The sequence below is a fragment of the Nicotiana sylvestris genome, chromosome 7 (assembly GCF_000393655.2).
Source record: "Nicotiana sylvestris chromosome 7, ASM39365v2, whole genome shotgun sequence".
NCBI classification, from domain to species: domain Eukaryota; kingdom Viridiplantae; phylum Streptophyta; class Magnoliopsida; order Solanales; family Solanaceae; genus Nicotiana; species Nicotiana sylvestris.
In genome coordinates this window covers 89,392,405-89,464,493 of record NC_091063.1, presented here as the reverse complement: position 1 = coordinate 89,464,493, position 72,089 = coordinate 89,392,405, and the positions used below count along the sequence as shown (strand labels likewise).

The 72,089-nt window shown below is 39.8% G+C and overlaps 1 long non-coding RNA gene across 6 annotated transcripts; it reads right to left on the bottom strand.

Annotated features, from left to right (window-relative positions):
* Positions 1–36,923: 36,923 nt before the first annotated feature.
* On the bottom strand, positions 36,924–58,349 carry LOC138872545 (uncharacterized). Of its 6 annotated transcripts, XR_011400940.1 has the most exons (5): positions 57,641–58,349; positions 54,929–54,995; positions 54,429–54,491; positions 51,297–51,352; positions 36,927–37,162 (listed from the first exon to the last, which is right to left on the bottom strand). It is a non-coding gene; the product is annotated as an uncharacterized lncRNA (long non-coding RNA). The 6 variants fall into 6 exon arrangements; XR_011400942.1 differs by lacking the exon at positions 51,297–51,352 and having other exon boundaries at positions 36,924–37,162; XR_011400941.1 differs by lacking the exon at positions 36,927–37,162 and having other exon boundaries at positions 51,088–51,371.
* Between the last annotated feature and the right edge of the window lie 13,740 nt (positions 58,350–72,089).

Sequence of the window (72,089 nt, the reverse complement as noted above, 5' to 3'; positions counted from 1 at the left end):
CTTTGAACTTTTTAACTTCCACAACCGATGCCGAAACCTATCAAATCACGTCCGATTGACCTCAAATTTTGCACACCAGTCACATTTGACATTACGGACCTGATCTAACTTCCAAAATCAGAATCTAACCTCGGTATAAAAAATTCCACTCCCGATCAAACTTTCCAAAATTCTAACTTACGCCATTTCAAGTCGAACTCTACTACGAACCTCCAAATCACAATTTGGACGTGCTCTTAAGTCCAAAATCACCCACTGGAGCTAGAAGAACCATCAAAAATCCAATATGAGGTCAAATACTAAAAGGTCAAACTTGGTCAAACCTTTCAAATTTAAAGCTTCTAGCTGAGAATCAGTCTTTCAAATCAATTCTGAATAACCTAAAAACCAAAACCTATGATTCACATAAGTCATTATACATCATATAGAGCAACTCATGCCCTCAAATAATCAAGTGAAGAGCAATACTCAAAATGACTGATCGACTCGTTATAGATGATGTGATGTCTTGCTTAATGTTACAGAATAACATAAGAAATTTTATGGTGCAAGCAAGTTGAAGGAAGGTGGCGAATAATATAAAAGATATGTGTAGGTCGCAAGCTAAAGTATGCTAAAGCGACAAGGTTTTAGGAAGACATGAGTAAGTATAAGGGCGAGTGAGAAGGTGACGAAAATAGATAAGTCCTCAGGATTAAGCCCATGAAAACAAGAAGAGTTGATGGTTTCTCTAAGTTATACAAAGCTCATTATAGCCTGAATGAACTCAAAGAAGTCTAAGACTAATAGCATTTAGGAGAGATAGAATGCTACCCAAGTAGTAGAATGAGGATGTAATTGTGATAGATAAAATATGACGTTTGGGCCTTCGATTGAGTTATGATTTGAAGACAAAAGGGTATCTCATGACTTATATGGGATTAGAATAACCCCCATTGGATGAATCACATTGGGATGCTATAAAATAAAGTTATAAAAGCATGGTATCGCCCCCAGGTGGATCAATCTAATCATTTCAGATGTTCCCCGATGAGACGTAAGCCCTAGCAGCAATATTACATAAGTGGTCAAATTATCAGTACTAAGGTGAATCAACAATGAATGGATAAAAGTTACAAAGTATGAGGTGAGATTGGACCATCATTCTTAACATAAACAATAATGATGAGGCATTAAAGGACTTAGATTTATGCATATAGGATAAGCAACGAGAGTAAGATGGAGTTTGGTAGAAAACCTCAGTAACGATAAATCAAAGTAAGATTTATGGAAGTAAAGTCATACTGATGGATAAACGGATCTATGAAATAAGGCATAAAAATATTCGTAAGTTCAAAAAAGTATCGAGCGAAGAGCTTCAGTAATTACATAGGTGCCCAGAGGGACACCTTATCAAGCTCGGTACATGTTTACAATGTGAGGCCTATAGATAGGCTAAAAACTGGAGGAAAAGGGAGAGAACAGTCGCATAGGCACATTTACAAGGTCATAGTTATACAGGCTACACGACAGAAGGTAGCAACAGTTACGAGATTAAAAGGATTCTGACCACAAGTCATGGTGTGAGAAAGAGGCCTAAAGGGGGTATGCCCTAGCCTTTGGATTTATTCACAGAACAGTTGCCTAGATGGAAAGGAGAGTACTAAAGTATTCGCAAGAGATATTGGTTATGATAATGATAATTGCATCAGTCAACATTCGAGGACGAATGTTCTAAAGGGGGGAATGATGTTACACCCCATGTTTTCTATTACATCTCCCATTTTCGTATGTTAAAGCTTCATCGTAAGTTAATCGACGTAGACTCGGGGATGAGATTATTTTTGAGGTTATAAGCATTTATGTTATTTATAACAGGGGATAACTAAGTTCCATGAAGGTTAAAGGTAAACGAATCAAATAAACTTAGTTTTGTTGAAGGTTCACGATTTGGGATAAACAAAACGGCCCAATCTATAATACCCGATATTTACGGACTAGTGTCGTACAAGGTACTATATGACCATGATAATAGGGTACATAAATTGTGTTAAAAGTGAGTAGTATTTTAAGTAATTTGAGATAATTTTTAATTATGTGAATAATTTGTTAATGGGAGAATTAACAAGTTAATTAAGAGTTAGTAGATGATTAATTAAGAACCTTGGATAAGACCAGGGAACCCTTAACTTGGCAACCAATAAAGTCACAAAATTTGACTCTTAAAGTTCAAATATAGGTGGCATATTTAGAGGAGTAGGTGGCTTAGTCATCTAACATGTGGGGCCCACAAAAAGATCAACCATTTATAGAAATTTCAATATATCATTGTTGGAGAAGCTAACCATTTTAAGAAATTCTCATCAACATTGTACATGAGGGCCATGCTACGGATGGAGCTCCATAGCTCATTTCAAATTTCATAGCACAATATAGTGTGAAATTTTGCAATTTTAAGGAATATTGTGCAATCTTTCTCAAGAATATCATACGATTTTTTCCCTACTTCAATCCACCGTTACGCGTTTTTTGCAATAGATGGGTGTTAGAGGGATCGTCAACAGAATCGACTCGGGTATGTTTAGTCTATCCCTTCTTTCCTTTTGGCATGATCCATACGATACAAACGAAACGAGCAAATGCACAACTTCCATAAATTACTTTATTCATAGAAATACTAGGGATGCTTTTATTCTTGATTCCCTATGTGTCTTATTATTATATCATCTATTCATGGGTCTCAAAAAATACGTAAGTTGATAAAGTTTAATTTATGATATTACTCAAAGGCATAATGGACTTATGACATTCCGAGAAATGTTAATGGGAAAAGGTTACGGCATTATATAAGCACCACCACCTGATCAGCTGGTATATATTGATAATTTTGCCCACAGTAGCCGAGATGATATGACGGGATGCCCTCAGAGGCTTGATGATGTTATAAACACATGTACCTATGCACGACACGAAATTCATACGCATATGCATGAACACTATAAGTATTTCATGATTTACAAAGTTATCCAGACTTAGAGGTTGAGTCATTTACTCCATGTTTCTTCTATGTCTTTTATATACTTATTTATGTATCTTACATACTCGGTACATTATTCATACTAACATCCTTTTGTTAGGGACGCTGCATTCATGCCTGCAGGTATAGATAATCAGTTTGACGAGCCCTCATAGTAGACGAGGTTAGCATTCAGCGATAGATCGGTAAGACTCCACCTCATTCGGAGTGCATCCGAGTCTATGAGTCATCGTGTCAGAATCTTTCTACCAACTTATGGGTAGGCTGGTACCCTGTCCCATTTGATGTCAAATACTCTTAGAGGCTTTGTAGGTAGAGGTTCATTTTGTACAACATGTCAGAGGCCTTATGGCCCATATATATTCATGCTTTAACAAAGATGGTTCATTGTTATAGTGCTTTCCCGCTTATAGTTATACATTACGAGTTGTGGTCATGTTGGCCCAGTTACCAATGATAGTACGATAAGAAAGATATGTTACATTGGTACTCGGTTGAGTAAGGCACCGAGTGCTCATCGCGGCCCATCGGTTTGGGTCGTGACATCAACACTGTAAGGAAAATTACTCCATAGCAATGGAAAAATTCATCTCAATAAGGTTTAAAGATAGAGAAATTATCAATGGTAATGATTCAATACAAACTCCCATATTGCACCAATTGTTGGTTGAAAGCTTGATGAATTCCTGTGTCTTCTTGCCTTAGTTGCTTCTCCAATCTTTCGTAGGCCAATAGCCCCTTCAAAAATACATTTTTAGTGTATTTATACCATGTATAAATGGGTCTAGGCAGAACTACCCTTTCCATGCCGAAGTGGGAAATTACTCTAAGAAAAATGGGCAGACGCGGTGCGCCTAGCATCATCCCATGTGCCGCGCCAGTGGCAAATATCATAGGGCTGCTACTTTCAGCAGGTATCTCCACTTGCATTGCCGTGTCTCACCACACGGCGTGATAGTTCTTTTTTCTCAGAGTGATATTTTTGTGTTCTTTTTGTTATTCAGACTTGGTCCTCGACCCCCAGACACGATTCCTGTTTAATTTCTTGGGCTTTTACTTAGACTTCAAAGCTCTAACTTGTTTGATTTAGCTCCAAATTATCTTTTTAACTCGGAATCAACTAATGTAAGGCATAAAATATATAATAGGTGCAAATCACCATCAGTTAAGTTGAAATGCATGTAAAATGCAATAATTAGAGTGCAAACTACGGCTAAAATATGGGTTTCTAACCTATCATCAATAATTGAACCAAGATCTTAGCTTTATTGTTTGGGCTTGTTTCCTATGGCTTTTATTGATATAATTAATTTATTTTGGCTAGATTCGAGCTGTCCGAAGGTTGATTCGCGTGGGAAAGGCTTCTTAGAGTATTGACTTAGCTTATTTGACGTAAGTATCTTGCCTAACTTTGTGTGAGAGAATTTTTCCTTAGGACTTGGTCTAATTTACATTACTTGTGCTATGTGAAATAACGTGTACATAAGGTGACGAGTGTGTACATGAGAGTATGTATGGTAATTGACGGATTAGACCTTAGGCTATTACTATGCCTTGAATTGGGGTTGTTTGTTATGAGAAACATGTTTTATTGTTGTTCACTCCCCGTACTCTTATGTTATTGTTATTATTTTTTTAAATATTGTTATTGAGTTGTGGGCTATATCTAGTTGTGACTTTGGTATTATTGTTTTGGTGACATTGTTGCACTTGGGCACATGTTGTGCGGGTTGATTGTTGTGTTGTGAAAGAGATGTGCATGCTACGACATAAGGGTGATATTTCATTGTTAATGTGCATGTGAAGAGATAATGGTGGATATTTAAGTGCATGCAGTGACATAAGGGTGGCATTTCATTGTTAATATGCATGCGATAACTTAAAGGTGGCTTGTCGACGGAAATGATGTTACACCCATGTTTTCGTACGTAAAAGTACGTGGTAAGTCAACTGGTGTAAGCTCAAAAATGGGATCACCATTAAAAGTAAGTTAATCACATTACCTTGACTTCAACTACAAAAAGGGTTGGAAGGTTTAGAAGCTAAACAGATCGATGGAAATAAGTTTCCTCGAAAGTCGGCAAGTTGGGAATGTTATAACCTGTATTTTTGGGGTGAGACTAGGGTGCTTAATATGACGAGAAGGTGATGTCATGAGGTATTTTATTCATATGATAGTCGCATGTTGAGTTTGGAAGTCAAGCGAGTTGTAAAACAAACATCGATAAAAGGTCATCACAAGCTACGTTCATAAATGCGCTGAAAATTAGGTAAAATGTAAGAGAGTTTTTCTCTCAATATAATAAAAATTATTGGTGGTCCATCCATGAAATTGAAGATCTACGAGTCTAGTATCCAACACATTAAACTGTTTATCGATACACATCAGAGCATAGAGATATTCATGTTTCGTGAGACCGCACAAGCAGCTCCCTTGGGATCTACAAAGTCAAGGGAAAAGCCCAACTCATATTTAAATCAATTCTAACTTGTTTTAACTCATTTTTCTCGACCAAAATAGCTCCTAAACCCTAGTAGAGGCTCTCCAAGAGTTCCTCCATGATTCCATAGTGAAAACCAAAGATAAAAACATGAATCAGTTGGGCAGTTACGTATTTATCGCTGAGCTATGGCCGATAGGACAGTTACGCATTTACCACCGAGCTACGACCGGTTGGGCAGTTATACATTTACCACCGAGCTACGACCGGTTGGGCAATCATGAATTTACCACAGAGCTATGACTGATTGGGCAGTTATGTATTTACCACTGAGCTACGACTTGTTGGGTAGCTACACATTTACCGTGGGCACTGGCCGATTGGGCAGTCATGCATTTACCACCGCGCTACGGCCAGTCAGGCAGTTACCACTGCTAAGTTGGGAAGTCATGTTACGATATGGATAATAGTCCCAAATAGACACATAAAATATATAAGTATAATTAGTATGTATATCATAGTCCTTAGTGGCACTTAAAAGGTTTAGGTTGATTCTTATATTTCTCTCACTGATGTTGACTTATTGTTATGGTTTTGTTCTTCCTTACATACTCAGTACACTATTTGTATTGGAATCCTTTTGTGGATGCTGCATTCATGCCTGCAGGTGTAGGTATCAGTTTGACGAGCCCTCACAGTAGACGAGGTTTGCTATCATCGAAGATTTAGTAAGTCTCAACTTCATTCACAGTGTAGCTAAGTCTATAAGTCATCGTGTCAGAGTTTTGCTATAGACTTATGGGTAGGCTGGGGCCTTATCCCGACCATGTTTCGATGTCTAATGCTCGTAAAGGCTTTATAGACACAGTTTCATTATGTATAGTATGTTAAAGTCCTTGATGACCCGTGTGTATACATATTTTAAGTACGATGGTTCGCAAATACAGTGTTTTCTCACCTAGAGTTATACATTACGAGTTGTGGCCATATTGTCCTATGATAGTTATAGAAAGATAGAGTTTAGCCTAATCGTCCTACGTAAGTTTTAGTTTTCGTTCAACGATCATGAGTTACAGAGTGGTTCGCTCGGACCAGTAGGGCACCGAGTGTCATGCCCCAAACCTGGGGAGGCGTGGCTAGCACCTGGTGCCGTAGTGGCCCGAGCGAACCACTCTATAACTCATTTTTTTCTTGGTAACTATTATAGGCTAACATGGCCACAACTCGTAATGTACAATTGTAAGTGGGCAAATGTTATATTTATGAACCATATTCTTAAAACATGAATACATCTGGGCCATCAAGGCCTTTGACGTACCACAAAAAATGAACCTCTGTCTACAAAGCCTCTAAGACTATTTGACATCAAATGAGACCGGGTACCAGCCTACCCATAAGTGTGTAGCAAAATTCTGACACGATGACTCATAAAACTCGGCCGCACTCCGAATGAGATGGAGTCTTACCGATTCTTCACTGAATGTTGACTGCGTCTACTATAAGGGCTCGTTAAACTGAATGTTTGTACCTGCAAGAATGAATGCAGTGTACCCAAAAAAAAGACATCAGTACGAATAATGTACTGAGTAGGTAAGACGTGTAAATAAATATATAAAGATCATGGAAGAAACATGGAGTAAAGGACTCAACCTGTAAGTCTGAATAGCTCTGTAAATCATGAAATATTTATAATGTCATGCACATGCGTATAAATGTAATATGATGCATAGGTTTGTACGTACATAACATCATCAAGCCTCTAAGGGCATCCCATTCTATAATCTCGGCCACTGTAGGCAAATCATCAACGTATACCAGCTGATCAGGTGGTGGTGCATATATAATGCCGTAACCTTTTCCCATATCCCATATACATATGTACGTGTATATAACTCCGTCTGAGTCATATTTCAGCCACTGTGGGAAACATCATCATCGTATACCAGTTGATCAGGTAGTGTTGCGTATATAACGCCGTAACCTTTTCTCATATACCATATACATATATATACATATATACGCGTATATAATGCCGTCTGAGTCATGGGTAAATGCACATGTAAACGAATGCAATGCATGAGAAATACGTTAATAAAATCTTTCAGAATGTCATAAGACCATTATGCCTTTAAATAATATCATGAAATAAACTTTTTTCAACTTACGTATTTTTCTGAGACCCATGAACAAATAATATAATAATATGACACATGAGGAATCAAGAATATAAGTATGTCTTGCACTTCTATGAATAGAGTCATTTATTGAAGTTGTACATTTGCTCATTTCGTTTGCATCGTATGGATCATGCCAAAAGGAAAGAATGGATAGCCTTAACATACCTGGAGTAGAGAAAATCTTTATAATATTCTTGGAAGAGGTTAAGGTAGAGAATTTATATGATATCAATATTTTGCAGTTCGGTACCTTAGCTTTTCCCCGTAATAAAGTTTCCAGCAGAGTTTGAGGATTCATTTTGCTCTCTGGAAGACACTTACACAAGTCAATGCATCTATGATTGACAATGAATAGAGACTACCAAGTCTTACATGACCTTCCACAAAAGCCATGTCACCTCTAAGTAACCATTTTGTTTTTTTTCTTTCAAATATTAAATAACAAATACCATCGCATACACTCAACACCACACCAATTGATTTCTACCCTCCGGTATCCACTTTGGCGGTGATGAACTGCATCCTATCGAACCATCAATTGCTCCCAAAGTCTGAACTGAAAAAAAAACATAAAGCCCACCCCTTAAATACCTAACATATTTGCTAAACCATTGCAATATCTAATTTGCAGCATCAATGAACTAATGCTAGCTGGGCTAATAGGGAGCTCTATACTACCTTTAATTGAAGCAGACAGAATGATCTCCATGTTTCAGTAACACTAACCTACCATACACACTAAATCCTTTCACTTTTTCTTTCTTCCCTTTTCTCCCCATGTTTTACACTACCATATAGACAACATAAGGAATAAATTGTACAAGACACCATAAAGAAACTTCTTACAGGGAACTACTTTAAAACACTAGGTTAAGTTAAGTAGTTGGGCAAAATACGTAAGTAGCCACACGAACTATACACTAAATCCATGTTACACACTTTCTGAGGACCAATATCACCTTACACATGCAACCTTTCAAAATTGTATCTAGTACACACTACTTTTAATACGTGGCACGCGCGTGCTTAACAAAAAGATTGAGCGCTTAAAATTTGAAAAATATTTTGTCTAATTCCGTATTTAGTGCCACGTGTCAAAGTAATAACATTTTTCTTATTTTTCCTTTTCATCAAATGAAAATACCTGTCGTCTTCCCAAAACTACCAGCTCCCCCCCCCCCCACCAAAACCCACCCCTTCCCTCACTTGTCTTCCCCAAATTTCCCTTTATGTTGTCTCTTCCCCTTGTAGCTTAAGAAAATCCATCAAAACCCATGATAAAGAATTTAAAGAATAGCAGAAATTAAACCTTCTATTTCGTCTATTGCCCTTCCAAACTTGTCTTACTTCGTTTTTTTACTATTAAAATTTACCAAAACATCTAATTTTTACATAGATAAAAAGGAATAGTTTTTTGCATTTCATGAGAATGAATAAAATTATAAGAGAAGATTGAAGATTTGTTACAATAAAATTCTTTAATTCATGGAAACCAGAAATTAAATCTGCTTTGCTTTGTTTGGTCGTGGCATGAGATTTGAAAATGGAGGAAGGAGAAGCTACAATTTCAATTTCATCTCTTTCATTCTCGGATCTGAAAATGTTATTGCATTGATATTGATGATAGCATTCTTAGCTTCGTTTATTGCGCTTGATTTTGCTCTTCTCTTCTGAGCTCCGTGTATTATTCTCGATAGATGGTAGATGATATTGCTCTCCTCTTCTGAGTTACATGACCGAGGAGGAAGCTGATGGAAAGAGGGGGGAGGGGGGTTGCTTGGGGAAGATGACATAATATTTTTTATTTAATTTAATCAATTAAAGTTTATGTTAAATATATGGAGTAGTATTTATTACAAATGAATTATGGCACATGTTGCATTTTGATTGGCACGTGGATGCAATCTCCAAACAAAAAACTGGTCAAGAAAAAAGTAGTGTGTACTAGATACAATTTTGAAAGGTTACATGTGTAAGGTGATATTGGTCCACAAAAAGTGTGTAACATGGATTTGATGTATAGTTCGGGTGGTTACTTATGTATTTTGCCTAAGTAGTTGTGGTACCTGATAGCCAACAACATTCTTATTATTTAGAATTTCTTTTACAATTCAATCACACACACGTGACAACACAACAAAGAGAAGGAAAGTCTGCTTTGCTTTTGGAGAAAAAAAATCTCATAAATTCTTGAACAATACATGGCAAAGTATTCTTCTATCCAAGAGTGCAGAATATAGGGAGCACTATAATAGACTCGAATATAGGGAACACTCTAATAGACTCTAATTCCATATAATTGAATAGCAAATTTTTCTCTCAAAGCCCTAGAGTAAAAGCTTAAGAATCGCAGCATATCTTTCAGAAGCGTTCAATCAAAATGCCTTAATAGTTTAGTTTTTTTGTATCTATCTATTAATTGACGTATTTTTTTATCCAAGCAAAGACTTAGAATTTACTAAAATTTATGTTCCTCTCTTCTCCTTAGTAGATGTATGCCACTGTAACGATACGGCTGGTCGTTTCACGAGATACCGCTCTATTTTCCCCATTTATGTTTTTTTATGCTTTGTTCATCTATGTTATATGGTACTGGGTTGGTTGGTTCGAGTTCAGAATGATTTTAGAAAGGTTTGAGATACTTAGTCTCTTTTGGGTAAGCTTAAGTTGGAAAAATCAACCGGATATTGACTCATGTGAAATAGGTCTTGGATGTAAATTACGATGGTCCGGATAGCTTCGGGAAGTTATTTGAGACTTAGGAGCATGATCGAAATGTGTTTTGGAGGTCCGGAGTAGATTTAGCTTAACTTGGCAAAAGTGGAATTGTGGCGTTTTCCGGTTGATAGGTGAGATTTTTAAACTGGGGTCAGAATGAAATTCTGGATGTTAGAGTAGGTCAGTGGTATCAGTTGTGACGTGTGTGCAAAATTTCAGGTCATTCGGACAAGGTTTGATAGACTTTTTGGTCAAAAGCGGAATTCAGAAATTTTTGGAACCTTAGACTTGAATTCGATTTTTTGGTTGATTTGATGTTATTGTAGGTGTCTCAAAGATTTGTATAAGTCTGGATAGTGGTATATGACTTGTTCGTGCTTTTGGTTGGGGTTCCGATTGCCTCGAGGTGATTTCGGATAGTTGACGGAAAGTTGGAGTTGGAAAGTTGTAGCTGAAGTTACTGAAGTCTGTCATAACCGCACTTGTAGCTTGGGGACCGCATGTGCGGGCTCACAGAAGTGCCTAGAGGGTCACAGATGCGGGAATAGACATGGGAGCTGGAACCGCAAAAGCGGTTGTTCGAGCGCACCTGCAATAGCGCAGGTGCGAGAATTTTGAGTGTAGGTGCGGTATTGGGCGCTTAAGTGATTTACGCAGATGTGCACCTGGGACCGCATGTGCGTGATTTTTACCGTAGAAGCGGTTTAGCTGGGGCAGAACATATAAATTTTTGACTTCGCGATTTTCAGCCTTTCTTCACCATTTTTAATTCAGTTTTGGAGATTTTTGGGAGATTTTGAAGAGGGGCTTCAAGGGATCTTCATTGAGGTAAGATTGTTGAACCTAAAACTCATTCTTATGGTGTTATTTCATGGATTAGGCTTGAAATTTATTGAAATCTATGGTAAAAAATTGAAGAACTAGGGCTTGAAATTGAAGACCTTCGATTAGGGATTTGAGGGGTCATTTGTGGTCGGACATTGGTATTCTTGGTATGTATGAACTCGTGGGTAGATAAGGAGTTTACTGATGTAATTTTTATCAGATTCCAAGATGTGGGCCCGGGGGTCGGGTTGGACCAATTTCGGGATTTTTTTGTAATTTAATTATTTTTGCATGGGCTTCGTTCCCTTAACATATATTTTGACGTTATGATTCTGATTTTGGATAGATTCGACATGAGTTGAGGCCGAGTCGAAAGGCAAAGGCATCGCGGAATAGTATTTCATCCGGTTTGAGGTAAGTAACCATTGTAAATCTGGACCTAAGGGTATGAAACCCCGGTATTTCGTATTGTTTTGATTAATGAGGTGACACACATGCTAGGTGATGAGCGTGTGAGCGTGCACCAGTAGGGATTGTGACTTGGTCCGTCCCATAGCGACTATTAAGCCGCATATTTGATTTGAAATCTTATGATATCCCGTATTTTAGAGATTGATACTATATTTTTGGTTGTATGCATGTTTGGGCTGAGTTACCTGATTTCCACTGATATGCCCGAGTGGCTGTAAGGTTAATGACTGAGAGAGGTTGGGGACCTAATGGTGAGGATTATATATATTTATTATGAATCGAGCTGCATACCGCAACAATATTATATATATTATGGATCGGGCTGCACGCCGTAATGATATATATATATATTGGATCGGGCTACGCGCCTCAACAATATGACGCTTGGGTTGGAGGAGCCCTTCCGGTGTCTATACACCCCTAGTTAGCGTAGTCGACTATAAACTATAGATCAGGCTGCATGCCGCAACGGTTATTATGATTATTACTATTATGAGATATTATTGAGCCGAAGTGCTGAGTGTGAGTACTATTGACGAGAGTTGAATCACGAGTGACTAGGAGGCTATATTTATAAGTGATACCTTGCCCGAGGGGCCCGTTTATTACATTTTTTTGCTTTCACTCTTCTTTTTATGCTAAGCCTCTATTGAAAACTGTTAAATAAATGATTTCAAAGTATTCCTAATTGAAACTGAAGTTTTTTCGAGATGACTAGCTTTTAAATTGCTGAATTTGACTTGGAATTTCTGTTGGGACTTATTATATGTTTTTTTACTCCTCATCATTGCACTCAGACCTTATTTACTTTATTTACTTACTAAGTTGATATACTCACATTACTCCTTACACCTTGTGTGCAGATCCAGGTGCGCGAGTAGCAGAGTGAGGGTTCCCAGCACTCTCAGAGCTTTATTGGAGACTGCAAGGTAGTTGCACGGCATTCGCAGCCCTACTTTCCTCCTTTCTATCTTAGCTTTCTGCTATTTCAGACTTATGATGTATTATTCAGTCGGTTCAAGTTATATTTAGAGGCTCTTGACTTGTGACACCAGATTGTTGGGTTGTGTTGGTATATTTTGTACTATTTTCCGCACATTTCGGTTGATTTATAAATTCCTTATGAGATTCGAGACTTAATCAGTTTTAGAAAATGGTTTTATAAAAAGAATTCACAATCGTTACTTGTTAGGTTGGCTTTAATAGTTTTGTGATAGGCGCCATCACGACCGGGGTATTTGGGGTCGTGATAAGTTGGTATCAGACCCTAGATTACATAGGTCTCGTAAGTCATGAGCTGGTTTAGTAGAGTCTTGCGTATTAGTACGGAGACATCTGTATTTATCCTCGAGAGGCTGTAGAACCTTTAGGAAAACATCTCATTCTTGAATTCCTATCGTGTGAATCTGTTGATTCTAGTACTAATCTTATGTTATTCTATTCTCTCAGAGATGGTGAGGACACGTGCTATCAGTCAGAACGGACGACGCACCAGTACCACCAGCTAGGGCTACTAAAGGCCGAGGACGTGGTCGAGGCTGTGGTAGGGGCAGGAGTGTAGCCCGCATAGCATCTAGGGCAGCACCTGTAGATCTATCAACCGCCCCAGTTAAAGATCAGGTCCTAGTTGTGGACACTCCAGCAGCACCAGCTCAGGCACCGGTTGTGCCTATTGTGATTCCAGGCCTTCAGGAGGCTTTAGCTCAGATTCTATTAGTATGCACTAGCCTGGCTCAGGCAGTCTTAGTTACTACGGTCGTAGCTACTTCTCAGGCCGGGGGAGGTGCTCAGACTCCCATTGCTCGCACACCTGAATAGGTTGTGTAGGGACTTCAGACACTAGGGGCACCTCCAGCCCAGTCGGTTGATCCAGCTCAGGAGTATGTCGTACCAGCTATGCCTGATGATGAGGTGCGTCGATTAGAGAGGTTTGGTATACTTTAGCCTCCGGCTTTCAGTGGTACATAGGGCGAGGATGCCCAGGATTTCTTGGACAAATGTTAGAGGATTCTTCATACAACGGGTATTCTAGAGACCAGTGGTGTAGCATTTACTACTTTTTAGTTTTCCGGAGCTGCTTTTACTTGGTGGGAGGCTTATAAGAGGCGTAGGCCTATTGATGCAATGCCCTTTACCTAGCAGCAGTTCTCCATTCTCTTTCTGGAGAAGTATGTGCCACAGTCTCGCAGAGAGGAGCTGCACAGGCAGTTCGAGCAGTTGCGTTAGGGAGATATGATTGTGACACAGTATGAGATGTGGTTCTTTGAGTTAGCTCATCATGTGGTCTGGTTGGTTCCCACAGATCGAGAGAGGATTAAGAGGTTCGTTGATGGCTTCACATATCAGCTTCGGATTCTCATGACCAGTGAGAGGGTGTCAGGTGTTACTTTTGAGGAGGTTGCTGACATAGCCTATGGGATTGAGTCAGTTCGTCACCAGGAGCGAGATGAGAGGGAGGCCAAGAGGCCTAGAGGATCTGGTAGTTTTATTGGTGCTCCTTCGAGAGGTCGGTTTCAGCATAGCAGAGGCCGTCCATTCAGGCATTCTTAGTCAGCTCGCCCAGGTTATCGTGGGGCATCGTCAGGTCATGGTTCTCACAATTCTTGTGGGGCCATTCATCACTCATTGCCCTTCCAGCCCAGAGTTCATCTCGTGCTCCATCAGGGCTCTTCTATGCCAGGTGCATCTCCTAGTCATCCCGGTGATAGGGGTTCCCTTCAGTCCCCTTCTCCAGCACCACGGAGTTGTTATGAGTATAGAGAGTTTGGGCATATGAGAAGGTAGTGTCCTCGTCTTCTTGAGGGCCTATCTCAGCAGAGGGGTCAGCTCTCGACTTCAGCTCTAGTTACTTTACCACCCGCTCAAATGGCTAGGGGTGGGGGTCAGTCGGCTAGGGGTCACCCCAGAGGGGAGGTAGATCAAGCGGTGGTCAGGCCTATTTATATGCACTTCCAACCAAACCAGATGATATTGCTTCAGATATTGTGATTACAGGTATTGTCTCAGTCTTCCACAGATATGCCTCTATATTATTTGATACCGGTTCCACTTATTCATATGTGTCATTATACCCATTATTTGGATACGCCCCGTGAGTCTCTTATTTTATCTGTTTGTGTATCTACTCCGGTGGGCAATACTATAGTTGTGGACCATGTATATCGGTCATGTGTGGTGACTATTCGGGGTCTGAAGACCCGAGTGGACCTATTATTGCTGTGTATGGTGGACTTTGATGTGATATTGAGCATGAATTGGTTGTCTATGTGTCGTGCTATATTGGACTGTCATGCTAAGATAGTGACGTTGGCAATATCGGGTGTGCCACTGATTGAGTGGTAGGGTTCTACTGATTTTTTCCCTAGTAGGGTGATTTCATTCTTGAAGGCCCAGCGGATGGTTGGGAAGGGTTGCCTTTCATACTTAGCAGTTGTGAGGGATGTCAGTGTAGAGACTCCCAATATTGATTTTGTTCATGTTGTGAGGGATTTTCTCGATGTGTTTCCTACAGACCTGCTGAGCATGCCACCAGACTGGATATTGATTTTGGTATTGATCTGGTGCCGGACACTCAACCCATTTCTATTCCACCATATTGTATGTCACCGACGGAGTTGAAAAAGTTGAAGGAGCAGCTTCAGGAACTCCTTGATAAGGGGTTTATTTGCCCTAGTGTGTCGCCTTGGGGTGTACATGTTCTATTTATGAAGAAGAAAGATGGCACAATGAGAATGTGCATTAATTACGGACAGTTGAACAAAGTTACAATAAAAAATAAGTCCCCGTTGCCTCGCATTGATGATTTATTCGACCAGATGCAGGGGGCATGGGTGTTCTCCAAGATTGATCTATGTTCTGGTTATCACCAGTTGAAGATCAGGGACCCGGATATTCTTAAGATAGCTTTTAGGACTCGATATAGTCATTATGAGTTCCTTGTTATGTCTTTTGGGCTGACCAATACCCCAGCAGCATTCATGCATTTGATGAACAACGTATTTTGGACTTATCTTGACTCGTTCGTGATTGTTTTCATTGATAATATTCTGGTATACTCACGCATTCAGGAGGAGCACGCAGAGCATTTGAGAGTTGTGTTGCAGAGGTTGAGGGAGGAGATGCTTTATGCAAAGTTCTCCAAGTATGAGTTTTGGCTTAGTTCAGTGGCATTCTTGGGGCACGTGGTGTCCAGGGAGGGTATTTAAGTTGATCTGAAGAAGATAGAGGCGGTCTAGAGTTGGCCCAGACCGTCATCAGCCATAGAGATTCGTAGTTTTCTTAGTTTGGCGGGTTATTACCGTTGGTTTATTCAGGTATTTTCATCTATAGCATCACCCTTGACCAAGTTGACTCAGAAGGGTGCTTTATTCAGGTAGTCGGATGAGTGTGAGGCGAGCTTTTAGAAGCTCAAGGCTGCCTTGACCACAGCTTCAGTATTGGTTTTGCCATTAGCTTCAGGTTCATATATAGTGTATTGTTTTGCTTCGAGAGTTGGTATTGGGTGTGTGTTGATGCAGTAGGGTAGAGTTATTGCTTATGCTTCTCGTCAGTTGAAGCCCCATGAGAAGAACTACCCCGTTCATGATCTAGAGCTAGCTGCCATTGTTCACGCGTTGAAGATCTGGAGGATTTATTTGTATGGTTTGTCTTGTGAGGTGTTTACTGATCATCGTAGTCTCCAGCACTTGTTCAAACAGAAGGATCTCAATTTGAGGCAGCGAAGATGGTTGGAGCTGCTAAAGGATTATGATATTACTATCTTGTACCATCCGGGAAAGGCCAATGTAGTGGCCGATGCCTTGAGTAGAAAGTCGGTGAGTATGGGGAGTTTGGTGTATATTACTATTGGGGAGAGACCTCTTGCAGTTGATGTTCAGGCCTTGGCCAATCGATTTGTGAGGTTGGATATTTCGAAGCCCAGTAGGGTATTGGCTTGTATGATTTCTTGGTCTTCCTTATTTGATCGCATCAGACAGTGCCAATATGATGATCCTCATTTGCTTGTCCTAAAGGACAGAGTTTAGCACGATGATGACAGAGATGTGACTATTGGTGATGACGGAGTATTAAGGATGCAAGGCCGAATATGTGTGCCCAATGTGGATGGGCTTGAAGAGTTGATTCCAGAGGAGGTCCATAGCTCGCGGTATTCCATTCATCTGGGTGCCGCAAAGATGTATCCAGATCTGAGAAAGCATTATTGGTGGAGAAGAATGAAGAAGGACATTGTGGAATTTGTAGCTCGGTTTCTCAATTGCCAGCAGGTGAAATATGAGCATCAGAGACCGGGTGGCTTACTTCAGTAGATGGATATTCCAGAGTGGAAGTGGGAGCGGATCACCATGGACTTTGTAGTTAGGCTCCCACGGACTTTAAAGAAGTTTGATGCTATTTGGGTGATTGTGGATCAGCTGACTAAGTCCACGCACTTCATTCTTGTGTGTACTACCCATTCTTCAGAGCGGTTGGCAGAGATCTATATCCGAGAGGTTGTTCGTTTGCATGGTGTCCCAGTTTTCATCATTTCAGATAGAGGTACTCAGTTTACTTCACAGTTTTAGAGGTCGGTACAGCGAGAGTTGGGTACTCAGCACAACTTTCACCATCAGATAGACGGGCAGTCCGAGCGCACTATTCAGATATTGGAGGACATGTTGCATGCTTGTGTCATTGATTTTGGAGGGTCATGGGATCAGTTTCTACCACTCGTAGAGTTTGCTTATAACAACATCAATCAGTCGAGTATTCAGATGGATCCATATGAGGCCTTGTATTAGAGACAGTGTAGATCTCCGTTCGGTTGGTTTGAGCTGGGTGAGGCTAGGCTATTGGGTACATACTTGGTACAAGATTCTTTAGACAAGGTGACGGTGATTCAGCGCAATCGAGACAAAAGAGTTATACTGACAAGAAGGTTCGGGATGTGTCCTACATGGTTAGTGAGAAGGTTATATTGAAGGTTTCACCCATGAAGGGTGTTATGAGATTTGGGAAGAAGGGTAAATTGAGTCCTCGGTTCATTGGGCCTTTTAAGGTGCTTCGGAGGATTGGGGAGGTGGATTATGAGCTTGCTTTTCCACCCAGCTTATCGAGTGTGCATCTGGTATTTCATGTTTCTATGCTCTGAAAGTATATTAGAAATCCATTTCATGTTTTGGATTTCAGCACGGTTCAGTTAGATGATGATTTAACTTATGATGTGGAGCCAGTAGCTATTTTGGAGCGTCAGGTTCGAAAGTTAAGGTCAAAGGATATAGCTTCAGTGAAAGTGCAGTGGTGAGGTTAGCCCATGGAGGAGGCTACCCTGGAGACCGAGCGGGAGATGCGTAGGAGATATCCTAACCTATTTGAGACTTCAGGTATGTTTCTTTACTCGTTCGAGGACGAACGTTTGTTTAATAGGGGGAGGAGGTAACGACCATGTAAGTCATTTCATGAGATATCGCTTTGTTTCCCCTATTTCTGCTTCTTTATTCTTTGTTCATCTATGTTATATGGTACCGGGTTGGTTGGTTTGAGTTCGGAATGGTTTTGGAAAAGTTTGAGACACTTAGTCTCTTTTAGGTAAGCTTAACTTGGAAAGTCAACCGGATGTTGACTCATGTGAAATAGGTCTCGGATGTGAATTCTGATGGTCCGGATACCTTAGGGAAGTGACTTGGGACTAAGGAGTATGATCAGAATATGTGTTTGGAGGTTTGGAGTAGATTTAGGCTTAATTTGGCAAAAGTGGAATTTTGGCATTTTTTGATTGATAGGTGAGATTTTGATATAGGGGTTGGAATGGAATTCCGGAAGTTGGAGTAGGTCCGTGGTGTCAGTTTTGATGTGTGCAAAATTTCAGGTCAGTCGGACCAGGTTTGATAGACTTTTTGATCAAAAGAGAAATTCAGAAGTTTTTGGAATCTTAGGCTTGAATTCAATTTTTTTTGGTTGATTCGATGTTATTTTAGGTGTTTCGAAGATTTGTATGTGTCTGGATATTGGTATATGACTTGTTCGTGCTTTTGGTTGGGGTCCCGAGGGCTTCGAGGTTATTTCAGATGGTTGACGGGAAGTTGGAGTTGGAAAGTTGCAGCTGAAGCTGCTGAAATCTGTCATAACAGCACCTGCGATTTGGGGACCGCAGGTACGAGCTCGCAGAAGCGCCTAGAAGGTCACAGATGCGGTAATGGACATGGGAGCTGGAATCGCATAAGCGGTTGTTCGAGCGCACCTGCGATAGCGCAGGTGCATGATTTCTGAGCACAGGTGCGGTTTTGGGCACTTAGTTGATTTGCGCAGATGCGCACCTGGGACCGCAGGTGCTTGATTTTGACCGCAAAAGCAGTTTAGCTGAGGCAGAACATATAAATTTTGGACTTCGCAATTTTCAGCCTTTCTTCACCATTTTAAGTCGGTTTTGCAGCTTTTTAGGAGATTTTGAAGAGAGACTTCAAGGGAGCTTCGTTGAGGTAAGATTGTTGAACCAAAAACTCGTTCCTATGGTGTTATTTCACGGATTAGGCTTGAAATTTATGGAAATCTGTGGTTAAAAATTGAAGAACTAGGGCTTGAAATTGGAGACCTTCGATTAGGGATTTGAGGGGTCATTTGTTGTTGGATTTTGGTATTCTTGGTATGTATGAAATCGTGGGCGGATAAGAGTTTATTGATGTAATTTTTATCGAATTCCGAGACATGGGCCCGGGGATCGGGTTGGAAAAATTTCGGGATTTGTGTTGTAATTTGATTATTTTCGTATGGGCTTCGTTCCCTTAGCATATGTTGACATTATGATTCTGATTTTGGATAGATTCGATGCGAGTTAAGGCTGAATCGAGAGGCAAGGGCATCGCATAGTGGTATTTCATCCGATTTGAGGTAAGTAACCATTGAAAATCTGGACCTGAGGGTATGAAACTTCGGTATTTCATATTGTTTTGATAAATGAGGTGATGCACATGCTAGGGGACGAGCGTGTGAGCGTGCACCGGTAGGGATTGTGACTTGGTCTGTCCCGTAGCGACTATTAAGCCGTATATTTGATTTGATATCTTATAATATCCCATATTTTAGAGAGTGATACTATATTTGAGCTATATGCCATGTTTGGGGCCTTGTGCCAACTTGTTTAGACCTTTAGGGGCATTTTTACTATTTTCCTCACTCTATTTGTTTTGAAAGCGTAGCCTTAGTCATGTTTTACTTGTTTATTGTTTAAATTCAGTTTTATCACTCTACCTCTTAATATGTGAAAACTGTTTGGGCTGAGTTCCCTGATTTCCACTGATATGCCCGAGTGGCTGTGAGGTTAATGACTGAGAGAGGTTGAGGACCTAATGGTGAGGATTACATATTTTTTTACTGCTCATCACTGCACTCAGACCTTATTTACTTTAGTTACTTACTGAGTTGGCGTACTCACGTTATTCCCTGCACCTTGTGTGCAGATCCAGGTGCCCGAGAAGCAGAGTGAGGGTTCCCAGCAACTCTCAGAGCTTTATCGAAGACTGTTAGGTAGCTGTACGGAATTCGCAGCCCTGCTTTCCTCCTTTCTATCTTAGTTTTCTGCTATTTCAGACTTATGATGTATTATTCAGTCTGTTCAAGTTGTATTTAGAGGCTATTGACTTGTGTCACCGAATTGCTGGGCTTTGTTTGTATATTTTGTACTATTTTCCGCACATTTCGGTTGATTTGTATATTCCTTATGAGAATTCGACACTTAATCAGTTTTAAAAAATGATTTTATAAAAAGAACTCACTGTGGTTGCTTGTTGGGTTGGCTAGCCTAGTTCTATGATAGGCACTATCACGATCGGGGTATTTGGGGTCATGATAGCCACGACTTAAAATAAAGCAAGAGTCACTTAGTTTATGTTATGTGGCTGCCACGTGAAAGATTTAATAATCTTATCCAATAACTAATTAGGTAATATCGCGCTACCCGATAATTAACCAATTACTCGCATAATTAACAATTATTTCAAATTACTTAATATACTATTTACTTTTAATACACTTTAATATCATACTATCATGGTCACATGATACCACATAAAATAAATACATACATTATTATTCTTATTAGAAGACAATAGAAGTGAATTAAAAATAGACGAATAAATAAAATCTATGAATACTTTTATACTATATGTTTAGTTCTTCGGTTTATATAATAATAAAGAGTTTCTTTTCATGAATGAATGTCAATTATGAATTGATGTTAACAAATGGATCTTCTTAATTATTTTATTAGTAGAGAAAAGAAGACTCAACTCTAAGCAAAGAAAACTTTCTCTCTCTATCTCGACTTGATTTATAAAAAGACTATTCCAAATTCTTAATTTATCGCGCAAAGCGTGAATAAATTCACTAGTTAAAAATATCCATGTAAAAATACATATATTTTCTCAACTTCTAATTTTTCCTAATCTCATATAAAGAGTACAAATTTTCGTACACTTAATTCTTAAAATGATAAAAAGATAACTTTCTTTTCTTGTTAGAAATTAATTTCTATCTTTACAATAAAGGAAATCTCATAAACTTTCTTATATTATGTGTATGATTTATCATATCCGAAAATAGTAATAAGTGTAACTATCCAAAATTATACTTATAAAACTTTTGCTAAAATACTTTACTTAAAAGAAAATACCACACTAATATAATCTCCGACGGTATCAATTTTGTTAAACTTATGGGGTGTAACACCGGGTGCAGCCGCGCCTCTCCATATTAAAGCGTACCAAAATGGAATTAGAGTAGGTCGTGTCCTAGGATGTCTACAAAGACGTGTCTAGTAGAGTCTCATTTATTGGTGTATTGCACACCACACTTATAATTAAGAGTCTATAGGACATTTAGGAAATGTTACCCTTCTTTCACTTCCAGATTGTGCCATAGAACTCCGTCATTTGAAGTCAATATAAAGCTTATGTTGGGTTGTGTATGCACCAGAGGTGCAAGTACTATAGGTGAGCTTTAAGGCATTGATGTAAATTTCAACAATGTGGATGTGAAGCTATGAAAGCGATAAAAGATACGATGCAATATTTAAAGGTAGGTAAGGTAAAGGTGAAGGTATAAGATACTTAAGTACAAAAGTTGTGAATAGTCCAGACTTTAGATAGAGGGCTAGAAGCATCATGATTCAGTATCTAGAAAATAATAGTGGTGTTGTCAGTAGCACATCTTCCAGACTATGGTTTCTAGGTGTCGAGGTGTCTAGTTACGAGAGCAAAGAAGAGTTAGAGGCGACGTGATGTCTCGCGTGAGGTTACAGAATAACATATGGAAATCTATGGTGCTAGCAATTTAAATTATGGTTGCGAGTAGTATGAATAGATAAGTATAGGTCGCAACTAAAGTATGGTAGAGAGACAAAGTTTTCGGTAGATAGGAGTAAGGATAAGAAATGGTGAGTGATAACGTGCCGAGAATAGGCAAGGCCTCGGGATTAAGCCTGTCAAAATAAGAGAGCTGATGGTTTCCGTAAGTTATAGAAAGCTCGATATATCCTGAATGAACTCAAAGGAGTTTAAGACTAGGAGTATTTAGAAGAGATGAAATGCTGCCCTTGTAGTAGACTAAGAGTGTAATTGTGATAAATGATAAGAGGATGACGTTTAGGCCTTCGATTGCGTAATGAATCTAAGAGAAGGTATTTCATGAATTGTATGGGATTAGAATACCCCCAATAAGATGAATCATGTTAATATTCTATGAAATATAGTTATTGAAGTATAGTATAGTTCCTAGGTTGATCAAGCAAATAACTTCAGTTGTTCCCCGATGAGACGTCGGCCTTACTGACAATGTATTACGTAAGAGGTTTCAAGTTATCAGTGGTAGATTATAGGTCAACATTATGGTGAATCAACAATAGATGGATAAAAGTTCAAAAGAATGAGATGAGATTAGGATGTCATTCTTAAGTTGAACAATAATGAGGAAGCATTAAATGACTTAGATTTATACATATAAGATAAGCAACAAGAGAGTAACCTGGAGTTGGGTAGCAGACCTCGATAATAATAAAACAACGTAAGTGTTATGATATAGTATGACCTACCTAGATGCAATAAAGCCATAAGAATATATAACCAAGGCTATAAAACAAAATATAGCAACAGTCGTAAGTTCGACAAGGTACCAAGTGAAGAACATCAGTACACTTATAAATGCCTAGAGGGATAACCTGTCACAATTTTGTACATGTTCAAAAAGTGAGGCCTAGAGATTCGATAAAAGATGGAGGAAAAAGGAAAGAAAAGTCATGTAGGCACATGTACAAGGACAGAGTCATAGAGGCTACAAGACAGAAGGTAGTAATAGTTATGAGATAGGAAGAATTCTGACCACGGGTCATGGTGTGAGAAAGAGGCCTAAAGGGTGGAATCCCCGGCCTTTGGATTTATTCACAAAATAGTTGTCTCTATGACAAGGATAGAATTAAAGTATTCGTAAGAGATATAGGTTATGAGACTGATAAGTGCATCAGTCAACATTTGAGGACTAATGTTTCCAAAGAGGAGAATGATATTACACCCCATATTATTGCATGTAAAGTCAATTGATGTAGGCTCAAAAATTAGATCATATTTGAAATTACATAAAGTAAGTTAATAATTTTAACTTGAAGGTAATAAATATTTAACATCATGAACTGCAAGTACCAAGAGGTTTGGAAGGTTTATAAGCTACACGAATCGAAGGAAATAAGTTTCATCGAAAGTCGACAAGTTGGGAATGTTATAACCCGTACTTTTGGGGTGATAATAGGGTTATTCACATGATAAGAATGTGATTTTATAAGGTGTTTTAGTTGTATGATAGTCGTGTGTTGATTTTGGAAGTCAAACGAGTTGTGAAACAAAAGTTGACGAGTGGTCATCCTTAGCTACGTTCATAAATGCGCTGAAAATTAGGTCAAATGTAGTGGAGTTTTTCTCTCAATAAAATAAGAATTACGGGGTTATCCACCCATGATATTGAAGATATATGAGTACATTTTCCAAATTATTAAACCATTTGACGATACGATGTTGGAACAGAGAGTTATTCATATTTTTGCGAGATTGCACAAGCAGCTCATGTGGGACCCACAAAGTCGGTGGAATAGTCCCCCTCGTATTTAAGTCATTTTAACTCAATTTTCTCGACCAAAATGGTTCCTAAATCCTCCTAGATTCTCTACAAAATTTCCTCCATGATTCTAGAGTGAAAACCAAAGATAAAAATATGAATCCAACGTAAGAAATCTCGTGGTGCTTGCTAGATCATAGTTCTTCAACTTGTAGTTGTTTTGGAGGTTTCTTCCAAGTGAAGTGACTATGGATTTGGACTAATAATTTTTTATTAAGGTAAAATTATATCTCTCACATGGTTCTAGAGCAAAACCAAAGGGAAACAACACAAAATAAGTGCCAAAAATCCTGCGGAACTAGTGCAACCAAGTCCTTCCTTGCTATTGATGTTCGAAGGGTTTCTTAAAGGTAAAGTAAGTTAAATAACAGAGGGTTCTTGGTATATTTGAGGTATGTTTCATCTTCCCTAACCTAATCTTAAGTTTGTACAAAGTGTTGGGTTGATTTTGGGAGGATTTTTGAAGAAACTAGTAACTAGGAAACTTGAAGTTGAGCTATGTTATGTAGGCTGTTTTATATGATTTAAGATACCAAATGAAATTGTAAAGGTATGGATAGAATGGTGGGGATGAGGAGGAGTGAATATGAAGATTATTGTTCTAAAATATATTTAATTTGAACTACAAACCCCTACAAAGTTATGCACATAAGTTTTTTGATAAAATTACTAAATGAACATCCCTATAGAATATGAAGTCAATATTGATACTAATCCTTTATATGATATGGATTACCATCCGTAAGAGGTGCGACGACTTGTGCAACAGTTGTATCTTTGTGCATAACGTATGTTAAAGTTAATACTTTCTTCTTTTGGCATGATCCAGGTAACGAAACGTAAACATAAAGTTATTCCATAAATAGTTCTACTCTTATTAGTTAAGCTTATCTGCGTCATTCATTCCTGTGAAATGTAATCCAATGTTTGTATAAGTATGTTCCTAAGTCTCTATTAAGGCGTGATATAATGATGTTAGTGTTGATAATGTAATGTTATATTCATCGCCATTTACCATCGAGCTACGGCGGGTTGGGCAGTTACACATTTACAATCAAGCTACAGCCGGTTGGGCCATCATGCATTTACCATCGAGTTACGGCTGGTTGGCCAGTTATGCATTTACCACAGAGCTACGGCCGGTTAGTAGTCATACATTTGCCACCAAGTTTTGGCTGGTTGGACAGTCATGCATTTACCACTGAGCTACGACCGGTTGGGCAATTGCGTATTTACCACCGGGCTATGACTTTTCTACCAGTCATGCATTTACCACTACGCTACAGCCAGTTTGGCAGTTACAACTGATCAGTTGGGCAATCATGTATGACATGGATAATAGTCCCAAAGACATATATTAAATATATAATTATAATTAATATGCATATCATGGCCCTCAATGTCACTTCAGAGGTTCAGGTTGATTTTTATATCTCTCTTATTGATGTTGACTTATTGTTATGTTTCAGTTATGTCTTATATACTCGTTACACTATTCGTATTGGCATCCTTTTTGTTGTGGACGTTGCATTCATGCCTACATTTGTAGATAATCAATTTGACGAGCCCTCATAGAAGACGAGTTTAGCATTCAGTAAAGAATCAGTAAGACTCCACTCCATTTGGAGTGCAACCGATTCTATAAGTCATCGTGTCATAATTTTATTATAGACGTATGGGTAGGCTGGGGCCATGTCCCCACCATGTATCGATGTCAGATACTCTTTGAGGCTTTGTAGACACAGGTTCATTATGTATAGTATGTCAGAGGCCTTGACAGCCCGTGTGTATTCATGTTTTGAGTACGATGGTTTACTGATACAATATTTGCCCACTTACAGTTATACATTACAAATTGTGGCCATGTTGGCCCATGATTGTTATAGAAAGAATGCGTTCAGCCAAGTCGACCTATGTGTGTTCTAGTTTTCACCGAACAATCGTGAGTTACAAAGTGGTTCCCTCAGGCCAGTACGACACCGGGTTCTAGCCACGCCTCCCCTGTTTGGGGTGTGACTGTTATGAGATATAACGGGGGTGATTCTTGTTATATTTCATGTGTTGGAACTAAGGTTTGATGTTGTGATCAATTTCTTATTTTAATTAAATGATTTTTCCCTTCACTTTTATGATTTGTTGATGGAATTTTACATGATATTACGTGCCCCAATCCCATTGATATTCTATTGGCAAATGCGGATTATTTGTCACGACCCGGAATTCCCACTGTCGAGACTGTGATGTTGCCTAACATTTCAATCGCTAGGCAAGCCAACATTAGAGTAATTCTTAAGCCAACTTTTAAACAGTCCAAATAAATGAGCCAATTAACTAAAATGAAGTACAACATGGCATAATAACTAACATATGTAAGTATAACCCGGATATGGAGTTACAATTACACAAGCTTCTAGAGATTCTACAAATAGAGTCTGAAATAAATACAACGGTTGCGAATGAAATGAACAGTAAATAAGGAAAGAGGAAGGGACTTCAAGGTCTGTGGACGCCAGCAGATCTACCTCGAGTCTCCAAATATGCTAATCCGAGTTGATGCGCCTCACGCACAACTGGGACCAGTACCAAAATATACACAAGAAGTACAGAGTGTAGTATGAGTACAACCGACCTAATATACTCCGTAAGTGTCGAGCCTAACCTCGAAGAGGTAGTGATGAGGATATGACAGGATAACCACGTAATTAAACCTGTACAAACGAAGATATACGTACAACATAACAACAAATAGAGAATTAAACACGTACGATTGGGAGGGGACATGCAAAGAGGGAATAAGATACGATAACTACAATAGGAATGACAACATAGACAATCAAATTAACTCTCAACGAATGAAAACGAATAAACATAATGAATAAAGATGGCACGACATCAGTAATCATATTTTTACTCTCAACGTCACCATGAAATGATAATAATAGGATGACATCACCTTTTGTTCTTTTACTTTCAACCTCACCATGAAATAATGATAACGACATGACATCACCCTTCGTGCTTTTAATTTCAATCTCTCCATGAAACGATAAATATGGCACGATATCACCCTTTGTTATTTAACTCTCTTCCTCGCCATGTATTAATCAGTAAATGAAGAAATAAATGCCTCAATCTTCTTAGGATCCACCTTTATGCTCTCTCCCGATATGATGTGCCCCAAGAAAGCGAATGAGTCTAACCAAAACTCACACTTTGAAAACTTGGCATATAACTGGCTATCTCTTAAAGTTTGAAGTACAATCCGAAGATGTTGCTCGTGCTCCTCTCGAATGCGGAAGTAGATAAAGATTCATTAATAAATACATTCACAAAGGAATCCAAGTAGGGCTTGAACACCCCGGTTAATCAAATCCATAAATGTTGCTGGGGCATTTGGACATCACTAGAAACTCATACTGCCTATATAGTTCGGAAAGCTATCTTAGTGACATTAGATGACCTAATCTTCAATTGATGGTAGCCATACCTCAAATCAATCTTCAAAAACACCTTGGCACCTTGAAGATGATCAAATAAGTCATCAATCCTCGGCAATGGATACTTGTTCTTGATGGTGACTTTGTTCAACTGCCGGTAATCTATGCACATCCTCATCGATCCATCTTTGTTCTTCACGAACAACACGGGCGCACCCTAGGGCAAAATACTAGGTTTAATGAAGTCATTACAAGCAAGTATTGCAATTGCTCCTTCAATTCTTTCAGCTCTGGTGGGGCCATATGGTATGGCAAAATAGAAATGGGCTAAGTTCTCGGAGCCAAATCAATACAGAAGTCAATATCTCTATCGGGTGGCATCCCCGACAGATCTGCAGGAAACACCTCTGGGAAATCACGAACAATTGGTATTGAATCCATGGAAGGAACCTCCACACTAGAATTGTGGACATAAGCCAAATAAGCTAGTAACACTTTCTCAACCATAGTCGAGCCTTCACATAAGAGATAACTCTGCTGGTAGAATGGCCAAGAGTCCCTCTCTATTCTAATCGAGGCAACCCTGACAAGGCTAAGGTCAGCGTCTATGCTTGATAGTTCAATATAGCATGATAAGGTGATAGCCAATCTATTCCCAAGATGACATCAAAATCTTCCATATCAAGAAGTAGAAGATCTACGCTCAAGAATCCCCATAGTAACCACATACGTGTGATAGACACGATCTACTACAATGGATTCTCCCATATGTGTGGACACATACACAGGAGAACTCAAAGAATTACGAGGCACAACTAGATATGAAGCAAAATAGGATGATACATAGGAATAAGTAGAGCTATGATCATATAGAACCGAAACATCTCTATGGAAAACTAGAACAATACCTGTGATAACATCGTCAGATGACTCAGCCTCGGGCCTAGCTGGAAAAGCAAAACATCGGAGCTAGGCCCCACCACTCTGAACCACGTCTCTAGGATGGCCTCTAATTGGCTGGCCTCCACCTCTAACAGCCTGACCACACTTCTAACAGCATGACCACCACCTCTAGCTGCCTGACTTCTGCCTTTGTTGGCTGAGTAGGCGGTAGAGCAACCGGTGATAGAACTATGGCACAAGAACCCTGCTGATGTGTGTTACCCGGTGCCCATGGGAAAAATCTAGCAATGTGCCTCGGATCACCACAAATGTAACAGGCCTTAGGTTGCTGTGACTGCTGACCCTACAGTTGACCCTGTCGACCTGGGTAACCACCCTGAAAACTCTAGAGTGGAGGTGCAGTAGTAGGAGCATGTGGTGCACTGTAGGCTAGCTGGTGGGGATGAGACACATAAGGGTTGCGACTACCTGAAGCACTGTGAGACGTCTGGAGCATTAACTGAAACTGGTTATGAGGATGGACTCTACCAAAAGTACCCCTATCTCTAGACGAGGCACCACTAAACCCATCAAAATGACGAGGCCTCTTATCAGACCTCTTCCCGCTCTCTTAATCAAGAACCATCTCAATCTGCCTAGCAACATTTGTAACCATCCGCAAGGAAATCTTGCCCCCGGTCTCTTTGGCCATCTGTAGGAAGCAAGATAAGAGCATGATGAGCTAAATCCATAAAACGGGTTTCGTACTGAGTAACAATCATACTGCCCTACTGGAGACGCTCAAAGTGCCTACAATAATCTTTCTCAGTGTAGTAGGGAGGAACTTCTCTAGAAATAGCTGACAGAACTGATCCCAAGTAAGTGAAGGTGACACAGTTGGTCTGGTCAATATATACTTTCTCCACCACCTCTTGGTTGAACCAGTCATCTGAAACACAAACAATTGACCCCATTGGTCTTAACTATACCCATGTTCCACAGCACCTCATGGCAGCGGTCAAGATAATCCTGTGGGTTCTCAAAAGGTGCACCACTGAAGTGAACTGGAAAGAGCTTAGTAAACTTGTCCAATCTCAATAAAACCTCAGACATTGTGGCAGGCCTATCACTGGCATGTGCCGCAATAATCAGCTGAACAACCCCAACTGGCGGGGCTGCTAGAGTCTGATACTAGGGAGCCATCTACTCTGGAGTGTGAGTAGCGGGAGCATGTGCCCCTTCCCCAGCCTGAGAGACAGTTGATTCCACCGGAAATGTACCGGTCTGGGCCACACTCTCCATAAGGCATACCAAACAGACTAGAGTGTCCTGAAGCACGGGAGTAGCGATGAACCCCTCCGGGACTTAAGCTGGTCCAACAGGTATAGTCTGAGCTGGAACCTCCTCATCAAAATCCACCTGAGGTTCCACTGTTAGGCTGCTCCTTGAGCTCTAGTTTGAGCTCTACCTTTGCCTTAGCCTCTTGCGCGACCTCGGCATCGACCTTTTCCCCTTGTATGAGCTGCCACTAGGGGCTCCAGCTGCTATCCAACTACAAATACAGTACGTGTTCTCGCCATATGCGAGAGATCAAGAATGGAAGAGTTCAATTATCAATAATAGAATAAATTCGCACGACAGAGAAGAATAGAAGTAAATTTGTTCCTAAAGTCCATAGCCTCTAGAAGAGAAGTAAAGACGTTTCCGTATCGATCCTCCAAACTCTATAAAGCCTGCTCGTGACTCGTGAGACCTTGGCAACCTAGTGCTATGATACCAACTTGTCCAACCCGGAATTCCAACCTTCGTGAACGTGACGGTGCCTAACATTTCACTCGTTAGGCAAGCCAATGTTAGAGTAAGTCTTAAGACAATTTTTATACAATCCAAATAAATGAGCCAATTAACTGAAATGAAACTAAAATGAAGTGCCACATGGCATAATAAATAACATATCTAAGTACAACTCAGATCTGAAGTCATAAGTACACGAGCTTCTAAAGGTTCTACAAAGAGTTTGAAATAAATATAACTATTTCGAATGAAATGAATAGTAAAAATGGAAAGAGAAAAGGGACTTCAAGGTCTATGGACACCAGCAGATCTACACCAAGTCTCCAAATGTGTTAATCTGAGCTGATGCGCCTCACATACAGTTGGGACTAGTACCAAAATCTGCACAAGAAGTGCAGTGTGTACTATGAGTACAACCGACCTAATATACTCCGTAAGTATCGATCCTAACCTCGACGAGGTAGTGACGAGACTATGACAGGACACCCACGTAATTAAACTTGTACAAATGAAGATATACGTACAACATAACAACAAATAGAGAAATAAACACATACGATTGGGAGGGACATGCAAAAAGGGAGCAGGATACGATAAATACAACAGGAATGAGAACATGAGACAGTCAAATAAACCCTCAACCAATGAAAATTGATAAACATAATGAATAAAGATGGCACGACATCACCCATCGTGCTTTTACTGTTAACCTCACCATGAAATGATATTAATGGAACGACTCACTCTTCGTGCTTTTAATTTCAACCTCACCATGAAATAATGATAACGGCACGACATCACCCTTCGTGCTTTTAATATCAATCTTTCCATGAAACAATAAGTACCGCACGACATCACCCTTTGTGATTTAACTCTCTTCCTTACCATGTATTAATTAGTAAATGAAGCAATAAATGGCACGGCATCACTTTTCATGCTTTAGCATTCTCCCTTACCATGTAGAAATGAATATAAACATTAGAGAGGTAAAATAAACAAGTATAAACCTTATGTCAACAACGGTTCCAAATTATCGAGCCTCAACTTCCAAAAATACTCAATTATCAAAAATAGTTCATAAATACGGAAAGAACGATCAATTAAGTAATAAACTAGTCTAAGCATGGATATCATAATCATAGAAAATGATAAATTACAAAAAATAAGTCCCACCCGCATGCTTTAAACCAACAACAACGTATAGGTACTCGTCACCTCCCATATATGTTGTGCCTACACATTTTAACATGTAGTAAATAGGCAAACAAGTCATAATCCCTAAAATCAAGGTTAACCACGACACTTATCTTGCTCCGCAATCAATTCAAAACTCAACCACGGCTTTGCCTTTCGAACAAGCCTCCGAACCAACCAAATCTAGCAAATTATTGACCAAACGATTCAAAATAATCCTTAGGAAATACCCACGAATGAAAGAGGTTCAATTTAGGTCATTATTGAAAAAGTCAACAAAGTTAACCACGGGCTCGCTTGGTCGAAAGCCAAAATTTAGAACAAAACCTGATTACCCATTTACCCCCAATCCCAGTTATATAATTTGTTTCGAAATCTAAATTCAATTCGAGGTCTAAATTCCAATTTTACAAAAATTCCTAATTCTACCCAAATTCTCAATTTCTACCATGAAAGTTGTAGATTTAAGGTTGAAATCTTATGAAATATAATGGGTAATTGAAAGGAAGTAGGTTAGAGTCACTTACCAATGAATTGAGGAAGAAAAGTTCTTGGGAAAATCGCCTCTAAGATTTTTAGGGTTGAGAATCTGAAAGAATGAGCTAAAATTCCGTTTTACTCCTCTTTTACCCAGCTGCAGTTTTCGCAATTACGACACAATGTTCGCAATTTCGATGATCGCAATTGCGATCAATCCTTCCCAAATGAGAAAAATCACTGAGCATGTTGCCTTCACAAATGCGATCCAAGGCTGCCGCAAAAGCGAACTTTTGACTCGCAATTACGAGTCTGCCATGGTTTGCATTGAATCGCAAATGTGACACAATAGTTCGCAAATGCGAACATGTCCCTTTCGTATCTGTGGACTATTTTTCGCAAATGCAAAGCTGACCTATCCCCTCCCTCTTCGCAAATACAAGCCTGACTACGCATTTGCGAGGCTCGTATTTATAATCAAGTCCTCGTAAATGCGAGGTCTGCAGACCTAATGCACCAGCACTCTTTTAAGTTCAAAAATCACTCTGTGGCCTATACGAAACTCACCCAAGACCTCAGGGTTATAAATCAAACATGCACACAAGTCCAACAATATTATATGAACTCAATCGCATGATCAAAATAGCAAAATAACACCTAGAACTACGAATCGGACACCAAAACGAATGAAATTTTCAATGAAACTTAAGAACTTTGTTTTGACAACCGGATGTCCGAATCACGTCAAGTTAACTCCGTTTTGCACCAAATTTTGCAGACAAGTCATAAATATAGTAATGAACCTATACCAAGCTCCAAAACTAAAATATGGACCCGGTAGCAAACAAATCACACTTCGGTCAAATTTATAACTTCTTTAAACTTCAAATTTTCAACAAAATGCGTTAACTCAAGCAAGGGACCTCCGAATTCATTTCTGCGCATACGCCTAAGTCCCAAATAATGATACGGACCCGTCGGGACTGTCAAAATATGGATCTGAATCTGTTTGCTCAAAACGTTGACCAAAGTCAACTCAAATGAATTTCTAAGGTACAAATTTACATTTTAATCAATTTTTCAAATAAAAGCCTTCCGAAAGCAAGCATGGATTTCGCACGCTAATGAAAGCTAAAAAGAGTTATTTGAGGTTTCAAAACACATAATTAAGGGTTAAAGCTCTAGATGACCTATCGGGTCATCATATTATTCTACATTAAGTTGTTGTTACATCTTCTTCGAGGTGGTTCATATTTGTTCTATTATTCTTTCCACGCCTCTTTTATGTTGATATCTTGCACAAGTTATTTTGACTTGTAAATGTCTTGACTTGAATCTCGTTTCTTCACTGATATTAGTCTTGATACTTACTAGGTACTGATTGTCGTGTACTCATACTATACTTCTACATATTTTTGTGCAGATCTAGATACCTCGGATCATGCGGGTCAGTAGAGAGCCGAGCCAGAGCTATGGAGATTTCAAGGTATACCTGTTGTTCCGCTCGCAGGACTCAGATCACCTTCTATTATTTTCTAACTACTGATTAATTTATTCCAAACAGTATTATCAAATTTTGGGATGTATGAATGTTGTATTCACTTTACATCTATGTTATGACATTTTTTAGTTTTTATTTAGTAGTTAAGTTGCTTTATTATGTTTGAACTTATCATGTATTAGGCTTACCTAATTGTAACGACCCGGCCGGTCGTTTCATGAGTTACCGCTCTATTTCCCCCATTTCTGCTTCTTATTGTCTTGTTCAGCTGTATTATGTGTTCTCGGGTTAGTTGGATTGGGTTCGGAAAGGTTTTGGTAAGGTTTGAGACACTTAGTCTCTTTTGAGTAAGCTTAAGTTTGAAAAGTCAATATGATGTTGACTTATGTGATAAAGGGCTCGCATGTGAATTCTGATGGTTTGGATAGCTCCGAAAGGTGATTTGGAACTTAGGAGCGTGATCGGAATGTGTTTTGGAGGTCCGGAGTAGATTTAGGCTTGAATTGGCGAAATTGGAATTTTGGCATTTTTCGGTTGATAGGTAAGATTTTTATATAGGGTTTGGAATGGAATTTCGGGAGTTGGAGTAGGTCCGTTGTGTTATTTTTGACGTGTGTGCAAAATTTTAGGTCATTCGGACGAGGTTTGATAGACGTTTTGATCGAAAGCGGAATTTGAAAGTTTTTGGGATTCTTAGGCTTAAATCCGATGTAAATTTGGTGTTTTGATGTTGGCATGTTTGGAACAAGTTTGAATGAGGATATGTGATATTTTGGCATATTTTGTTGAGGTCCCGAGGGCCTCGGGTGAGTTTCAGGTGGTTGAATGGATCATTTCATGTTGGAAATAATTGCAGAAAAACTGCTGTTGGTGTTGGAGGTTTTTGACCTTTGCGTTCGCGATGGATGTCCCGCGTTCGCATTAGGATGTGAGGCAGTGGAATTGGACTTCGCATTCATGAAGGTGGTCCTGCATTCGCGAAGGGCTGAGGCCGGTGGTCATCGCATTCGCGAGGGTTTAGCCGCATTCGCATAGAGGAAAGGTGAGAAGCTGGGGTCCTGGAGGATTGTGCTTCGCGCTCGTGAGAGGGTCGTCGCGTTTGTGATGCTTTGATGAGCTGAAGCTTCACGTTCGCGTACAAGGAGTCACATTTGAGATGAAGGAAAAGTGGTCAACATAAGTTTGTGCTTCGCGAACGCGAGGCGTTGACCGCGTTCGCGATGAAGGATCATGAATAGCTGGGCAAAATGTTTAAAAGTCCATATCCGTGACTTTTGGTCTAAGTTTCACCATTGTTGAGCGATTTTAGAACTTTTTGAGGAGGATTGAAGAGGGAATCAAGGGGAAACACTTGGAGGTAAGATTTATGGACTTAATACTCAATCCTAATGTAATTTCAACCTAATTAAATATGGAATTTGTGGAATCTAAAGCCTAAAATTGAATGTTAGGGCTTTGAAATTGGAGATCTAAATCTAGGGATTTGAGGGGTCATTTGTGGTCGAACTTCGATGTATTTGATATGTATGAACTCATGAGTTTGTAAGGATTCTAGTTTTGTAGTTTTTATCGGAATTCAAGACATGGGCCCGGGGGTCGGGTTTGGCCAATTTTGAGATTTTCGATGTAAATTGGTTATTTTCGAGTGGGCTTTGTTCCCTTAGCATATTTTGATGGTATAAATCTGTTTTTGGATAGATTTGGAGCATCTAGAGGCCAACTCGAGAGGAAAAGGCATCGCGGGCTAGAGTTTGGACCGGATTGAGGTAAGTAATGATTGTAAATACTATCCTGAGGGTATGAAACCCCGAATTTCACATCGTTGTGCTACTTTAGGGTGACGCACATGCTAGATGACGAGCGTGGGGTCGTGCACCGTTGGGGATTGTCACTTAGTCCGTCCTGTTGGACTGTTTAACCGCGTATTTGATTGAAAATTGTTGCTATCATCATATTTTGGGTTGAATGCCATATTTGGGCCTTGTGCCAATTGTTTTGGACTCTTAGGGAATTTTTACTACTATTCCTCACTATTTTGACTTCATATTTGTACTGATTCATGCTCTATTCTTTTTTCATAACTCATCCATGTTTACTCCATTTTGTTATTTTTAAATGATATTGTGGGCTAAGTATCATGTTTTACTATGCCCGAGTGGATTTTAGAGATTTTTGATTGAGTGAGGTCGAGGGCCTGTGTTGTGAGGTTATTATGGGATCGGGTTGCACGCCGTAGCAGTATTGTACTGATTCATGATTATGAGGCCGAGGGCCTGATTTGTTACGCCACGAGGTGGCTTGTTATAAGGCTGAGTGTCTGTTTGATTACTCTACGAGATGGCTTGATATTGCGCTTGGGCTATAAGGAGCCCCTCTCAAAGTCTATACACCCCCAGTGAGCGCGAATACCGAGTGTGAGATGTGATATAGCTTGAGGGGCTGATGTTGTTCCATGTTATTACCCAAGGGGCTGATACGAAAGAATGTGAAATAGCCCGAGGGGTTGGTTCTGTTGGTATGTTGTCCGAGGGACTGATTTACATTTCTATCTTTTCTCCAAGTTTTCATTGACTCGTTTGAACTGCTAAAAGATGTTATAAAGAGGGTTTTTATTGAACTAAGGTGTTTCTATGAGCTCTTACTGTTTTATTGCATAGTTCTGGTTTTATATTGCCTCGTTGTAGCATTTTGCTATGTTTTACGTATTTTCTTATCGCTCAGCTACCTTTACTTTTATTACTTACTGAGTTGGCGTACTCACATTATTCCATGCACCCTGTGTGCAGATCTAGGAGTCTCATGTCACGCTAGCGAGGGCTGATTGCTTTTCAGCAGGCTGTTCGAATTTGACTAGGTAGCTTCTCGACGTTCGTAGCCTAGTGTTTCTCCTTCCTACCTTTACTTTCCTTTGTAATAGCTTTGTACTAGACTGTGTAGTCTTTTCATACTCTTAGACGGATTTTTAGATGCTCATGACTGGTGACACCCCGATGTCGGACTGTGTTATTTCCGCATTTTTCTATTCTACTCTTTATTTTCAAATTTATAGTTTATTTATGACTTAAAATGAATTATTATAACTGTCTTAATTGGTTTGGGGGTTTGGGTCAACTGGCCTTGTTTCACGAGAGGCGCCATCACGACCGGGTTCGATTTAGGGTTGTGACACTAATCTTAGAGACCAGGTGCCATCACAATCTTTAGGGTGGGATTTCGGGTCGTGACAAAATATAAAACAAAAATACAACAAATCATAATAAATATAAAGTAATTATTCTACAAAATAATGAGTAAAGGAATTATGAAAATCAATATCATCTAAACTAGCATAATTTTCTCCAGGAACAGTCCACACATAATAATTTTTCACGAACATTTTCTTGTAAAGATAAACTTTAACTTCGTATGATTTAAATAACTTAACATACTTGCATTTCATACAAGGTCACAAAATCCCAATAAAAAATCATCAAGTGCTTTTGCCTTAATAATAAATTCAGACCTCAACCCCACACGATTAGGATGATTCCTAATGTACATCCATCTATGATGCATAAACTTTATCTGCACAAAGAGAGAACTAGAATTGAGATATTTAAAATGATTTGGTTTATTTAAAATAATTAATAAGTTATATTCTTTCATAAGGTTCCTTTTAGGAATATACTTATAATTTGTACCTGTCACGACCCAAATTTCACTTCAGGTCATGATGGCGCCCAATACCGTTGTTAGGAAAGCCAACGCGGAAGTATTAGTGAATTCTTATTTTACTTACCAAAGCAGTTACAAAATTTTTCTTAATTTGCAATTAAAACAGGTAATAATAGGCAATATTTAATAATAGTTATACAACCCAAAAGAACTGTCTACTAAAGTGTGTGCCAACACCTGGTGTCACAAGCTATGGGCAACTAGTAGAATATACAAAATAATACGTCTATCCTACTGTCTGAAACATAATACACAGTCAAAAGGAAGAAAGACTCCATCCAGCTGCTGATCGGCACAGGAAGAGAAATAGCTCACCGTGGAAGTCTCGGACTATGATCAGGGATGCGCACCGGTATGATAGCCAGATGTACTTGCCTAAGAGTCTGTACAATTAAGTACATAAGTGTAGCATGAGTACATAAACAATATATACCCAGTAAGTATCTCTTCTAATCTCGAAGAAGTAGAGACAAGAGGTCGACTTGATACCTACTAGGGTCAAATAATATAATATGATGTTATGCCAGGCATGATGGTCACAATTATATAACAGTTGAAATAAAGATTTCTAAGTCATGTCATTTCAATATCCTAGTTAATCCTTTACAATTCAAACCATGTATCAGGCAAGTCATCAATAATAAATTCACATAAATATCATGTGCACGTTATGTCGAGGTTGACGGCCCGATCCAACAATAAAGAAAATGTGCACTGCCAGAGGGTCGAATGGTGCGAACCATAGATGCATCTATTTCTACCGAGGCGATCGGCCCGATCCACAAATATCAACTATCAACAAAAAAGTATAAGAAGGTGCATTTACATTCAAATAATTTCTTACAAGTGCTCAACACAGCATATGTTCACTTATGTTCATTTCCAATTCTCCAGCATATCTTAAATGATCACATTATCAAGAAGACATATAACATTGACAAATATAGCATGATACGGGTCCTAAACTACCCGGACAATTAACATGATAGTAGCTACACACGGGCTCTCGTCACCTAGTGCGTATGTAGCCCCCGCATTTAGTGGCAAATTATACAATTTTTACTCCTATGGGGACAATTCCCTCTTACAAGGTTAGAAAGGAGACTCACCTCGCTCCAAAGTGCACTTCCAATATCAAAAACGAGCCTGAACTCTCAATTTTGAGCCGAACGATCCAAAACTAGTTAATGGGGTAAGAACTAGTCAATATAAGCTCACAAGATCACATTGTCACTATTAAAGCAATTTCCCAACCTTAAACACAAGTTTTCTAAAATCTGACCCCGAGCCCACGTGGCCGTATTTCAAAAATTTTCGAAGAAAGTTGTTCTTTATAATCCAAGGATCAATAATATATGATTTCTAATTCATTTCATAACAAATTTCATGGTCAAATCTAACTTTTGTCAAAACTCTAGGTTTTGCCCTAACCCCATGATTCTACTTTAATCATATTGTTTAATCTACCTAAGATACAAGTATTAAACTAAAAATAGGTAGGATAAACTTACCTCAAGATTCTAATTGAAGGTCCTCTCTCAAGAGCTCCAAATTGCCCAATGGATGAGAGGAAAATGGCCAAAAATGACTTAGAGCCCCCAATAAATAAAGCTCATTGCTTCAGTGATTTCCGCATCTGCGGTCCCGCTTCTGCGAGAAAGTGGCCACATCTGCGGAATTGGCCAAGCAGGGATGGGACCGCTTCTGCGGTCTTGAAGCGCTTCTGCGCAGCCGCTTCTACGGTTTTGGGCCTGCCCTGACTTCGCTGTATCTGCGAGAAAACGACCATTTCTGCGGTTTCGCACTTGCGACTGACCAACAGCATGTGCGGTTATGACTGAAACTAGATGCTTCAGCTCTTTTCAGCTTTTCCAACTTCACTCGAACCTCATCCGATTGACGCTCGGGGCTCCGGGGCCCTGCCCGAACATACCGACAAGTTTGAAATCACAAAACGGACCCGCTCGAACTTTCGAAACACCGGAAACAACGTAAAATATATGAATCAATCCCTAAAAACAATTGAATCAAACTTATGAACTTCAAGTTCTTAAATTCACTTTTATCATGCCGAAACGTACTTATACTACTCGGATTGACACCAAATTTTTACGGGCAGGTCTTAAATGTTACATTAGACCTGTACTGGTCTCCGAAACCAACATATGAGCCCGACACCAACGTGATTAATCATTACTTAGTTTCTTTAAATCCTTACAATTTCAGTTTACAAATTTCTAATAAAAAATCATTACTCGGGCTAGGGACCTTGGAATTCGATTCCGGGCATACGCCTAGGTCCCATATTTTCTTACAGACCCTCTGGGACCGTCAAAACACAAATCCGGGTCCGTTTGCTAAAAGTGTTGACCAAAGTCAAACTTAGCCTTTTAAGAAAATCTTAAGGAATCAAATGAGAATATTTCAATCCAAATTCTTCCAAATCCCGAACCAACCATCCCCGCAGGTCATAAATTAGTTAAAGCAAGCGCAGGAAGTTTTATTTATGGGGATGAGGTTCTAAAAAAGCAAAACGACCAGTCGGGTCGTTACATTCTCCACTTCTTAAACAAACGTTCGTCCTCGAACGGACATAGAAAAGTATTAGAGGTGCTGAATAAATGTGGGTATCTGCTCTGCATGTCCTCCTCGGACTCCCAGGTCGCCTCCTCGACTAGTTGGCCCCTCCACTGGACCTTTACCACTGAAATCCTCTTGGATCTTAATTGGCGATCATGTCTATCAATAATGGCAATTGGTTCCTCCTCGTAACTCAGGCTCTCATCCAACTGAATAGTACTGAAGTCCAACACATGGGACACGTCGGCATGAAAAACTAGGTGAACTCTCAATAAACTGGGGGTAAAGCAAGCTCGTAAGCAACCTCCCCAACTCGCCTCAACACCTTAAATGGACCAATAAACCTTGGGCTCAGCTTGCCCTTCTTCTCGAACCTCATAACACCCTTGATTGGAAAAACTATCATGAGGACCTTCTCGCCAACCATGAATGATACATCATATGCCTTCTAATCCGCGTAACTCTTCCGTCTGGACTAAGCTGTGTGAAGCCTCTCCTGAATCAACTTTACCTTGTCCAAGGCATCTTGCACCAAATCTGTACCGTATAACTTAGCCTCACCAGGCTTAAACCACCTGATAGAAGAACAACACCGCCGACCGTATAAGGCCTCAACTGGAGCCATCTCAATGCTGGACTAATAGCTGTTGTTGTAAGAAAACTATGCCAAAGGCAAGAACTGATCCCACTGTCCTCCAAAGTCAATCACACATGCTCTAAGCATGTCCTCCAAAATCTGAACTGTCCGCTCCAAGTGCCCGTCGGTTTGAGGATGGAATGCTGTGCTAAGCTCTACACGGGTCCCCAACTCACTCTGAATGGCTCTCTAGAAATGGGAAGTGAACTGAGGGCCCCTATCTGATATGATGGAAACGGGCATACCGTGCAACCTGACTATCTCCCGAATGTAAATCTGGGCCAATCTCTCAGAAATTTAACTAGTCACAACCGGAATAAAGTGCGCCGACTTGGTCAATCTGTCGACAATGACCCATACTGCATCAAACTTTCGCAAGGTCCGTGGAAATCCAACTATGAAGTCCATATTAATGCGCTCCCACTTACACTCTGGTATAGGCATGTGCTGAAATAGGCCACCCGGCCTCTGATGCTCATACTTAACCTACTAGCAATTCAAACACTTAGCCACATACTCCACAATGTACTTCTTTCTCCGCCACCAATAATGCTGCCTCAAGTCAAGATACATCTTTGTCGCACCCGGATGAATGGAATACCACGAACTATATGCCTCCTCTAATATCTTCTCCCTCAGACCATCAACATTAAGAACACATAGGCGACCCTAGAGTCGCAAAACACCATCCTCACCAATAGAAACCTCCTTGGCACTTCCCTGAAGTACTGACTCTCTGAGAATCGCCAAATGTGGATCATCAAGCTGTCAGTCCTTGATCTGCCCCAATAATAACGACTGAGCAACCATGCACGTAAGAACTCTGCTGGGCTCTAAAATATCCAACCTCGCAAGTCTGTTAGCCAAGGACTGAATGTCCTAAGCTAGTGGTGTCTCCTCTATTGGAATGAATGCCAAGCTACCCATACTCTCCGTTTTCCTGCTTAAGGCATCCACAACCACATTTGCCTTACTCGGATGATAAAGAATGGTGATGTCATAACCCTTCAGCAACTCAAGCCATCTACGCTGCCTCAAATTGAGATCCCTCTACTTAAACAAGTGTTTTAAGCTGCGATGATCTGTATAAACCTCATATGATACCCCGTACAGATAATGCCTTCATATCTTAAGAGCATGAACAATCGCGGCCAACTCCAAATTGTGCACAAGATAATTCTTCTCATGGATCTTCAACTGACATGAAGCATATGCAATAACTCACCCCTCCGACATCAATACACATCCCAATCCAACGCGCGAAGCGTCACAATATACCGTATACATCCCTGAACCAGAAGGCAACATAAGAAATAGTGTTGTAGTCAAAGTTGTCTTGAGCTTCTGAAAGCTCGCCTCACAATCATCGGACCAACGGAATGGAGCACCCTTCTGGGTCAATCTAGTCCGAGGTGATGCAATAGATGAAATGCCTTGCACAAATCGTATGTAATAACATGCTAACCCCAGGAAACTCCTGATCTCGGTCACTGAAGTAGGACGTGGCCAACTCTAAACTACCTTAATCTTCTTGGGATCCACCTTAATACCCTCTCCTAACACCACATGCCCCAAGAATGCCACTGACTCTAGCCAAAACTCACACTTGGAGAACTTAGCATATAGCATCTGCTCTCGCAAGGTCTAAAGCACTACTTTCAAATGCTGCTCGTGCTCCCCCAAGCTACGTAAGTATATCAAGATGTCGCCAATGAAGACGATGACAAAGGAATCAATATAAGGTCTGAACATACTGTTCATCAGGTCTATAAATGTTGCTGGGGCATTAGTCAAGCCAAAGGACATCACCAGAAACTCATAATCGCCATATCTAGTCCGGAATGCAGTCTTCAGAACATCCGAGTCCTGAATCTTCAACTGATGGTACCTTGACCTCAAGTTGATCTTAGAGAACACCTTAGCACCCTGCAACTGGTCAAACAAATCATCGATGCGAGGTAATGGATACTTGTTCTTGATGGTGACTTTGTTCAACTTGCGGTAATCAATGCACATCCACATAGTCCCATCCTTCTTCTTCACAAATAACATTGGTGCACCCCAAGGCGATACATTGGGTCTAACAAACCCCTTTGCTAACAACTCCTCAAGCTACTCCTTCAACCCTTTCGGAGCCATTTGGTATGGTGGGATAGATATAGTCTGGGTGCCTGGAGCCAAATCAATATAGAAATCAATATCACGATCTGATGGCATGCTAGGAAGATCAGAAGGAAACACATCGATGAACTCTCGAACTACTAGAACTGAATCAATCATCGGAGACTCTGTGGCAGTATCCTAAACATCAGCCAAATAAGCCAAACACCCCTTCTCGACCATATGCCGAGCCTTCAGGAAAGAGATAACCCGGCTAGATGTATCAACTGTGGAACCCTTCCATTCCAACCTCGATGACCCTGGCATCGCTAAAGTAATAGTCTTGGCATGGCAATCTAGGACGGCATGATACGGAGATAACCAATCCATGCCCAGGATGATCTCAAAATCGATCATATAGAGCAAAAAGAGATCTGCTCTAGTCTCGAAACCACAGAATGTGACCACACAAGACTAGTAGATCCGATCCACAACCACAAAATCGCCCATAGAAGTGGAGACATGAATAGGAGTGCCCAAAGGCTCAGGAGCAATAACCAGAACACGAGCAAACAGAGATGACACATACGAATAGGTAGACCCTAGATCAAATAATACTGAAGCATCTCTACCGCAGATGGAAATAATACCTGTGATGATGGCATATGAGGCCAATACATCTGGCCTAGTCGGAAGAGCATAAAATCTTGTTGGAGCACCAGCTGGCTGACCTCCACCTAACTGAGCAGTAGTTGGCTGACCTCTCCCTGCCTGGCCTCCACCTCTAGGACGACCCCTACTAGTCTGCCCTCCACCTCTAGGTAGCGGGGTAGTCGGTGCTAAAATCATAGGTTGCTGACCCTGTTGTACTGCCTTATCCTGAAGCCTAGAGCAGTATCTTCTCATATGACCAAGGTATCCGCACTCGAAACAACCCCGCGGTGCGGCGACCTGCTGCCCTGATGGCCTGTAGACCCACTGGAAGAAGCTTGAATAGCCGATGGACGGTATGAACTCTCCGGCATAGCACTGAAATAAGAATCATAAGAACCCTGAAGACCTGAATATCCGCCGGAGGAACCCTAAATAGTTGGTGAGTGGTATGAACTCTCTCGCATCTCACTAAAATAAGGTCTCACTGGAGCACCTCGAGCAAGTGGTGGTGGTGTTGAATACGGGGGCCTGCTGGGCTGACCCCTCCCCGTGTTCCCCATACCCCTAGCTGGGGCACCTCTAAACTCTCCAGAAATCTGGGCCCTCTTGTCCTGCTGAAACTACTCTCTACTCCTTTGGCGATAACCCTCAATCCTGCGAGCAATATCCACTACTAGCTAATACTCAGTACCCATATCTACCTCTCGGGCCATGCTAGCTCGAATACCTGGGTGCAACCCCGCAACAAATCTCCGCACTCTCACTACATCTGTGAAAAGTATCATGGGTGCATGGCAAGACAACTCAGAGAACCTCGCCTCATAATCGGTCATGGACATTTGACCCTGCTCAAGATGCTCAAACTGATACCGCAGCTCTTCCCTCTCAGAGGGTGGAATATACCTATCCAAGAATAACTGTGTGAACTAACCCCAAGTGAGGGGAGGGAAACCTGCTGGCCAGCCAAGAACATAGGACTGCCACCATCTATGGGCCCTGCCCTCCAACTGAAAAGTAGTGAAGTCAACTATACGACTCCAATATCCTCATGTTGTGCAGTATGTCCCTGCACCTATCCATGAAATCCTAGGCATCCTCATGGTGCTCACCCTTGAGATAGAAGGGTGAAGTCTACTCCATCTATCCAATAACTTCTGCGGGTCACCATCCGCAGTTGGTCTGGGCTCGGGCACTACTGCATCAATTAGCTGAGCCCCAACTGTGGGTAGTGCACCCGGAGTCTGATACACTGCAGCTGCGTGACTAGGAGCCTGAGCAGTAGGGGTCTATGCTCCCCCTCCTGCCTATTGTTGATACCCAATATTTTTCTGTATATTTTAAATATGCATAACTACCTTCAAAATAGCATATATATGCATATATATAAGCATGTCCAAGGTTTTTATTATTTTTCCCATAATTAAGGGATTAAATTGACTTATGTTTTCCCTTTTTATCCATAAAATCCCCAATAATTGTTTCCAAAATTATTGTTTTGATAATTCATCTATTTAATTTCTATATTTATGCCAAAATATGGCTAAGGTAATTTTATATATTTTTACGATTATATTTAGTATTTTTAAAGCTAAATTGTACATAATTACAATATTAACCCTTTTAAGATTTAATTATATTTTATATGCATAAAGTTGGATCTCGTATTTTTAAATTGTTAATTATGTATTTCAAATCATTTTGGTATCTTAAATTTATTTTCTAGAAATTGCTTGTTTTTTTATAAATTAAATAGGTGAAATTGGCTATTTAAATATTAGCCAAATTTGGCTTTCAATTATAGCCAAAATTGGACCCCTTTCCAGCCCAATCTCACACCCAAACCACCCAACCCAGATCCTATACATGTCTACCCGACCCAAGCCATCCTAAATCCTGGTCGTTGATCGCTTAGATCAACGGCCCTCATTCAACCTTTTCCTTTTTAATTCTGAGAGACCCCCAAACCCTAATCACTTTTCTAAGGGCGCCGCCCTCAGATTCTCTCGTCTCTCTTCTCTCTCGACCTAACCTTAATCACTTTTCACCGCCTCCTTCTCTGGTCATCTCCGGCGACAACCCTTTCAAACCCAAGCCTCTAATGGGTCTCACATCACCCTGCTCATCATCTCTAAGGCCCTCAAGGGTCCTAGGCCATGTCGATTTGGACCTAGGATTTCTGTTCCTGTTACTTATGGTTCTCCGATGTGATTTTGGGCAACATCACAGCTTATATGTCACGATCGGGGATGTTTCAATAGGTTCCTTTAATTTTTACTTGGTTTTCTTTTGAAACCCTAACTCTCTTCTGAATCTCTCAGATCTTTGTTATTTTTATGCTTTAAGACTATCTCCTTCTATGACTTGCTTATTCTCGAGCTTTCTTCTGAAAGATCTTCTACTTTAAAGCATTTTTTACTCCCTTTGAGAAACTAGGGTTTTTGGAGTTCTTTCTATATCTATTTTGACTGATTTCTTTATGATTAAACCTTTTTCTTTGTTTATCTTGACCGATTCTAAGTTCTTACTGCTTTTTAACTCAACTCTATTAAAAAGCCCTAATTTCTTAAAGATTTTCTTTACTTGTTTCTGTGTGTTGGCCTGATCTTCTTTACCTAATTCTGTGTATTAGATTGGTTTTCTGTACTTTGGTTCTGTGTGTTAGCCATGACTACTTGACTTTGTTAAGTTTTTGTTTGTTACCATGCTTCGAATGGGTTTTTCTACTGAGTCCTTAGCCTACTCGTGTCACTTCTGTATGATTATGTCCATCTAGTTTGCTCATCTCTTGCTTCTTTCTGTCGATATCGCTGACCTTGTATGTCTGCTACGCCTTTTCATTCTTCTCTATTTATATGTTGAAGTACAGAATCATGACTCCCTCTTGATTGATCCTTATTTCCTCAATTTATGGTTTGATTGCAAGATTTTCTTATAAAACCCTAAAATATTTCTCGGCTGTTTAAGTTGATTGATTCCATTTCCTTATTTGTTGTGGTGCTTCATTCTTGCTGAATGCTTTCTTTAATTAGTGTATTTTGTACTTATACTCAATCATTAGCTCTATATTTTTACTACCCCTTATATAGTAAAACCAGTCGTTCTCAACTGATTTTCTTTCCTTGGTTATCCCTGTTGGTATCTGTTTAAGCTGTAATTCCTTGATTAAAGGGGAGTACTTGTATTAAATGGATTCTACTTGTGATTACTTCCATTATTGTGCTAAACCTTTACTTGTTACCATATTTTCTACCTATTTTCAAAGCTATAAATACCCTAATTCTTTCATTAACAAGATACGAGACTTAGCTTTCAAAAACCCCTTTGTTACTTAAAAACTCTATGTTATTCTACTACTATTAGCTTGCTGCAAGCCAAAGCAAATCATCTGTAAACCTTGGTTCTTTCATTTCTCTTACCTCTATCTTCACTGGTATGTCCTAGTTTAATTTAAAGTCTCAACAACAACATGTTTCTATTCCTGTTTCAGTTACTTTTATTTTTGGCCTACTTTTACTTGGTTTTATTGTGAAGTCTGTATCTAAGCATGCTAATATGATTCCCCTCCTATTAAATTCATGTATTCCCTTTGAGTGATTCAAGCATGCCTGGACAATTTTATTCTTTCACATATTATGCACTTACCACTTTGTGAATCCCAAATCCCATATCTCTCATCTATGTGTTCATGACTAGTTTGTGATTATGCTAGTGTCCAACTATCTCTGAGCATGTCCATACTAGTCCTAATACTCCTACTGGGGTCAGGTGTCTGCAGTCAATATATACGTATCCCCGAACCCCCTTAACCCCATGTGTGATTACTGAATTCATTCACTTGCTATGTGTGGTGTTACCCTGAAGTGTTTGAACTTTGTTTCACTAATCCAACTTCTTTCAACCATCTCTGTTACTAATTGCTTTCAAAATGGAGCTTTCAGTCCAGCTTTTTAACTAACTCCTTTCAAACATGTGTCCAGCACTTTCACTCTACTCCTAGTTAATAAGTTTTGCCCCCTCTAGTATGTGTACTACCTTGGGATCCCCTTGATACCCTTGGAACTCTGGCATACTGAGGCTAGCTTTCCATACTACACTGGTTCAATGCTTGGCTATTAAGTCTAGGTGTAAGCATTGCACGGGGTCCTTGGGAACTTTGATGCACCTAGACTCTGATTTGTCTATGGAAACAAAGATTGAAAGACCATTAGAGGCTTTGGGTAACTATGGCCTAATTGTAGGCTCTCTATATAATAGCTTCTTAATTTTTATTTCACTTATGTAATTCATTTGTTGGCATGTAATAATATGTAAACAGATATTTGGGGCATTTAGTGAAAGGATGGGTAGATGTATACTTTATGGGGTAACTTGGGTAGTAATCCTACTTTAGGATTTAATTTCGAATCTGCTTGCCTCACTCATTAGAGAACATGCCAATCGGGTTTCTATTCCTATTGAATCTGATTGCATTTTCATAGTAGAAGCATGCCTGTAGGGTTTCGCTTTCAATCTCATTTGCATCATAATAGAAACCATGCCTATAAGGACTTCACTTTTAATGTCACTTGCATCAGATACAAATCATGTTCTTAAATCCTGCATTTGTCATGTAAAAACCATGTTTCTAGGTTCCAAGTCATCATGTTTTAAATCAACTCAAGTGTAGATACCATGCCTATAGGGTGTAATTTCGATTCAGCAAGCCTTTCATATGTTACTGCAAGTTGACTAAAAACAATAATACGCCTAGATACCATGATCTAATTCGCAATTCTGTCTGGTAATTCAAATTAGCCTAATAGATCAAATGTACCTCGCCTAGTTTACTTCTCAAAACCGGGCAATAAATCTTTTTTTCTAAAATTAGTCCTTTCAAAACTGTTGTAATCTCATTAGATATCCTGCATGTAGGTTTAAAAGGAATTATTTCAAAACTTGCTTGTTTCTGCATTAACATAAGTATCAGTCCTGCATGTAGGAAAGCCTTAGGGCATTTTCAAAACTTGCACTGCTCTGAAGTTGTTTCTGTCACTCAACGTTTCTGAATCATAATGAGCTTTTAAAAGAGATCCTAGGCAACTAATAGGTTGTGACTTCTGCATCTTAAAGTGGTTTATTCTTGCATAATCATTTAGAAATCATGCTTTAGGACTTTGATTACTAAAGACCTTATTTGTGGTTGAGTCGTGCTGCATGTACGCTTGTTTGCAGAGGAAACTATGAGCCTTTAATTGCTCCATTTATGTGAAATTCCTAAATTGCTTTTCTTTGATTGTCGCCTTAGAATTTTTCCTTTAAGCCTTAGGGGTATGTCTAGAACTGCCTATAGGAAGAGGTCTTAATTCCCTCTGGGACTATTAAGAAGGGACGAGTAGTAGCACGCAATAGGAATCGATGACCAACACTCGCTTTGCATGATCAATAAGGGGATGAGAAGGGTAGACGTGGGATATGATGACTAAGCGCTAATGTCACGTGTATCCCCTCATTGAGGAGTGTTTACCGGACATTGTGTAGGGTGATCCCGTAGGATAAACAACCTAGGACCCTTCTTTACCCCCTAACCTTCTTCTTGTTTAAAACTTTTCTTCATAATTTGTTCAACCTTTATCTCACTACTTGACTTGTTCAAACGTACTGCACCTATTTGATTCAATTATTTATATGGACTAATTTGTAAAAATATAAGTTTGGTCGGGACCTACAGTTGTGGACAAGAGGGGTGCCTAACACCTTCCCCTCGAGGTTATCTTGAGACCTTACCCTAATCTCTGGTAATGCAAACCAACCCAAGAGTTAATCACTCTAGGTGCCCTAACGCACCATAATCCGTTAGGTGGCGACTCTTCAAATACCCAATTACCAAAAAGGAAATGAGTCATTGCACCCCATGGAATGTCGAAACCCCGACCTCTCTCCCCGAGGATGGAAAAAGGGGGCGCGATAGCATGGCGACTCCGCTGGGGATATTTCTTAGGCTCTTACCATAACAAACTTATCTTTACAAATTAGTTCAAGCATGCTTTATCCCGTACCCTCCTCCCTTATTTGAATTTAATTGTCTGTTTCTTTTTAAGCATTTATGATTTCTTTATTACCCTGAAAACTGACTTGTCTCTATCTTTTCCTTTTCTTATAACTGTGTTTTCAATTATTTAAATGTTGTATTTATTTTTCCAACGTGAAAAATACTTGCCTATATGTTATTAACTGCTGCATAAATCATGCTCCACATCATACTCCACTCGTGCCAAACAAATACTATAGCAATGCTTGATGAGTGGTTGTGCCTTTCCTGTATCACTACCCCCATAAATTTGGAAAGACTTATTTGCGGTAAAAATAGTCGATCAGTGGTGCAGTCAACAGTTCCGTGCCTTTCCCCTTGAGTTGTCTGCTCAAGGGTACCAGTCTAAAACCCCATAGAAACCTTACTCTATTTAAATTGTGCATGCATTATGGTCAAACCTAGTTGGATCAGTTATGTTGCCCACATAATGATCATTTAAGATAAAGACTTATCTAAAGTCCATCGGGTTTTCCATAATCCCTATGGACGCAACCACATTTTATGCATTAATTTGGAGAACTAAAATATCGATGTGCTGATCATAAATGTATAAATAGTCGAGTCTGGTGGGGGTAGGGTCTAACCCTTTTTGTTTTGCAGAAAATGAGGCTCGAGGTCCCCAATTTCGGTATAGTTAGCATGCCCCCACTCTTGCTAGACTGGTGGAGGAGTCTTCCATCAAATGACCAAATCAATGAATGGAAAGAGAGGGCCGCCAAATCTAGCAAAAAGTTAGAATATCTGGAATACAGTCTACTGGAATTGGAAGGAAAAGTGAGGAAGAGAGTCACCGACTGCTAGAACATTGAGGGAAACGAAGGGGAACACCTGGCAAAGGTATTTTTACTGGTGAACCTACGCGAACAGGAGGATTTAATCAACGAGAGTATTCAACCTGAGGAAGGCCCTTCTAAGGCCAAATAGATTAGGTTTACTCGCTTTCCAAATGTAATAAGGCCAAGCACTAGTAGTGACTTATTATTATTTTAGTATCATTTTGGGATTTGTCTATTTTTATATTATGAAATGAAGCATCTATTGGCATTCGAAGTTCTCTAAGTCTATTTGTCACTGGGCCTACCTCGGGCTCAAAGAGGTTCCCAAATTAGGACACGCTTTATATTCCCGCACTATGTGTTTAAATATTGCAATACATTTAAAATCCTCACTGACTTGACTACCTTTTGTTTTATTTTTGTTTTTATTATTCCCCTTCCCAAAAGTTAGTTCGTGCACTCTGGCATCATCATCTTATTTCACAATATCCAGGGGCCCTCCACCCACTCCTCCTCTTAGTCCCTCTAAAGGCAAGAATAATGGCAAGTATTAAATGGAAGACGGAGGATGAGGCTATAACAAAAAGGGAATTTCCCTAGGCACACGGATAAATCTGACAAGGCCGGCCTATCCAGAGCCTACGCCAAAGCGTCGCGTCTAGCCGTCACGTCTCCATACTTTACAATTAATGCTCATGTACTATAGCCGGGTTCACCTCCTATATAAAGGGAACCCACACCACCTTGTAAAGGGTTGATGTTGCTCCAACTATTTCTCCACAAGATCAATAATATCTCTATCTCTTCTTTCTAACTCGCTTGCTCTCACTGGCTCGAGGCCACTTTAGCATTTATCACTTTCTTACTTGTTCTTTATTTATCGCTTGGCCTTGGCCATATAGAGCTTTGTTTGATCATAACCTAACTGTTATCCCATTCCCGACTATCCCCGATAGCTCGAGCTTGACCCAGATATCGACCCTGAGGTCCCCCATCGACCAGTCCTATACCCGGGAAGCAGGCCTCTCGATTTGATTATTACCCCGTTTCAGCTTGCATTTCATCATTAAACTTCATATTCCTAGCATTATCTGCTCTAACAACTAGCATAAAAATAGATCACGTATTTTTAGAATCTCATTTACAAATTTTAATTATTGTTACCACTTTCAAGGTAAACAGAAATTTAGTGTACCATCCACTGCATGATAGAAAATGAATAAAGAGTAGTTTACTAACACCCTATAGCTCCTCGAAGATAAATACAGACGTCTTCGTATCGATCCGCAAGATTCTATTAGGTTTGTCCATGACTTGTGAGACCTACGTGAACCTAGTGCTCTGATACCATGTTGTCACGACCCAAATTTCACTTCAGGTCGTGATGGCGCCCAACACCATTGTTAGGCAAGCCAACGCGGAAGTATTAGTGAATTCTTATTTTACTTACCAAAAAAGTTACAATATTTTTCTTAATTTGCAATTAAAATAGGTAATAATAGGCAATATTTAATAATAGTTATACAACTCAAAAGAACTGTCTACTAAAGTGTGTGCCAAGAACTAGTGTCACAAGCTGTGGGCAACTAGTAGAATATATAAATAATACGTCTATCCTATTGTCTGAAATAGAATAGACAATCAAAAGTAAGAAAGACTCCATCCAACTGCTAATCGGCACAGGAAGGGAAGCAGCTCACCATGGAAGTCTCGGACTATGATCAGGGATGCGCACCGGTCTAATAGCCAGATGTACCTGCCTCAGAGCATGTACACTTAAGTAAAAAAGCGTAGCATGAGTACATAAACAATATGTACCCAGTAAGTATCCCGTCTAATCTTGAAGAAGTAGAGACGAGAGGTCGACTTGATACCTACTAGGGTCAAATAATATAATATGATGTTATGTCAGGCATAATGGTCACAATTATATAACAGTTGAAATAAAGATTTCTAAGTCATGTCATTTCAATATCCCAGTTAATCCTTTACAGTTCAAACCATGTATCAGGCAAGTCATCAATAATAAATTCACATAAATATCATATGCGCGTTATGCCGAGGTCGACAGCCCGACAACAATAAAGAAATTGTGCACTACCAGAGGGTCGAATGGCGTGAATCATAGATGCATCTATTTCTACCGAGGCGATCGACCCGATCCACAAATATCAATTATCAACAGAAAAGTATAAGGCGACTCATTTACATTAAAATAAACTCTTACAAGTGCCCAACACAGCATATGTTCACTTATGTTCATTTCCAATTCTCCAGCATATCCTAAATGATCACATTATCAAGAAGACATATAACATTGGCAAATATAGCATGATACGGGTCCTAAACTACCCGGACAATTAACATGATAGTAGCTACGCACGGATTCTCGCCACCTAGTACGTACGTAGCCCCCTCATTTAGTGGAAAATTATACATTTTTTACTCCTATGGGGACAATTCCCTCTTACAAGGTTAGAAATGAGACTCACCTCGCTCCAAAGTGCACTTCCAATACCAAAAACGAGCCTGAACTCTCAATTTGGAGCCGAACTATCCAAAACTAGTTAAATGGGGGTAAGAACTAGTCAATATAAGCTCACAAGATCACATTGTCACTATTAAAGCAATTTCCCAGCCTTAAACACAAGTTTTCTAAAATCTGACCCCGAGCCCACGTGCCCGGATTTCGAAATTTTTCGAAGAAAGTTGTTCTTTATAACCCAAGGATCAATAATATATGATTTCTAATTCATTTCATAACAAATTTCATGTTCAAATCTAACTTTTGTCAAAACCCTAGGTTTTGTCCTAACCCCATGATTCTACCTTAATCATATTGTTTAATCTACCTAAGACACAAGTATTAAACTAAAAATAGGTAGGATAAACTTATATCAAGATGCTAGGTGAATGTCCTCTCTCAAGAGCTCTAAAATCGCCCAATGGATGAGTGAAAAATGGCCAAAAATGACTTAGAGCCCGCAATAAATGAAGCTCACTGCTTCAGTGATTTTCGCATCGGCGGTCCCGCTTCTGCGAGAAAATGGCCGCATCTGCGGAATTGGCCAAGCGGGGTTGGGACCGCTTCTGCGGTCTTGATGCCACTTCTGCGCAGTCGCTTCTGCGGTTTTGGGCCTAGCTTGTCTTGGCTGCATCTGCGAGAAGACGACCGCTTTTGCGGTCTCGCACCTGCGGCTGACCAACCGCAGGTGCGGTTATGACAAAAACCAGATGCTTCAGCTCTTTTCAACTTTTCCAACTTCACTCGAGCCTCGTCTGATTGACGCTCGGGGCTCTCGGGCCCCACCCGAACATACCGACAAGTCTGAAATCACGAAACGGACCCGCGTGAACCTTCGGAACACCCGAAACAACGCAAAAATTACGAATCACCCCCTAAAACCAATTGAATCAAACTTATGAACTTCAAGTTCTTAAATTCACTTCTAACGTGCTGAAACGTACTTATACTACTCGGATTGATACCAAATTTTTGTGGGCAGATCTTAAATGTTATATTGAACCTGTACTAGGCTCCGGAACCAACATACGAGCCCGACACCTACATGATCAATCATTACTTAGTTTCTTTAAATCCTTAGAATTTCAGTTTAACAATTTCTAATAAAAATTCATTACTCGGGCTAGGGACCTCGGAATTCGATTCCGGGCATATGCCCAGGTCCCATATTTTCCTACGGACCCTCCGGAACCGTCAAAACACGAATTCGGGTCCGTTTGCTAAAAATATTGACCAAAGTCAAACTTAGCCTTTTAAGAAAATCATAAGGAATCAAATGAGCATATTTCAACCCAAATTCTTCCAAATCCCGAACCAACAATCCCCGCGGGTCGTAAATTAGTTAAAGCAAGTGCGGAAAGTTTTATTTAGGGGGACGGGGTTCTAAAAAAGCAAAACGACCAGTTGGGTCGTTAAAGTGCCGAAGCACTTTAATTAATACATTATATTCTTTTTAATTAATATTTTTTAACACTCAAAATCTCACATTAATCCCTACTCTAAAATATAAGTCTTTAACTATACTGATTAAATTTGAATAACTTCCTATATGTTCATAAAGTGCACACATGACTAATGATTTCTCAAATTTATAAAATTCAGTTTGATGTAGAAACAAATAAGTTTAAAATGTAATATCATTCCAAAACTAACAAGCAACAATGAGTTTAACTTTATAAACTTTAAACTATAATTACTTAATACAATTCCAAACCAATACACTTTAAAGTTAGTATATCATTTTATAGATAAATTTATGGCAATGATGTTACTTTTTCTAAGATTAATTCATCCTATTCATATTAAATATGCTAACGAAAGAGCAACGTATTTAGATGAGATGAATTCTAAAGATGAGCGACTATTCCAAATTGCTTAGGGGTCGTATTTTTTCGTTTGGTGGATTAAATGTTCTCTCATTTTAAAGTTTTTTCCACACATTTTTAAAGAAAAATCATGCAAGTGCATAGAAAACCTAAATACACATACAATTGTAGGATAACTTCTCAAAAAAGTTATCACATTCAATAGCAAACAAGAATATTAAATATGTTATTTCATTAATTTTCTTTAATTTTAAATTTATTATTATAAGTCAAGTAATTGATGATTAGTTCTTCTACTTGATCCTAAATTCAATTCCAAGCTTAAAGAACTAACCTTGAACCACAATATTCATTACAGGAATTAAAGCGATTCCAACAAACTAATTTAAAAAATTATTCAGAAAATCGAATAAACCCAAACAAAAGTGAAATTTCTCAAATTTTACAACAAAAATAAGAAATATGACAAAGAAATAGCTTACCTCGCTAAAGAAAATGTCAGAGAAGAGAAGCTAACTCCACCGGAGAAGCTGCCGTGCCACAGCCTAAAAAATTGAAAAAAAGTTCAAAGTTAAAAAAAAAGAAAAAAAAAAGAGACATGTTGGACAGATGTCACGACCCGATTTTCCCACCCTCGGGAGTCGTGATGGCGCCTACTAGTTAAAGTTAGACAGGCCAACTATTCCGATTACTTTACCCTTTTCATTCATTTTTTTTAATCTCTTAGCAATTTCAAGTTAACATATTATAAACAACGTAAATAATAATGCGGATGAAAGAAATTTGACAATTAAGCTAGTACCAATACGAATCCATAAACATAAACCACCCAGAACTGGTGCAACAATCTCACTGACTATCTAAGAATACTACAAATAAGGTCCGAACAAAATAAATACATGTCTGTCTCTGAAAGAGTAAAGAACAGAAGAAAACTAGATAGGAAGGGGACGCCAAGGCTTGTGAACGCCTGGAAGACTACCTCGGGTCTCCTGATGGACTGACAGCAGCAACCCCTAGCTAAGGTCTGTATGCTCCAGTACCGGAATCTGCACAAAAGAGTGCAGAGTGTAGTATCAGAACAACCGATCTCATGTACTTAGTAAGTATCGAGCCTAACCTCGACGAAGTAGTGACGAGGCTAGGACACAACAAACAATCATAACCTGCAGTTAAACAGTATCTAGCATAATAACAATAATAGAAGTAATTCAAAAGTAACGGGGGAGGGGTAACATGCTATGGGGAAAATACCAACGTAAAGAATCACAGTAATAATGGAATAAGACAATTAAGGTACTTGAACCGAAACAACAAGAAATCATAACAAGCATGCAATAAGTGCACGACATTACCCTTCGTCCTTTTATTCTCAGTCCTCACCAATGCAATCAAGTAATGAAAATGTGCACTGTCACACCTCCTTTTTTTTACTCGAAAGAGGGGTATAAGGGAGATTTTCCAATTAAAGTGACAATAATCGAAACAGAATTATTTATTCAAATTCAAAGTCACCAAGTCACCGGTTTAAAATTTCGAATCGAGGAAGTTTGGCTCTATTTATGGCCTGCGAACACAGATATCCAGGTAAGGAATTCTGTTAATCCGAAAAAAGGTGTTCCCGGGTTCCGTGATTTTAGCATGATCTCTTTAATCATACTTGGCTTAATTAAATTATCTAATTACTTATTTTAGAGCCTATGCGCATTTACCTCATTTAGTTAAGAAATTATCCTAAAACGAGTCACGTGTATGTGTACTCATTTCGTTTGGTGCATCAAGAATCATGTCATGCATACGTGTCCACAATTAATCACGCTTTATTATTATTAAGAAAGTTCAGTCGAAATTGCGTGAACGCATACCCCAATTTTGTTTTTAGGATCGTAATTATATCACGCGAACGTGTACACAATCACGATGATATATTGAATCGCGCCTAAAGCAAACTACAAATATACAAGAATTATTTATTCTTAAACTATTTGAAGTGGAGGAGAGGTGATGCAAATCAACGGATAAAAAATTCATGTGGAAAGAGTGTTAGTCATAAAAAAGGCTCTCGATTCTTCTTGGGCCGGGTTAAACTCTTCGGCCCAAATCCTTAACTTAAAATTGTTTCATGACTCAATCACTTTTAAATTCTTCATTTCATGTATGGAACTTAGCCCAATTCTAAAACATGCATACCAATTAATCACTAATGGACTGGATTTTTCCAAAAAAAAAAACTCCCATGACACTGTTCATTCAAAGAAGCATGCAACAGCGTCAAGCATTGACAAACTAAGCGAGATCAAATAACCAAACAGCAAGAATAGAGACATAATCAAAGAATAAAACATCTGAAATAGAGCCAGTTAATGAGTAGTAATACATAACAAAATATAAGATAGGCAAAGATTAATATGTCGAAAATATGAAAGAGAGAGTCTGTATCCCTTAACCCCATTGTTATTCAGTTTCCTCACAAAGAAACAACAATTCATAATGATATATGTTGGAAGCCATTCATTCATATCTTCACGTTAAATTAGCCAACAAAACAGTTTCTTCCCTTAATTATCATAATAGAACATGGCACCAACACTAAAAGGAAATAACCATCAATCTCATTCTTTAAACAGTGGAATGGGGAACACTCAACAAAAGGCTCAAACTCAAATTGGTAGAACTTTTTGGCTTATCTTTTGGAAACCTTAAAGATGAAAGTCACAAACAACTCAAATCATATCAAAGAGGCACACATGGATCTTTATCAACAAATGAATTAGTATAGTTTCAAACTCGAATCATTAAGAAACAAACAAATCAAGCGCGAAGCTGACACGAATTCAAACTGATTTTAGTTAAATTACTGGCATATCTTAATAGAAAAGCAGAAGCCTCCAGAATATGGTCCCATTCAGCATAGTAACAAGATGAAAGGAAAGAAACACATCAAACAGGGTTTATGGAACTTGCTTCGAGCTTACACCAACAAACTAAATCCCAATGCTCACAACAAGCTCAAGAAAACACACTGATAATCCATGGATCATTTGACAGTTGCATAGCGGCACAAAACCTCAATCAAAACAGGTCAAAAACCAAGCCAATCTTGAATTTGATTTGTATTCTTAGATTAAAGGCTCGTCTGATAATGAATGAATAATCACCAAAGACGATCTCAAAACTTATTTCAAATTCAAACTCAGGAAACAAAGAGGATTCTCCAAAACTCATTGCTAAACATATCAGGTAAGGGGCAGCTCGACACTAACTTTTACTTGAAGACAAGATTCAATGCTAGTTGATACGGAAATAAGCGGGGAACTCAGAAGATGATTTTTGGCTTCATTTTTAAGCTTAGATTTAACCAAACAAACAGAGATGTTCATGAGAACCATAACGAGCACATCGCTGATCCTTCGTACAATGGCCCAAAACTTGAAGTAAACATGTTTCGAGCAAGTTTAAGCTTAATAGTGACACTAAGAGTAATCTAAGAGATTTATGGAACCAAAAATCAGGTTGGTATTCAATTAAACAGATTCAAGACAAATAAATCCCAACTCAGAAAAATGCTTTAAGCACAAAGATGAAACAGAACTCGTTCAAAGTGCCTCTACTAAATCTAAAACTCAATCATTTTATCCTAAGCTCTCATCATATTTTGTGCACGCCAAAATAGTAGCAGAGGAAAGAAATGAACCTGTAATGAACTTTCTTCAATATGTGAGAAGTTGGTACGTACAAAATAGCAAATTAACCTCAGAACTGCAACCGTGACCTTCGAACAGACCTCAACTTTCGAACTCAATCGAACTCCATAGTAAAAGTGAACTTTCCGGATTTAAAGATGAAAAAAACAGAGATGCGAATATCAAACTAAAAGAAACAAATATTTTTGTATTTTTGTATTGTTTCTGGAATTAAACTAAAAACGAAGATGAATAAAAAGGAAGAAGAAGAACATTTCCTAGAACCCTAATTTTCCTCTCCAAATTTTCTATCCAAAAAATCCCCTGAAACCTCTGAGAAAACAACTATATATACTCACCTCTCGAAGCTTCTACACTTCCTCCCCAAGAAATCTCCGAATTTTTCTCCAAACAGCCGAATCTGATTTTTTACCCCCTTTTTTTATGGAAAAGGGACAAATAGAGGGAGTGGATCCAACTTCACTCAATCCTACGCCCCCCATTTTTCCTAATTTCGGTCTAAGGAGTAAAAATCCAAAAAGCCAAGGAAAAGGCATGTGAGGAAGAGGGAATCTATCAGAGACCGCTAGCATCTTGATGATGTGGTGGGATAAGGGCGTGTGCGAGTGAACTCACCTGAGTTTGGCGAGTTTTGATGGGTTGAAACGCTGCAGGGATCGGATGGGGAAGGGCAGCGCCGTTTGGGTTCTTAGAGATTAGGTCTAGGGTTTTGTTTCTCTATTATTATGTTTATATGTTTATATTTGGGGAATGGAGCGGGTCGACCCGGTTGGGCTGGGCGGGTTTAATGCTAGGGATTGGGCTAATGGTGGTTTCGGGTGGAGACTTGGGCTTCAGAAATTTCCCTTAGCCCAATTTCAGGTTTATTCAATGTCCCTCCTCCCCCCCCCCCCTTTGTTATTTGTTTTCTTATCCTTTTTCTTGATTTTAAACTAATAAATTAATTAAAATCCTAGACTAAAATCTAATTTGAAAAATCATATTAATTATTTATTTAAAACATAAAAAATATTAATTAACTTAAAGATAAATGCAAAGAAATTACTAATTTGAGACAAAAGCTAGAAAATGTAAAAATAGCTAATATTTTTTGATTTTTGTCTATTAATGCAATTAATCACAACTTAAACCTAAAAATGCAATGCATGAATTTTGAACATTTTAGGGTATTTCCCCTAAAAAAAATATTAAATACGCACCAAAATGTAATTAAATGCAAATAATTACTATAAATTCCTAAAAAAAGATACTCAAAAGGAAATTCATTTGTGACTTTTGTAGGAATATTATTATTCGGGCAAAAATCACGTGCACACATGCACGACATCACCCTTCGTGCTTTATCTCTCTTCCTCACCATGTAAATATTAGAAATGTGCACGGCATCACCCTTCGTGTTTTATCTCTCTTCCTCACCATATTCATCAATATCAATGAAAATGTACACTGCATCACCTTTCGTGTTTTATCACTCTTTCCTCACCAAATGCATAAATATGAATGTGTTCAGCATCACCCTTCGTGCTTTATCTCTCTTTCCTCACCCAAACAATAGCAACAACAACATCCCGGCAAGGGAATCAATAACAAGAATAAACACATCCCGGCAAGAGAATCAACAGTAAGAAATAAATACGTCCCGACAAGGGAATCAGCTATAACCATACTTCTACCAACAATTAACTTCACAAATGAAACCTCAACTGTAGCCAATGCTCAATAATAAACAAATACCACGAAGATAATCATAAGTCTTGCCCAACACGGGGAATTAACAATTTAGGCATTTGTAGTACTTATTAAGAAACACAACGATTATAATTTACGACTCACGGGCATGCTTGACAACGACGTATAGATAATCGTCACCACGCCTATACGTCGTACACTACACTAGAACATAGCAAATAAAGCACAATACATATTCCTTTAAGCTAAGGTTAGACCAAACACTTACCTCGAACTTCCACGGCCAACTCAAGCCTCAAACACCGTTTTTCCTTTATATCCTCCAATTTACTTGTATCTAGTCCAAATTAATTTAACAACATCAATAAATGCTAAAGAATTCATACCCAATGCTTAATTATAGGTTTTCTATCATTTTTCCCAAAAAGTCAAAAATTGACCACAGGCTCGCTTGGTCAAAACTCGAGGTTCGAACCAAAACCCGATCACCAATTCATCCACGAGCCCGAATATTCAATTAGTTTCGAAATCCGACCCCAAAACGAGATCTAAATTCCAATTATTCAAAAAGCCCTAACTCTACCCAAATTCCTAATTTCTGCCATGGAAGAACAATATTTAAGCCTAGAAATCTAATGGGTGTTGATGGAAAAGGAAGAATATGAGTTTAGGAACACATACCTATTATTTGGGATTGAATTTGCTCTTCAAAAATCGCCTAAGGTCTGATTTTTGGGAAGGAGATATGAAAATATGGTTTATTCCCGTTTTTGGTTTGGTTTTTAATTCATTGGACAGGTCTTCTTCACGTTCGCGAGAAGCCTGTCGCGTTCGCAAGAAGCCTGTCATTGCGAAGGGTTAACCCCCTGACCTTCGCATTCGCGAGACCTACACCGCGATCGCGTAGGGTAAAATCCCTTCCCCCAGTTCCCGGACAAATGGCCTTCGCATTCGTGATAGCCAGGTCATGTTCGTAAAGGGTAACACCATCAATGCTTCTCGTTCGAGTAGAGGAAAAATTCTCTCAAACTGACTTACTCTTCACATTCGCGAGATTTCCTTAGCGAACGCGAAGAATAATACACCAGCACACCAGAAGCAGCAAAACAGCAAAAAATCCTAAGGCCAAAACACCCCGAAACCTATCCGAAACTCACCCGAGCCCTCGGGGCTCCAAACCAAACATGCATACTAACTTAAAAACATCATATGGCCTTACTCGTGCAATCAAGTCCCCAAATTAACATCTCGAACTACGAGTTTAACATCAAAATCAAAGAAAAATCTCCATAACTCTTAAGTTCAAATTATAACAACCGAGGGTCCGATTCACGTCATCTCAAGTCTGCTTCTTACCAAATTTTACAGGCTCAACCTAAATACCACATAAGACCTATACCGGGCTCCAGAATCAAAACAAGGGTCTGATACAATCAATTTCAAACACATTTAAATTTCCAAAAACTCTTAAAATTTGATATAAAAAATTTTCTTCAAAAAATCATTTCTCGGGCTTGGGACCTCGGAATTCAATTCTGGGCATACGCCCAAATCTCATATTTTTCTATGGACCCTCCGAGACCGTCAAATCACGAGTCCGGGTCCATTTACCCAAAATGATGACCGAAGTCAATTTAAATTTAATTTTTAAGGCAAAATTAGCATTTTTATCAAAATTCCACATAAAAGCGTTCTGGATATACGTCCAGACCATGCACGCAAATTGAGGTGAGATAAAAAGGAGGTTTTAAGGCCTCGGAACACAGAATTGACTTATAAATCAAGTGATGACCTTTTGGATCATCACATCCTCCACCTCGAAAACAATCGTTCATCCTTGAACAGACGTAGAAAAGAAGTACCTGAGTCGAGGAAAAGATGGGGATAATAGCTTCGCAAATTGGACTCGGACTCCCAGGTCCTCGGCAGGCTGACCTCTCCACTGAACACAAACTGAAGGAAACTTCTTCGATATCAACTATCGAACCTGCCAGTCTAGAATAGCTACCGGCTCCACCTCATAGGTCAGATCCTTGTCCAACTGGACAATGCTGAAGTCTAACACGTGGTATGGATCGCCGTGATACTTCCGAAGCATGGACATATGAAACACTGGGTACACAACTAATAAACTCGGCAGCAACGTAAGTTTGTAAGCCACCTCTCCTACTCGATCAAGAATATCAAAAGGACCAATGAACCTAGGGCTTAGCTTGCGCTTCTTCCCAAATCTCATCACGCTCTTCATAGGCGACAGCCATAGCAACACTCGCTCTCCAACCATGAATGCCACATCACGAAACCTTGCAGTTGGCATAACTTTTCTGCCTGGACTGAGTGGTACGAAGCCTATCCTAAATGATCTTCACCTTGTCCGAGGCATCCTGTACTAGATCCGTACCCAACAACCGAGCGTCTCCCGACTCAAACCATCCAACCGGCGACCGACACCGCCTACCATATAAAGCCTCATAGGGAGCAATCTGGATGCTCGACTGGTAACTATTGTTTTAGGCGAACTCCGCTAAAGGAAAGAACCAATCCCACGAACCTTCACAGTCAATGACACATGCTCGGAGCATATCCTCCAAAATTTGAATGGTACACTCGGATTGCTCATCCGTATGAGGATGAAATGCTATGCTCAACATGACCCCCGTGCCCAACTCATGCTGTACTGCCCTCCAGAAATACGAGGTAAACTGTGTACCTCGATCATAACTGATAGACATGGGCACACCATGAAAACGAACAATCCCCCGGATATAGATCTCAGCTAACCTCTCGGAAGAATAGGAGACTGCCACATGAATGAAATGCGTTGACTTGGTCAGCCTATCAACAATAACCCATACTGCATCGAACTTCCTCTGAGTCCGTGGGAGTCCAACAACGAAGTACATAGTGATCCGTTCCCACTTTCACTCAGGAATCTCAATCTTCTAAAACAAACCACCTGGTCTCTGATGCTCGTACTTTACCTGCTGACAATTCAAACACCGAGCTACATAGGAAACACTGTCCTTCTTCATCCTCCTCCATCAATAATGTTGCCGCAAATTGTGATACATCTTAGCGGCGCCCGGATGAATAGAATACCGAGAACTATGGGCCTCCTCTAGAATCAACTCACGAAGCCCATCCACATTAGGTATAAAAATACGACCATGCATCCTCAAAACTCCATCATCTCCAACTGTAACCTGCTTGGTACCTCCGTGCCGCACTGTATCTCTAAGGACAAGAAAATGAGGGTCATCATACTGCCGATCTTGGATACGCTAAAATAATGAAGAACGAGTGACTGTGCAAGCTAGAACACAGATGGGCTCAGAAACATCCAACCTTACGAACTGATTGCCTAAAGCTTGAACATCCAAAGCAAGCGGCCTCTCACCGACCGGAGTATACGCAAGGCTGCCCATACTGGCTGACTTCCTACTCAAAGCATCGGCCACTACATTGGCCTTCCCCGGATGATACATGATGGTGATATCATAGTCTTTCAACAGCTCCAACCACCTCCTCTGCCTCAAATTTAGCTCCTTCTGCTTGAACAAGTATTGCAAACTCTTGTGATCCGTGAACACCTCACATGACACGCCATATAAGTAATGCCTCCAAATCTTCAGCGCGTGAACAATGGTTGCTAACTCCTAATCATGAACTGGATAATTCTTCTGGTAGATCTTCAACTGTCGCGAAGCATATACAATAACCTTGCCATTCTGAATCAACACCGCCCCAAGTCCATTACACGATCCATCACAATACACTATATATGGCCCTGAACCTGTAGGCAAAATCAACACCTGTGCCGTAGTCAAAGCTATCTTGAGCTTCTGAAAGCTCGCCTCACACTCGTCCGACCACCTGAACTGGGCACCCTTCTGGGTCAACCTGTTCATCGAGGCTACAATAGATGAAAACCCCTCCACAAACCGATGGTAATAACCCGCCAAGCCCAAGAAACTCCGGATCTCTATAGCTGATGTGGGTCTAGGCCAATCCTTGACTGCTGCAATCTTCTTAGGATCCACCTGAATACCTTCTGCTGATACAACATGACCCAAGAATGCAACCGAATTCAACCAAAACTCACACTTTGAAAACTTAGCATAAAACTAACTATCCCTCAAAGTCTGAAGAATGACTCGAAGATGCTGCTCGTGCTCCTCCCGGATGCGGGAATAAAACAAAATATTATCAATGAAGACAATCAAGAAGTAATCCAAATAAGGATTGAACACTCGGTTCATCAAATCCATGAAATCTTATGGGGCATTTGTTAACCCGAATGACATCACTAAGAACTCATAATACCTATACCGAGTGCAAAAAGCTATTTTAGGGACATCGGATGCCCTAATCCTCAATTGATGGTAGCCAGATCTCAAATTAATCTTCGAAAATATCTTGGCACCCTGAAGCTGATCAAACAAATCATCAATAATTGGCAATGGATACTTGTTCTTGATGGTGACTTTATTCAACTGTCGATAATCTATACACATCCTCATCGACCCATCATTCTTCTTAGCAAACAACACCGGCGCACCCCATGGAGAGAGACTCTGTCTAGTAAAGCCTTTATCCAGCAAGTCCTGCAATTGTTCTTTCAATTCTTTCAATTCTGGCGGGGCCATACGATATGGAGGGATAGAAATAGGTTGAGTGCCCGGAGCCAAATCAATGCAAAAGTCAATATTCCTGTCGGGTGGCATCCCTAGCAGGTCTGAAGGATATACCTTTGGAAACTCACGAACAACGGGCACAGAATCCATAGAAGGAACCTCAGTACTAGAATCACGAACATAGGCCAAATAGTCCAAACATCCCTTATCAACCATACGTCGAGCCTTCATACATGAGATAACCCTACTGGTAGAATGACCAGGAGTCCCTCTCCACTCCAAACGAGGCAACCCCAGTAATGCCAAGGTCACGGTCTTGGCATGACAATACAATATTGCATGATAAGGGGATAACCAATCCATCCCAGAATGACATGGAAATCCACCATATCGAGAAGTAGGAGATCTACATGGGTCTCAAGACCCCCAATAACGACCACGCAAGCATGATAAACACGATCTACCACAATAAAATCACCCACTGGTATAGACACATAGACATGAGCACTCAAAGAATCATGAGGCACGACTAGATAAGGGAAAAAATAAAATGATACATAAGAATATGCGGACCCTGGATCAAATAGAATTGAGGCAACTCTACTGTACACTGAAACCGTACCTGTGATAATTGCATCGGAGGCCTCAGCCTCAAGTGTGCCTAGCATAGCATAACATCGGGGTTGGGCTCCACCACCCTGAACTGCATCCCTAGGACAGCCTCCTACTGGCTGGCCCGCATCTCCAACTTCCTGGCCTCCACCTCTAGCGGCCTGACCTCCACCTCTAACACCTCTACCCCTACCTCTAGCTGGCTAAGCGGGCGGTGGAACACCTGGTGATGGAACCATAGGACGAGAACCCTGGTGCTGAGAACTGCTCGAGGCCTGAGGGCAAAACTTAGCAATATGCTTCGTATCACCACAAGTATAGCAAGACCTGGGCTGCTAAGACTGCTTACCCTGATGGCTTGGATAACCATCCTAAAAACTCGGGAGCGGATGTGCATTGATAGGAGCTGGTGGTGCACTATAGGGATACTGGTCAGAATACTGTATATGAGAACCACGACCACCTAGAGCACTGTAAGAAACCTGAAGTGCTGACTGAAAACGCCTAGGAGGATGGCCTCTACCAAAAGAATCCCTGCCACCAAACGAGGCACCACTGAATTTGCCAGAATGATGAGGCCTCTTATCAGACCCCTGACTGCTCCTCTGAGCTAAAACCATATCAACCCACCTAGCCACATTGGCCGCATCCTAAAAAGAAATCTCGCTACCTATATCCTTGGCCATCTACAGTCTAATAGGCTGAGCGAGTCCCTCAATAAACCTCCTTACCCTCTCTCTCTATCGGTGGGGAGTATAAGAAGAGAATGACGAGCCAAATCAATAAACCTTGTCTCGTACTGTGTGACAGTAATAGAACCCTGTTGGAGACGCTCGAACCGTCTGCAATACTCCACTCTCTAAGTGACTAGAAGAAACCTCTCAAGATATAGCTGCGAGAACTGGTCCCAAGTGAGGGCTGGTGATCCAACTAGTCTGGCCAAACTATAATCTCTCCACCATTTCTTGGTGGAACTTGACAGACGGAAAACAGCAAAGTCTACCCCATTGGTCTCCGCTATCCCCATGTTCTGAAGAACCTCATGAGCTGTCTATGTAATCCTAGGGATCCTCTGAAGATGTACCATCATAAGTAGTAGTTAACAGCTTATTGAACCTGTCCAACCTCCACAAAGCATCGGCAGACATAACTGCTCCATCACCGGTCTTAGCTACTACACCTGATTGAACTGCTCTAACTGGCTAAGCTGTTGGAGTCGGAAACTGGGGAGCCATCTGCTCCAGAGTGTGGGTAGCGGGAGTTTGTGCTCCTCCTCCAGCCTGAGAGACGGCTGGTGCTATAGGAAGTAAGCCTGCCTGAGTGACACTCTCCATAAGGCCCACTAGACAGACCAGAGCATCCTGGAGTACTGGGGTAGCAATAAACCCCTCTGGGACCTGAGTTGGGCCCACCAGAACTGTCTGGATTGGAACCTCATCATCAAACTCTACCTGAGGCTCCTTCACTGGTGCTGCTGCTCTGGCCTGAGCTCTGCCCCTGCCTCATCCCCTAGCACGGCCTCGGCCTCTTCCTCTGCCCCTCGTGGGAGCTACTGCTGGAGGTTTGGGCTGTTAGTCAGTGGATGAAGAAGCACGTGTTCTCTCCATCTGCGAAAGAACAAAGTAGAAGTTCAATTAGTATTGAGAAACCAAATTGCACGATAGAGAAGAATAGAAATGAAACTGTTCCTAAATCTGTAGCCTCTGGAGGATAAGCACAGACGTCTCCATACCGATCCCTCAGACTCTACCAAGCTTGTTCATGAATTGTGAGACCTAAGCAACCTAGCTCTGATACCAACTTGTCACGACCCGAATTTCCCACCCTTGGGAGTCGTTATGAAGTCTACTAGTGAAAGCTAGGCAAGCCAACTATTCCGATTACTCTACCCTTTTCATTAATTTTTTTAATCTCTTAGCAATTTCAAATTAATATATTATAAACAGCAAAATTAATAATGCGGAAGAAAGAAATTTAACAATTAAGCTAGTACCAATACGAATCCATAAACATAAACCACCTAGAACTGGTGTCACAGTCTCACGGACTATTTAAGAATACTACAAATAGGGTCCAAACAAAATAAATACATGTCTGTCCCTGAAATAGTAAAGAACAGAAGAAAACTAGATAGGAAGGGGACGTCAAGGCCTGCGGATGCCTGCATGACTACTTTGGGTCTCCTGATGGACTGAAGGCAGCAAACCCTAGCTAAGGTCTGTATGCTCCAGTACCGGGATCTGCACAAAAGAGTGCAGAGTGTAGTATCAGAACAACCGGCCCCATGTACTGAGTAAGTGTCGAGTCTAACCTCGACGAAGTAGTGACGAGGCTTGGACACAACAAGCAATCATAACCTGCAATGAAACAGTTCTTGCAGGATAACAACAATAGAAGTAATTCAAAAGAAACGGGGGAGGGGTAACATGCTATAGGGGAAATACCAACGTAAAGAATCACGGTAATAATGGAATAAGACAATTAAGGTACTTGAACCGAAACAACAAGAAATCATAACAAACATGCAATAAGTGCACGACATCACCCTTCGTACTTTTACTCTCAGTCCTCACCAATGCAATCAAGTAATGAAAATGTGCACGACATCACCCTTCGTACTTTATCTCTCACCCTCACCATGTAAATATAAGAAATGTGCACGGCATCACCCTTCGTGCTTTATCTCTCTTCCTCACCATATGAATCAATATTAATGAAAATCTACATAGCATCACTCTTCGTGTTTTATCACTCTTTCCTCACCAAATGCATAAATATGAATGTGTACGGCATCACCCTTCGTGCTTTATCTCTTTCCTCACCCAAACAATAGCAATAACAACATCCCGGCAAGGGAATCAACAGCAAGAATAACCAGCATGGGAATCAACAACAAGAAATAAATATGTTCCAGCAAGGGAATCAGCTGTAACCAAACTTCTACCAATAATTAACTTCGCAAATGAAACCTCAACTGGAGCCAATGCTCAACAATAAACAAATACCACGAAGATAATCATGATTCTAGCCCAACACGGAGAATCAACAATTTAGGCATTTGTAGTACTTATTAAGAAACACAACGATTATAATTTAAGACTCATGGGCATGCTTGACACCGACGTATAGATACTCGTCACCACACCTATACGTCGCATACTAGATTAGCACATAGCAAATAAAGCACAATACATATTCCCTCAAGCTAAGGTTAGACCAAATACTTATCTCGAACTTCCACGACCAACTCAAGCCTCAAACACCGCTTTTCCTTTATAATTCGCCTCCAATTTACTTGTATCTAGCCCAAATTAATTTAACAACATCAATAAATGCTAAAGAATTCATACTCAATGCTCAATTATAAATTTTCTATCATTTTTCCCAAAAAGTCAAAAATTGACCCCGGGCTCGCTTGGTCAAAACTCGAGGTTTAGACCAAAACCCGATCAACCATTCACCCACGAGCCCGAATTTGCAAATAGTTTCGAAATCCGACCCCAAAACGAGGTCTAAATTCCAATTATTCAAAAAGCCCTAACTCTACCCAAATTCCTAATTTCTACCGTGGATGAACAATATTTAAGCCTAAAAATCTAATGGGTGTTGATGGAAAAAGAAGGAGATGAGTTTAGGAACACATACCTATGATTTGGGATTGAATTTGCTCTTCAAAAATCGCCTAAGGTCTTATTTTAGGGAAGGAGATAAGAAAATATGGCTTATTCCCGTTTTTGGTTCTGTTTTTAATTCACTAGACAGGTCTTCTTCGCGTTCGCAAGAAGCTTGTCCCGTTCGCTAAGGGTTAACCCCCTGATCTTTGCATTCACGAGACCTACGTCACGTTCGCGTAGGGTAAATTCCCTTCCCCCAGTTCCCTGCCAAATGACCTTCGCGTTCGCGATAGCCAGGTCGCGTTCGCGAAGGGTAACACCCCCAATACTTCGCGTTTGCGTCCTGAGCCTCGCGTTCGCGTAGAGGAAAAAATCCCTTAGACTGACTTACTCTTCGCATTCGCGAGAGTTCCTTCGCGAACACAAAGAACAATACACCAGCACACCAGAAGCAGCAAAACAATAGAAAATCCTAAGTCCAAAAGACCCCAAAACCTATCCGAAACTCACCCGAGCCCTCGGGGCTCCAAACCAAATATACATACTAACTCAAAACATCATATGGACTTACTCGTGTGATCAAATCACCAAATTAACATCTGAACTACGAGTTTAGCATCAAAATCAAAGAAAAATCTCCATAACTCTTAAGTTCAAATATTAACAACCGAGGGTCTGATTCACGTCATACCAAGTTCGTTTCTTACCAAATTTTACAGGCTCAACCTAAATACCATATAATACCTGTACCAGGCTTCGGAACCAAAATATGGGCCCGATACCATCAATTTTAAACACATTTAAATTTCCAAAAACTCTTAAAATTTCAGTTAAATAATTTTCTACAAAAATTTATTTCTCGGGCTTGGGACCTCGGAATTCGATTCCGGGCATACGTCCAAGTCCCATATTTTTCTATGGACCCTCCGAGACCGTCAAATCACGGGTTCGGGTTCGTTTACCTAAAATGTTGATCAAAATCAACTTAAATTTAATTTGTAAGGCAAAATTAGCATTTTTATCAAATTTCCACATAAAAGCATTCCGGATATACGTCCGGATCACACACGTAAATTGATGTGAGATAAAAGGAGGTTTTAAGGTTTCAAAATACAAAATTGATTTATAAATCAAGTGATGACCTTTTGGATCATCACAACGGAGGAGGGAGGGAGGGACAGAGAGGGAGGGAGAGAGGGGAGAGAGAGAGAGACATGGACAGATCTGGTGGACGGAGGGAGCAGAAGGCGGAGGGTGGAGGATTAAAGAAAGAAAAGAGCAAGAGAAAATAAGTGAAAGAAAGGAGACGAGGCTAGGTTGGGCTTTTAAAAAAAAGATTTCGACTATTTTCGTCGTAACATATAATTTATTTTTTAATATTTTTTAAAAATGTACGACTAAAATGGTAGGAAACTATTATAAAAATAACAACAACAACAATTCCAGTGTAATTCCACAAAGTGGGTCTGGGAGGTGTAAAGTTAAAACACTTTACCCATACTTTGTGAAGGTAGAGAGGCTGTTTGTGATAGACCGTCGACTCAAGGTAAAAGTAAAAGAATCAGATACATCAAGTAGTAACAATACTAAGATAAGATAATAAAGTCGAGAACTATTATTTTAGATATTTTCGATCGATTCGGTCGGTACATTTTTAAAGTTTTCACACCAAACATTGTCACCACTGTTGATAGAAATATGATCAAAATTATTTAAATAAAATATAATTATTATTTTTAATAATGTTCTAAGGGTTTCGGTTATAAATTTCTGACAACTTTTTTTGGTCGGAACTATCAATTTTTTAGTAGTGCGATGAAGATGATTGCAGGCTCCTATTATTGAAGGTGAATACCCAATCATAAAGCACATATTTAGAACATCTAATGGAGTAGTGGACCAATTAACTAAGAATGGATGTAATTTAGATATTTTTTGAAGTGTTTTGTTCCCCCCTCGTGTTTAATGCTTTTGAAAGGGATAGTTTAGGTACGATATTACCTAGACTAATCCATGTTGTAAGGACTTCTAATATGTGTTTTGTTTTATATATAAGTCTTTTATTACAAAAAAAAAGAAAAGAAAAAAAAGGGTGAACTCGAAATCCACGACCAATAAAACCAAGGACCACATTTTATAGATTCGTTATTTGAGTATTTCTGTTTGAAATTTCAAGATAAAGATGTCATCCTTCTTTATTTTCCACATTGAAAGAGACAAAAGTCTAGAAAACAAATTAAAAGCGAAATCTGAACCATAAATTTCATCTCTAATTCTTCAGCAATATAATGTCAATACAAAAACATCTTCGCAGTGTAAGATGACAACCATTATCTTGCTTTTTCATTATATTTTCCTTGTTGCTAGTCAAGAAATGAGCCCCGTTCCCCAACCCAACAGTACAAGTTTCCAACAGATGTGTGAATCATCAGCTATATTGGAGCCTGAAATTAAAGTCAAAGTCTACATTCTTCATCGAAATCTGGTGGAACTAGCAATTTAGGCTCTTAGAGTAATAAGTCACACGTGGAACTTGGAAAAAGAGTAAATAGTTAATTATTTGTACATGAACTTACTCAAGGACTTAAAACCAATGCCAACATCAAAAAAAGCAGACGACATGATTGAACTTCAAAAATATTTGCTTGATTACATACTACTGCTATAGACACTTTGTCACGATCCTAAATCGGACCCGGTCGTGATGGCGCCTATCGTGAAACTAGGCCAGCTGACACAAATCCCCAAATCGACTAAACAGTTATAATAAGTCATTTAAAGTCATTAATAAGCTATAAATCTCAAAATAAATAGTAGAATAAAATAGTGCGGAAACAAACACAGCCCGACATCCGGGTGTCACCAGTCATGAGCATCTAATATCCGTCTAAGAGTATGAAAAGACAACATAGTCTAATACAAGGCTAGTACAAAGTGAGATAAAGATAGAAAGGAGAAGCACTGGGCTGCGAACGCCGAACAACTACCTAGTCAACTCCGAACAGCCTGCTGGAAAATAAATCAACACTTGCTAGCGTGACCCGAGACTCCTGGATCTACACACAGGGTGCAGGGAGTAATGTGAGTATGCCAACTCAGTAAGTAATAAAAGTAAAGGCAGCTAAGCGATAAGAAAACACGTAAAACATAGCATAATGCTACAACAAAACAGTATAAAACCAGAACAATGCAATAAAACATTAAAAGCTCGTAAAACACCTTAGTTCAGTAAAAACCTCTTTAAAATATCTTTTAGTAGTTCAAACGAGTGATGAAAATAGGGAGAAAAGGATAGAAACATAAATCAGCCCCTCGGGCAAAATACCAATAGAACCAGCCCTTCGAGCTATCTCATAATCACTCGTATCAGCCCCTCGGGTAATAACATGAAACAACAACATCCCCTCGGGTAATATCACATCTTACACTAGGTACCCGCGCTCACTAGGGGTGTATAGACTCTGGAGGGGCTCCTACAGCCCAAGCGCTATATCAAGCCATCTCGTGACATAATCAAACTTGCCCTCGGCCTCATGACAAGACACCTCGTAGCGTAAAAAATCAGGCCCTCGGCCTCATAATCATGAATCAGTACAACACCGCTGCGACACGCAACCCGATCCCATAATATCCTCACAACATAGGCCCTCGGCCTCACTCAGTCAGAAAATCTCTCAAGCCACTCGGGCATAGTAAAACATGATGCTCAGCCCAAAATATCATTTAAATGTAAAAAATAGAGTAAATATGGTTGAGTTATGAAAACAGTAGAATACAGCATAACTGAGTACAAATATGAAGTCAAAACAGTGAAGAATCATTGTAAAAATCCCCTAAGCGTCCAAAACAGTTGGCACGAGGCCCAAATATGGCATTCAGCCCAAAACATG